This window comes from Prosopis cineraria, unplaced genomic scaffold (genome assembly GCF_029017545.1).
Source record: "Prosopis cineraria cultivar Desert tree isolate PC_DT_omini unplaced genomic scaffold, ASM2901754v1 PC8, whole genome shotgun sequence".
Lineage (NCBI taxonomy): Eukaryota > Viridiplantae > Streptophyta > Magnoliopsida > Fabales > Fabaceae > Prosopis > Prosopis cineraria.
This window is the reverse complement of record NW_026555339.1, coordinates 12695689-12756636: the sequence shown is the minus strand read 5'-3', so window position 1 is coordinate 12756636 and position 60948 is coordinate 12695689. Positions and strand designations below refer to the sequence as shown.

General features: G+C 27.1%; 3 protein-coding genes across 10 annotated transcripts in view; 1 reads left to right on the top strand and 2 right to left on the bottom strand.

Moving 5' to 3' along the window:
- Window positions 1-928: 928 nt before the first annotated feature.
- On the bottom strand, window positions 929-4933 carry LOC129317895 (protein TRIGALACTOSYLDIACYLGLYCEROL 2, chloroplastic-like). 4 transcript variants are annotated; one of them, XM_054962315.1, is made up of 8 exons: window positions 4834-4877; window positions 4456-4519; window positions 4327-4361; window positions 3575-4133; window positions 3095-3424; window positions 1983-2098; window positions 1413-1503; window positions 929-1335 (listed from the first exon to the last, which is right to left on the bottom strand). In XM_054962315.1, exons 4-8 carry the CDS (start codon window positions 4091-4093, stop codon window positions 1243-1245), a joined length of 1149 nt encoding a protein of 382 aa, XP_054818290.1. In that variant the 5' UTR covers window positions 4094-4133; window positions 4327-4361; window positions 4456-4519; window positions 4834-4877; the 3' UTR covers window positions 929-1242. The 4 variants fall into 4 exon arrangements, with proteins under 4 accessions (XP_054818290.1, XP_054818288.1, XP_054818289.1 ...); XM_054962313.1 differs by lacking the exon at window positions 4327-4361 and having other exon boundaries at window positions 4834-4926; XM_054962314.1 differs by lacking the exons at window positions 4327-4361; window positions 4456-4519 and having other exon boundaries at window positions 4834-4910.
- A 6761-nt stretch (window positions 4934-11694) lies between these two features.
- On the bottom strand, window positions 11695-19384 carry LOC129317894 (CBL-interacting protein kinase 32-like). 4 transcript variants are annotated; one of them, XM_054962312.1, is made up of 15 exons: window positions 19267-19384; window positions 17826-18058; window positions 17463-17525; window positions 16872-16943; window positions 16487-16594; window positions 16305-16385; window positions 15526-15579; window positions 15304-15429; window positions 15131-15220; window positions 13894-14016; window positions 13689-13799; window positions 13284-13397; window positions 13139-13195; window positions 12979-13053; window positions 11695-12007 (listed from the first exon to the last, which is right to left on the bottom strand). In XM_054962312.1, the coding sequence occupies exons 2-15, from the start codon at window positions 17994-17996 to the stop codon at window positions 11933-11935; spliced, it is 1320 nt and encodes a 439-aa protein (XP_054818287.1). In that variant the 5' UTR covers window positions 17997-18058; window positions 19267-19384; the 3' UTR covers window positions 11695-11932. The 4 variants fall into 4 exon arrangements, with proteins under 4 accessions (XP_054818287.1, XP_054818284.1, XP_054818285.1 ...); XM_054962309.1 differs by lacking the exon at window positions 19267-19384 and adding an exon at window positions 18583-19260; XM_054962310.1 differs by lacking the exon at window positions 19267-19384 and adding an exon at window positions 19099-19260.
- Window positions 19385-59138: 39754 nt separating this feature from the next.
- LOC129318411 (probable serine/threonine-protein kinase PBL2) overlaps window positions 59139-60948 on the top strand; it is a 4783-nt gene continuing 2973 nt past the window's right edge. The window contains exons 1-2 of one of the 2 annotated variants that reach the window (XM_054963153.1): window positions 59139-59513; window positions 60759-60948. The exon at window positions 60759-60948 is cut by the window's right edge and continues 118 nt beyond it. In XM_054963153.1, coding sequence (XP_054819128.1) covers window positions 59459-59513; window positions 60759-60948 — 245 coding nt within the window. In that variant the 5' untranslated portion in view covers window positions 59139-59458. The remainder of the gene's footprint in view (window positions 59514-60758) is intronic. The other variant, XM_054963152.1, reaches the window with a different exon arrangement.

Genomic DNA, 60948 nt, shown 5'->3' with positions numbered 1-60948 from the left:
AATGGAATTTTGCTCCACTCAGGCCTCACCTCAAGATCATATCATTTCTTTAAAATCTATCAGATACTTTTTTTCCTTTTTTTTTTTTTGGTCCATAGGATTGGTTGGTTTGATGAAGAAAAGATTAACATGAAGGAAGGAGAGAAGCTGCCAAACTGGTCTAATTAGCCTTAAACTGGTCAAAATCAATAATAAAGGTTGAACGTGTCACACATTTTTCATTTTTCTGAAAAAAAAAATCAATTCATGTTTTAAACTACTCCCTCTATTAAAAAATATAAAGTATTTTTAATCAAATCTCACCTCTCAATAAAGTAATTATCTACTGTTAAACTAACTTTATATTTTTATATTTATTTTTATTAAACACCCTATAATAAATATAAAATCATTATCAATAGGGGCACTTTTGAAAAAAAGGTAATAATTATATTTCAAAAAATTAAAAATATTTTATATTTTTTAACATCCAACTTCTAAACTTGCATTTTTTAGCAGAGAGAGTATAATTTATACATTATACCAAATAACTAATAAGCATTGAGAAATAAAGAAAATGGACAACTGGGCTATATATATATATATATATATATATTCTCAAATTGTAATATATACATACAGATACTCGCATACACGCAACTTCAAAGAATAATATATGAAGTGTTGATAGATATTCTTTTTAACTATATATTACTTACATTTGAATTTAATAATTACATTTATTACTATCGATGGTTATTTCTTTTTTATTTTAACAATATATTATTTAAAATTTAATGTAACATTTATAATTAATAATTAATTCAACGCTAATTAAACTTTAAACTTGTGTCTCGATTGATTTAATAACCAATCTCGTAACATTGTTAAAATTTACGCGCGCCTCACCCCACCAAAATAAATAAAATAACAAAAACAAAGGTAAAAGTTGAAGAATTGGAATTTGGTACCCTCACTTGAGAGTGAGACTCGCCTTAATTAAAAGAATATTAACTGTCAAATTCAAATTGTGATACAATGATATTGAAAGGAGAGTAATATAAGATACCATTCCCCTCACAACTCCAATCCCCTCATCCCCCAATGTCTCAATGATGATACTTTAACTTCACAAAAACCAGAGGCCAAATCACTGCCCATCATTGGAAAATCAAGCAGCAGCAGTAGAAGCATGTATTAAGAGATATATGACTCTAGTTCTCAAAAAGCAATTATATTTCACTTGGAATTCAACCTCAGAGCTCAGAGCAACCTGCTGAGAGACTTAATAAGTAATTTTAGGTTCTTTCTTGTAGCCTCGTCGCCAGTAAAACCAAGGATATCGGAGCTGATATTCTGCAATTAAAAAAAAAAGGAAAAGTTATTCATCATCAGTTAAAACCTTGGGCAGTTTTAAAGGGTCTTACTCTTACCTCAATGTTCTTCAGGGTAAAAATAAGAGTGTAAATGGATTTCTGAATTAGTTCCGTGTTCTCAGGGGTCATAATGGAAGAGTTAACCCTTCTGCATAAACATGTGATCATATCCATCAGTTGTCATACTTCAAGAAAGGACTTGCAGGGTAAAATAGAAGATAAATGAACTTCTAAAAATCAGTTCAGTCATAATGGATGAATTTACTCCTCTCCAAAATTTAAAGATGATCCCTGCTGGTTATATTTCAAGAATCTTACATCCTATTTCTTATTGTTAAGTTTCCCGTTGATATTACTGATACAGAATACTGGTGGAAGAAAAATGATATTTCTATTAAAGAAAAAAAAATAAAGAAATGAAGAGCTTTCATGCAATCAAGATATTTATAGACCACTGCAGAACTATGAAGACAGTAAAATCTCCGAACCATTGTCCACGTCTTTGCCCCAAATCTCCTCAATCTATTCCAAGGTCAGACGTTAAAGAGCTAGTTGTCATTTTCTCCACTTATGTCAATGTGTCACGCAGTTGCATGTGTGCAAGCATATTGAATTTACACGACTAACCTCAAATCCTCTGAGGCTTGTGTAAGGCTTTGGGTTAAGTTCTCTACTTCCTTCAACAGACCACTATTATGAACTTCAGCTAACAAAGGTTGAATGTCTTCAGCCATGGCTTTGATCTGGGACATCACTACATCAAAGCCAAAAGCAAAGGTATTAGAATGCATGACAGAATAATCACAAAAAGAATGCAAGGGTCCATTTGTTTGAACTTAACAAAAAAAAGTGATTTTGATTAAGTTACATGAGGGGATAAACTTATGCTAACATGAGGAGCTATTGCAAAAATAATAATAATAAAATAAAAATTGTTTTCACCTTATTTTGATAAGCTAATCAAAATCACTTATCAAAATAAGCTGAAAACAGATTTTCTTCCAATAACCCCTCATGTTTAGTTTAAGGTTTTTCCAAAAACTCCCTCATGCAGTTCAACTAAATCACTTTCTAAGCTTAAACAAACAAGCCCTGGATTTCCAGCAATAGAAGTAAGATACATGGATACCAAAAAGATGTAGAAAACATATAAACACGGATAAACGTTATAGAAAGTTCTCATTATCATTTCATTCACCTATTTGTCCATAATTACAGTGCTGTAGCATCGCTGCAAACTGCTAGAGTGGTCCAAACAAAGACAATTAACTGAAATAATTCTAAGTTACTAATAAACGATCTGAAGCCAACCAAAACGATTTCCTTTTGAGAACTACGAATGCTTAACATACAAGAACATGAATTGCAAATTCCCAGAAGTGACAAAATATCTATAGTTCCAAACATGTAATGCTCCGTCCACTAAATTCCTTAATACTCAAATTTAGCATTTTATGGTAAATTTATTCACTACCTTACATATATATCATATAATAATGGCAGAATAATAGGATTCAATTCTCACACAATCTTCTCAAACAGATAAGGGATCAACATTCTTGTAATGATTTAAAATATTACAGGTGGCAACTAACGACGACTCAATGCAAGGTTGAGAGATAACAAGTTTGTACCATCATGCAATTATCCAAGTTTTACATGAAAGAAAATTGTCTATCTAGTTGACAGAATTTACTAGCATGAATGATGCATAACGGACATACAATAGCACATCACACCTTTGTAAGAAGTGGTCTTGCTTCTTCAATGACAGAAGAAACTCGTTCTGCAAGGAGATAGGTATTCAAAACACCAATTTCTTCAACATCTCGTCCAATGCGGGTAAATATCCCAACCAATGCATCTAAGCTCACTCCTTGGTACCCCTTGACCTTTTCTCGATCACACACAATAACACCTTCTTTCTGACATTCCTGGTCAAGAGGTCCTGCTGTTGGTGTTGGTATTGGATCTCGAGGTGTAATGTCTATCAAAGTATCCATAAGAAGGCCAGACTGATTAACTTCAACTGAAGAATTTCGGGGTATAATTGTTTTGTCATCTTCAATCTGCAAATTAAAATATAAAGAATTAGTATAATGCACCAACTAAAACAATGAAGTCCAAATCCAAACAAGTTTTGATGGTTGATGTAAGGGTAAAACAGCAAAACACAGTTGCATATTCATGATAAGATTAAAGCTAATTATAAAAATCACCTCTGCAACTGCTTCGATACTTTCTAAGGAAGGATTCACCCGAATGACATTGCCGACTGTCACCCCTCTAATCCTCACAGGAGTTCCAGTGCTTAAACCACAAGCCTGAGCAAACTCAAACACTACTGTGTACTTCCTGAATTTGGATCGCATTTGAAAACCCCTCAACCAGGCCAAACTAAGTACAAATAAAACTGTACCAGACAAAAGAAACAGTCCAACCCCACCTTCCCAAATGCTCCTACGACCAAACCCAAAATCACTTAATGGACGCAATGTTTTCTTCCAAATAGTACGAGGTACATCTAAAACAACTGCAAGTGGACTCTTCGTTTCAGAAACAGATGGCGATTGACCATGTCCTGCTTCAGCAGACATGGCCCTTATACTCTTGACTTTTGTTTGAGGTCTAGGTGGAAGATAAGGAATGCATTTAAGAGAATTCCCTGGTAAGATTGGTAAAGATGAAGACAAGACAGTTGGCATTGTTGAGCCCTGAACTAGTGGGTTCCCAACCATCTCTGATGCAAACGCAGATTCTTGATCATGCACCAAGGGACTGTAAGGAAAAACAAAAAAGTAGTCAAATAATCAATAAGTTTCAAAAAAGACAAAAATAACTCAATCGAACAGAAAAAGATCTTACAGTTGAAAGGGGTATGCTAAAGATACAAACCAAAAGAAATATTAAAAAAGGAAAAAAAAAAAAAAAGAGCATATCATTCTATAAGTTCAATACAAGTCTAACCAACCATCATTTCTCCTGTCCTCACTGTTGCGTTATCGGCTTAGGTTGGAGGAAAGAAGTGCATACAAAATAAAAGAAAATTAGATAAACCTTCGACCACGACAAAAAGAAAAGAATAACAAATAAAGATCACCTCAACAACAGTATGACTTGATGAAAGTTTCTGGCACCCTAATTGCGGATAAGATCGATACAATCTACAATTAGATAACCAAGAAGTTTGAGATTGTGACTAATTAGCCCTCACAAGTGATCCTTGGAACAAAAATTTTCATGGAAACGAAAACTCAAAAGAGAATTAACATTGTTGAATGAGTAATCGTTGGCAGTGAAGCCAGCACCGCGCACTATTTCCCCTCACCGAGATTTTGAGGAATGAATCATTTGCTCACAGAAATGAAACCAGAAAAAGAAAAGGAAATAAAAGAAAAAAGTCGAAGTGATTTCAAGTCGATATTATAATTGACGGTAAGCTCAGAGAGAGAGAGGGGGGGAGGGGGGAGAGACATACCGAGAATAAGAGCGAAAGACCTCTATGCAAGTGATACACCCATCGCCGGTTGGGTGCAAGGGCGACTGAAGAGGACGGCAAGTAAACGAAAGCAGAAAAGTGATGGCCGAAAATAAATATAAATATAAAAAAGGAATAGTAGATCACAATTTTCACGTTTTACCAAACAAGGCCCAATCAAGCCCAATATAGAACTCCCCAGGCCCATCCTGATGTTTTCGACCCAAAAAAGTATATATATATATATATATATCTCTCTCTCTCTCTATCTTATATTACAACTTTTCCATAATGGGAAAATTGAATATATTTCCTTCAAAACTTTTCAAAATGTGTAAAATATACTCTGAAACATTGTTAATGAAAAAATGACAATAAAATTCTCCTAAATTATATAAATGATAATGCGGTCCCTCAAAATGTCATAATTTCACTAAAAATTTTAAGAATTTTTGTGTCAATAAATTTTAAATTAAAAATACCATTTTACTCTTATTGATACGTTTTGATTTCTTGTTCAATTCTTACGATTCTTTGAATAAAAGTTCTCATTCTTTAAACAAAGTTGTGATTGAGATTTATTATTTTAAGAACTTGTTTTTAATAATAGAAATTACACTTAACAAATTATAATTTCTTATTCAACTATTGTGATTCACAAAATAAAAGTTATTATTTCTTAAGTAAAAGTTATAATTGGGGCATGTTATTTTGAGATAAAAATTATACTTAATAAATTATAATTTCTTATTCATTTTGTGATTCACAAAATTAAAATTATTATTCGTTAAATAAAAGTTATGATTAGAGCTTGTTATTTTCAATAAAGATAAAATGATCTTTTTACTTTAATATTTATTGAAATCTTAGGAATTTCAATGAAATTATAACATTTTGATGAATCATATTATCATTTACATAGTTTGGGAAGATTTTATCATCATTTTCCTCTTTTTAATTTTAATTTTTTTTTACTTACCCTTGATATAATAAAAAAGTGCATAATGGACTGGTCATTGGCACCGTTTCTTACATTAAAAAAAAAATCATGATAGATATTTAAGTTTTTTATTTTGATGGAATGATGGATATAGGAGTAGAGTACAAGTTATTGTTGAATGATTCATCCATATTGAATAATTTACCATAACTCTTATGACCCGTTTGATTACTGAAAAAATTGGGAATATATTTGATTAAAAAAATGTGAGCAAAAATAATTAAATCACCTTTCTATTCATGAAAAGTATGAATGCATAATAAAACTAAGGGAAAATTAATCTTTTAGTCCTTCAACTTTTAACTCACTTATAACTCAGTCCCTCAACTATGACTCAGTCCCTTAATTATAACTCGCTGCAACTCAGTCCCTCAACTTTTGATTTACCTATAACTCAGTCCTTATTTTTTAATTTTTTTTAAAATTTTTTTATCAAATAAGAGGAATAAAAAAATGCTCATATATTATTTTACAACTCAGTCCCTCTTCTTATTCATTAATGTAAGATATAAGCTAACATGAAAAAAAAATTAATAAAGGTTAAGGAACTAATTTGTAAGTGATTCAAAAGTTGAGTGACTGAGTCATAGGCGAGTGATAGTTGAGGGATTGAGTTACAAGTGATTTAAAAGTTGGAGGACTAAAAAATTAATTTTTCTAAAACTAATCTCATTAATCATGATTGGTAATCATGATTTCCAATCGTAAATTACCTTTCTCCCATAAACATTGTTGATTTATCTTTTTTCTTTCACATTTTCTATCTTTTTTGTCTTTTATGTTTTAATTCATTGCATTCCTTTCTTTTTCGATAATCAAATTGATCCTTAGAATGGTGCAGAATAGCTTTATAATATTGGTTCGGAATAGTTTCTCATGAAGTTTGGAATCAAAAAATCAAAAAAATAAAATAGTTTCTCGTGAAGTTTTTTTTTTTTTGGACAGAAGCTTCTTATAAAGTTGGTTATGTGTAAATAATCTTTTGGCTTTCAAATTTCGCAATAAATTTCTTCAAATATCTAAAGTTGTGTGAAGTATACTAAATTTTTAATCTCCCCTCTGTTGTATTTTGCTTTGGATGGTTATTGTAGTTTCCCACGTCCTTTTTTAAATATTTTTATAGTAATTTTTTAAATTATTATATAGTAAATAAAAATAGAAGATTATGAGGCATAATAATAAGGTAGGTATGGGACCTAAATTAAAAAATAAATAGTGAATATGGAACCAATGTTAAAAATATTCTTTCAAGACTACAATATAAGACCTTTTTTAAAAGCCTTACTTAATTTAAAATGAAGAGCATTGAATAATATTTATAATTATATAGATATGTGTGGTTTAAAATTTGTAAGCAATTTTATTTACTCATTAACCATATCCTTTGCATTTTATCTATGTTAAAAATTTTAACCTTCTACTCATTTTTATAAATTGAACTTATTAAAATCTTCTTTCTTCTCTCTTCCTTTATATGACAACTGAATGTTAATATCACGCGCATGGCATGGGTATAAAATTGAGTTAGTTAATTAATTTGGGTTACAGGCTAACCTAAAAAGTTATGCTTTTTCATTGATTTATTAAGTTCAGCGCATTAATTCTTAATTTTAAGTTATTTAATAAAGAAAAAAATTCCTTCGTGCGTTGTGCTTATGTTACATGTTTTCATCAATAAATTTATATATTAAGTATTAAATAATACTCAAATAATTAAACATATATCAGCTAGTTGTAAGGGAAAAAAAATTTAATGCAAAGATACTATAGGCATAATACTTTTCAGATAATTTAAAGTAAATGTTTTTTACCTGAAAAGTAAATGTTGAATCACTGAAAGGTGGATAAAAAAGTCAATGAATGCTAAGAAAAATGTTATAGGAATTAAATTAAAATTTAAACTTTATTTTCTAATGAAATCTGGACGTAATCATCTAAACAAGGGAATTGAACCAAAGAAATCAAAATTATAATGAGATTGACCAGTCCAAATTGTAATTAATGCCCCGTAAGATTCTTCTCCAAATATTTAATTGAATTTAAATTCTTTAAAATTGAGATTAGTGAATTTAGAGAAAGTTCCTTTTTAATATTTTCGCTCGTTTTATTATTTTTTTATAAAATAAAAAATATTTTTTCTTTTTTTTAAGAAAACTTTACAGAAATTTACCACTCCTAATTTTACAAGATTTAAATCCTATTTAATTTAATTTAATTTCAACACGTAAATGTGGTCAATGAAATTAGGGAAAGACTCAAATACTAATTAATTTTATCAATTTAACAAATCCACGGACACAATTGAGCTTAAGGCAAATTAAAAATGAAATTAACCTAATCAAAATATCACATGACATCAGTTTACCTGGTCACCCTCAAATTCCACATAAGAAACCTCAATACAGAAAAGTCCCATAAAATTTTCAAAGTACTTTGAAATCTTATGTCCCCTCTATTTTAAATTTTAACATATTTTTAGACAATATTATACATACCAATTAAATTAATTTAATACACTTTATAATTTTATTTTTTTAAAATAAAAAATATAAACTTTTAAAAAAAGTCCTTGATTTAATAATTTATTTATGAATGAATATTAAAAAAAAGAAAATAATAAAAAAGGTAATATTAAAAAAATATTATTAATAAAATTTTATTTTTGTGAAAGTATTTTATATTTTGAGATATTAAATTTTTTTTAAAAAATATCTTATAATTTCAGTCAGAAAAAGTATTTTTTATTCATATTGTCAATCATGTCCGGATAGCTATTAATCAAGTTGTTCACTTGTCAACTAGACAATAGTAATTAATAACTACCCAGCAGTAACTGATAACTTGAATAAAGGACACAAGATTTTAGAATAAAATTTGTAATTTTATGATATTTTTTTATATTTAAAATTCTTGTGTGGAGCTTAAGAGTGATTTTTCCCTCTTTTTTTTTTTAAAGATGTTGCCAAGTCCAACAAGGAAAACAGGAAAAAAAAATTCATAAACATGTAAGTTGTACTAATTTAATAAAAAGTCTCCAGTTTAAACTTTAGAAATACAAAAACATTGATGACAGAACTTTTGCTCAATAAGATATTAACTCAACTCTATCTAAATTAGTCTGGGCTTGTTTAAATTCCTTAAAGCTTGACAATGGTAATACCAAGGGTCATATTCAAATCAAAGTTATAGTGATGGTGACAATTACAAAATTCAGATAAATGCTTCATTGTTGAGTATTCTCTAATTTTCAAGTTTCAACTCAAACACTAAACAATATGCCTTTAGGTGGACCAAGTTATTCAATTTTATATATATTATCGATAAAATTGTGTGTGTGAGAGAGACAGATTCAAATTTTATATGTTTCTAGACCATTCATCTATATAATGTCTAAATCATATATCCAATTACGTTGCTAATAAACCATAAATAATAAGAACCGGTGAAATACATGAACTCCACCATCTGTCTTTACGAAATTTAGGTTTATGTTTAGATGTAGAGAAAAATAAGAAAAAGATAACATTAGAGAAAAAATAGAATAAATTTCTAATTTGAATAAAGGAAAAAGGAAGAAAGAAAAATAGGCAGAGGATCGAATTAATATTTGAATTTTTGCTAACAAAGGTTCGCATTTAGTGAATGAATATATCTTGAATATAATTACTTTTAGTAAATAGACATATATATCTAAGAAAAAAAAAAGTAAGAGACTCCATTATTATCTCCATAAAATTTTCCATTAAAAAAATAAAGATTTTGAATAGAAAATAAACTGCTCAAAATTTCTCCCAAGGGGTTGGGGGGGGAGGCATGGGAGCCACATTTTCTCTATCTAAGTAAAATTGTGATTGTGTGTACAATATTGTAAGGCATTTCGAAAGTATTATATTAAAAATATAAGACATCTTTGTCTTTTAAAGTGCAATTAATAAGATTTTTTTTTGTTTCAAAAATAGCCTTAATTAATTGTGTGATTAATAAGGTTTTCACACCCAATTAAATAAAAATAAATATAAAAAATATAATTTTAAAGATTATTAACTAACTCATTAAAGGTTACAATTGAATCAAAGGTTTCTTGTAATACTGGATGGAGTAAATAGTCACTTTTCACTTCTATAATTTTTCCTATTTATCCAAACACAAAAAATGAGATTTGGATGTAATTAAAATCCACTTACTCAATGAGTATCTCAATTATAATATTAAATTTTATCAATACTTAAAAATTATAAAGATGCATTTCCCTCTGAATATTTAAAACAATCTTTACAAACAAACTACTTCACATATATGTTATCCCGTCCAAAAATTTAAAATTTAATATCTTTTGAATATTACATTACAAAATTTCTTATAATTGATCTATTAAAATAAACTATTGTCACCATGTCACAGTAAACATTCATTAAGTGAGCTACTCATCCAATCTAAATACTAAGAAATGACATTTTCTTGCCACTTTTCTTTTTTCTTTTTTCTTTTTCTTTCATCCCATTCTCTGTCATTTAAACAAAGCATAAGAGAGTAAAATAATATTTATAGTTGTTTAAATCTTCAACGAAACGAAACTTGGACTGAAATCTCCAGAACTGTAGGAAATCAAATCATGTAGGGAGCGTATTTTAATAGTCAGTGGTCCGAGGAGGAAGAAAACAAGGAAGCAAAAACAAATTGAACGGATGTCGTCGAAATAAAATATTAATAAAATCAGTTACCAAACAAGAAAATAAAATTATAATAAAATAACTTGGCGTGCATTTGCAATCTATCTTTCAATAATAGAAAAAAATCAAAATATTTGAATTTTTATATGAAAAACCTAAATACTTTTTTTTAAACAGAATATAACTTTCTTTGTGTCTCAAGTTTGAATGAAAAAAGTTATATATATATATATATATATATTTAGAGAGACTAATAGTATTATTAGAAGTAATATTTTTCACTATAAACATTTGATTAGGTTTGATCATATGGAAAAACATTATTTTCCTCCATTTATTATCTTAAAGTCATTTAGAGCCAAAATTATTTACCCATCCTAATCCCATTCCTGCAAAAAATAGTGAAGTATTTATGAACTTTTCTCAAAGTTGCCTTTTATAAGCCTATTATGTAATGAGAAATACTTAAGTAGACTAAATTCACCACATCATTTATAATTTATCCAATTAAAATGCTCTAAGTAATCTAAATAAAATTTTGTGTGATATTTTTTTAATTGATTTTATTCTTATAACAAAACGCATATTTGATTTTTTGCATTTTCTTTTTCTAATATCAATAATATTACAATCAATTTATATTTAATACTATTTAAATGATATATTTTTATTAGATAGACCATCAATGATGTAGTGCACCCGATTAATGTCATAATTTCTCTTATGCAATCACCCCTCTCTCTTCAATGTTGGGATTAATATGGATAAGAAAGAGATTAAAATGATATGATTTTGAGTAGTTTTGGAAAATCATAATAAATAAAAAAATTGAGACACTTACCTAATTTTAACCTCCAACCTTCATCAATCTTATCATTTGATTAAAAATATCTAACATCAAAGAACAGAAAGAGTATTTTTCTTTCCTCTCCTCTTTTACTCAACAATGGCCAGCTTGATTGATAGCACTAGCTAGGAAATATAATTATTTTTAACATAATTATTTTTCTTCACATTACAATTGGAATATCCAATATCTATTATAACACATTTTTATTATTAATATTTAACAGAAACAATCTTTTCTATTTTCCCCTTATTTGTCACAGTATGGAAAGCCAGCAGCACAGGGAAATAGACTAATAATATCATTGACAAAAGGAATTTAGATGTGCAGATATGATTTACATATTCTTCTTAAAAAAACTTCATGTTTCATTAATATGATTCAACTGTTGACTGGTAATACTTACATGAACTATGCATGCTTTCTCACAATAATAACCCAGAAAGCAACATGATGATGAGCACATGCGTGATATGTCCAACCAAACCTCCAACAAGGTAGTTTGTTGGGAAAATTAAACCAGGAAACGGGAAAAATGACAGCATCATCAAGAAACTACACTTGACAACGATATCGACAATTTCACTTCGTTTCTTGCATATCATCTTCACTTTTCCAGACGACATCCTTGAGAGTTGTGGATAGATTTTTGTAGAACTGCAGACAGGTACAAACAACAATTTGATTTTCAGTCACATCAAAAGTGTGTGTAAGAAGGCACCTCTTTAATGTTTTTTGTAATGCTCTGACTTTCCTTTTTTTTTTTTCCTTTTTCTTTTGATAATCAAATTCGATATAAAATAAGAGACATTTTGATATCTTATAATAATAAATATAAGTATGCTCCAATAATATTCCAAGTAAACTTGTATTTGAATTCCAGAAAAAGTATGCTCTTATCACTAATACCCTATTTTTATCCTTCATAAATGAACCAATTTCCAAGTTAGTCTCTATGATTTTCATTCCTATTGTATTATCCCTCAGCAAAAGAACAGTCCATCAGCAAAACATGGCGGTGGACTCTTTGAAAGATAGTGATCAATTTAGTCTTTAAAAGATAGTTATCACAATTTGGTCTTGAGATTGACTAAAATAATTATCAACAGAACTCCAAGACCATGGTGGTGGACTCTTTGAAAGAAATGGGGTCAAATGATAGCAAATTGGTAACTAGCAGGGACATAATATAATAATTTGCCCTATCATTTTACAAAGATAGATCTTATGGTTGTAATTTGGACAGAAATCTGAGGATGAAATTAAGTAAAGCAAAGGTTTCTTGTGAAATAAATTTCAACTTAGAAACCTCAAAAGTCATAAATGGAAATGAAATATGGGAAGGAGAATCATTGTTCATAGAAGCAGGAGTTATTCAGATCCATATCTGATTGAATTATTGAACAGTGATAAAAAAATTCTTTAACATTTGATAATTCTATTGAATAATTTAAATAACACCTAAGAATTTTTTCCCAAAAAAAAAATTGTTATTGGTATTCTAAAATGCCTAATGGTGACACTAGCAGCTTAAAAATTGACATCATAAGTGACCTTTATAACCTTAAATTATAGTAATCAATCAAGGACTTCGTCAATGAAAGAATCAAAGAGAAAGAATGATATACCTTATGGAACTCCAACGTATCACCTTTTGCTTTTCTCACCTCAACCATGTGAAGAGAAGGTGCCACTTGAAATACCTGCTTAAAATATAAAACACAGTAAACATCACACTAGACAAATTGTGTTACACTTTCCCACATAACAAAAACTCGTGCTGTGTACCTCTGTGGCCACATTAAGGTTTCCTTTCCTTCCAGCCTTTACATTTTCAAGCCTCATCTGTGGGTTCAGAAACATTAAACTAACTTCAGATCAAGTTTTTTTATTTGAGTGTGAGTTGATAATAAGTTCCACAATTTTGGGTTACCTTGTAATTTTTCTTGTGCACATCGAAACCAAGAGGTTTTGCAGCTTCTTCAATCTTGTTGATTATCTCATTGGCAGGGCATTTTGAAGTGAATCTTGTTTCCCTTTTAAATCCCTGAAATAATTCACATCAGAATAAAAAATCCAAATAGTAATCAAGCATGAAATTTCTTATTCTGCTCAAGTTGGCCTAATAAAAGAAAATTTCCTGCCTAAATCAGATTATGGCTTTGACAAAAGTTAGTTTCTTTATCTACCCAAAAAGTTATACAATTCCTATATCATATTTACATTACTTCAAATGACTGCGTATTTTTCCTATTTTTATATCACGCGGTCAATGCATAGTAAATCTACAGTTCCATCACAATTCAATAAAAGCATCTTATCATGTGAAGTTGTGAACCTGCTCTATATCAAACAAATTTTCAAGGTTCAGCCCTTTGGACATGGAGATTAAGTCAAATGCATTCATTGGTGTTGGCTGTTCTTCTTTCTTCTCCGTCACATGGTGCTCCTGTGAACATGACAAAACCCTTTATATAAGATAGCCATCACATAACTGACAGAAGCCAATACCATAACTATATTACTGATCAGCTTTAACATACTTCGGAATCTTTAAAGACAGCTTCAACATCATCAACGTTGGCCTCCCCCTTCTCCTCAAAAACAGGAGGTTTGTAATCTTTCTTGAACCATTCATCTTGTAGTATCTCAGGTATCGTGATACGCTGCAATAGAGGGTAAATCAGAAATGTAGACCATTAGGCATGTAATAGATTACTAAAATAGTACAAAACAATAAGACAGGATAGTTAAGGCCTATTTGTTTTTTAATTTTAAAATCTGTTTTTTGCTTTTGAAAACAAAAAAATGTAAAAACTCATTTGGATGAGTATGTTTTATTTAATTATTTTCAAAATTATTTTTATTTTTTGCTTTTAAAAACAAAAAAAATAGAAATAACTTCAAGTTATTTTTATTTTATTTTTCTTGTTTTTAAGATACATTACATTTGATTATTGTAAATTATAGTTAGCTTGATCTATTTCTATCATAAATTACAACTATTAACTGCCTGTAACAATAACTATCAACCTATTTTTCAATTATAAAATTGTTCTTAAATTAACATAACTAAACAAATTTTCATGTTTTGTTTTGAAAAATAATTTTGAAAACTATATTACAAAATAATTTTTAAGAACAAAAAAATGATAATAGAAACCAAACATGCCCTTAAAGCCTGTTTGGTTTATGTTTTAAAAAAACAACTTATTGTTTTTAAAAACAAAAAAATGTTTAAAAACTTGTTTGCATAAGTATTTTGAATTTAATGGTTTCCAAAACTATTATCATTTTTTGTTTTAAAAAACAAAAAAAAAAAGAAACATCTTAAAGTTGTTTTCATTTTATTTTTCTTGCTTTCAAAATATATCTCATTTGATTAGTAAAAACTACAGTCACCTTGATCAATTTCTATTATAAGCCACCACCATTAATTTACTAGCAATTATCACTATCAACCTATTTTTAGTTATAAAACTTATTTTTAAATTAACACAATCAAATGAATTTTCTTTTTATTTTATTCTGAAAAACAATTTTAAAAACTATATTACAAAACAATTTTTAAAAATAAAAAAAGAAAACAAAACCAAACAGGCTAGTCACCCATTTTTCTCTCATATTTTTTCTTTTTCCAACACGCTTCTTTCAAAAAATTAAGTTGATATGGTGTCACTGAGTCAATCTCAGCCAACCAGAAAAGGCTTTTACTTTCAGAAAAAAATATGCCTTTTTACAATAGATGAAATAACCAGAAAATCAAGTGCTATTTCTTACAGTTCCAGGGTTTGGATCCAAGATTCGACTGATCAGTTTCCTGGCACTGAAAGAAAGCCAAGGGGGGCAAGTAAATTCAGCAGCTGAGATCTGTGGATCAGGAAAAAGAAAGTAATAAACAGAAACTTAACAGGCAACAGGAAAATTGTTCAGAAGAAATCACAAAAACTCACTTTTTTATACAGGTTCACAAGATTAGGTTCATCGAAAGGCAGGTAACCTGCAAGCAATACAAAGAGAATCACCCCACATGACCACAAATCTGCAGTGGCCCCATCATAGCCTCTATCATTAAGGACCTGTCTAGAAAGAGTACATATTACTATCATGGCATGATTGAAATTTACAAAACACAAAAACAAAACAAAGTAGCGTGGGATGGTATTTGTTTGCACCTCAGGAGCGACATAATTTGGAGTACCACATGTAGTATGCAGCAGTCCGTCATCCTGTAGACACACCATATTGCAAGATGCAGCATGAGATCTTTGAACGTATTGAAACTGTTTTATCAAGTCTACTCTACACTAGCATTTTAAACACAGGCTCAAACTCAGCTACCATTATGATTGGACTAGAGATCAGATTCTGAGACAGGATATGACACAATGCTCATTTGAGGAATTCTCACTCGCTTTCAGTATCAGTTGAGAAAAATGATACAATTTATCTCCATAACCATATCCTACTGATAAAAAAAATTCCTGGGATGAGGAGGAAAATTTATTTTTATTAAGTCTAAGACTTCAGGAAACAGTCAATGCAACTTAGAGAAGATACTGAAACCCAAAAAATGATACAAGACAATAACAGGGAAAAAATCTTGCATAAAAAGGTAAAAAAGTACTCTAAATTTACAGCACCTACCAAAATAAAGGTCTAATATCTAAACCTGCATTATCATCTACCAGTTTCACTAGAAAAAACTGCCAATACAGAATTCATGCATAAAGATAAGCGCATGTATGGTGTTAAAAGCAAGCTATTTAGCCTATGTATAGTTATGTTAAAAATAATTTTTTTTAAAAAAAAAAAAACCAATGATCTTGCTTTCTGATTCATTTTCTTTCTCTCTAAGGATTAGCAGTAGACTTGACAGCAGGATTAATAATATATTGAGCAAAGATAAGCATAAAAGAAAAGTAAACCTTAGAAAGCAATGAAGCATAACTACCTTGACTTGTTGGGAGAGAGCACTTAACCCAAAATCAGAAACTTTAAGATTTCCAGAAATATCTAATAGCAAATTTTCTGGCTGCAAAAATTTTATTAAATAAGAATGAAAACCGTGTAAGAGATTTATTCTTCTGATATCAAAGTGAAACTCTTCTGGTAAGACAGGAGAATAGGTCCCACCTTTAGGTCTCGGTGGAAGACACCCCTGCTATGGCAATAATCAACAGCATTTATAAGCTGCTGGAAATATCTACGTGCTTCACTTTCCTTCATCCGTCCATGGTTTACCTTTAACAAAAAGTCCATTAGATAACATGCGTAACATCTTTTCCCCTTCAACAACAGTTAGGGACTAAGACTCAATGCAAGCCTATCAACCTGACACAAAAATAGGGAAAAAGCTGTGGACGGATAGCACTATAGTATCATAAGCTTCATAAGATCGAGGAGCCACGCATATGACCCAGTCTCACTATTTTATTCTTTTCCTCAAAAGTGCTCGAGCAAATCGAAAATAAAAGCAAAAGATTGAATAAATGGGACCAATATAAACTTGTTTACTCACAATTTTGTCAAAGAGCTCTCCACCAGTCACAAACTCTAATACAATATATATTTTAGTCTTGCTTCCCATGACCTGAAAATGAATCATCTAGTTCAGCATAACACAATATCATGAATGGAAGCTAGCAACAAAGCAAACCGAGCATTGAGAATAGCTAGGTTTTGAATCATGATAATACTTTTTTTATAAAGTAAGATCCTCTGATTTCCATTAATTGAAGTTTGTTTATTTCTCCAACAGGAAATAATTGATACAATCATATACAAAAGGAAAGGAAAATGTCCCCTTAATTAGGTGAAAAGACTCAAAATAATGCTTTGGTTAAACCTTCGAGTGTGTCAGATGATCGGACTTGTAACTTCAGCCAGGGATAGCAAGCAGCAGTTCAAGAATAATTTTTTCTAGTTCTTTCTAAATATAATTCAAGACCTTTCAATGATCAGGCCAACAATGATATTTTGTTGAATAGAGAGTTGACAGTTCTTTCTCTCTTCAACAAGGTATTTTGTCAAGATTTATAAACCAAATAGCAAAACGAAGACTTAATTTAGGGAGGTGGGGCAGAGAGAAGATGGTGCGTGAAAGAGGAACCTCATATAATCGAACAACATTTGGATGCTTGATCAACTTCATTGTTGCAATTTCCCGCCTGATCTGTAAAATCACATTGAAAAGCATTCAAGAGATTTGACTTCAGTTTGTGAGGGTCTGGATCAGCTTTGTAACAGAATATATGCTAAACGATGAACATAAAGCTCCCAAACAGAGGACAAGAACCACCTTCACTTTGTAAACCCACACCTAAAATTTAATGCAAGATTTATCGATTGTTTGAAAGCTTTTTCAAGACATGAAAAGCAATTCTGGCAAAAATCTGTAAGCCTTTTATGAATTAAATGCACTGATACAACATGGAGGGGAAGAAAATTTAACCAACAGTAAATCTTAAACTACCTGTTCAGCCATCTTGTGCTTGAGAACCTTTTCTTTGTCAAGAATTTTGAGAGCCACAGCTTCCCCAGTTTCTGAGTTCCTTGCAAATCTCACTTTTGCAAATGTTCCCTCACCTATCGTTCTTCCAACCTCGTATTTACCGACTCGGCGCTTGATTTTAGGCTGACTCATCTTCAACGATTGTTGAACTTTACGATCAGTTGAACTCTTGCTCTTGCTCTCTTATTAGGAATCTGCCCAAAGTGCACATCAGACATCAACTCGTAGATAAATTTTATCAACAAATTTAAGTATAAATGAAAGTAAACCTTAAAACATATTTTTTGCGCAAAATTAGGATGACTTTTTTAAGAAATACTGCAGCTGTGGTTCAAACAATAAATTAAAGTTGAAGCTCCAAAATTCGTATGATAAAAAAGTCAGAAATTCATTCTGTGTAAATTCTACAAACATTATTTCCCATTGTCGATCAGTAAAGCAGTACGCCGCAGAGACCCAGGAGAACCGTGTTCCGTGTAAAAAAGCCCGAAGATGAAAACTATTCTAACCCAAAGGCACTCAAAAGAATAATGAAGCAGAACAAGGTAACAAACCCCGTAATATACATCTAAGTAAGAGGCCTGCTACAAATGTACAATGAACCGCCAGAACCAAGTCTAGTAGAACATTCTTTTGTTTCAATGTCCAAAAGAAATTGTTTTACGCTAGATTTGAGTTACTGCAAAACGAAAGCAACATAGATTGGATGAGGAATAACCTCAAGTTATGTCTAACAGCCTCCAACAAAATGATTGTCACCACCACTGGCTTTCAGCTCGAATTAGAGTTTAAAAAAAAAAAAAGAAGACCAACACAACGTTCTTCAGGTAAATTATTGTGATTATTAGAATCAATGTCCAAAACTGAATTGAAGATCTTCTCTTCAAAAAAATTTTCCCAGAAACCACCACAGAGAAAAGAGTTCAAGATTAAGGAATAAAAAATCTTTAAAATATTCAAAAGCTGTACAAATTGGAGAAAAAGAAACTCAAGAACCAAGCAAAAACCTCCCAAGATTTCAAATTCCACAGACCCAGGAACACGAAAGGGAAACCCAATTAGATCTCAAGTTCCGAAATGGAGGAGAAATCCCGAAAAAGTTCACACTTAAAAAAGAATACAAGAAAAAGAGGGGGGAAAACTCAAATTTCCGTCAAGAAATGAACAAATTGAGAGAAGCAAAGGGATGCAAATGTCAAAAACAGCAAAAATGCCGAATCAAATAGTCTAGTACCACACCAGCTCCACAGCGCCAAATCTTACACAAGGGCTTGAGATTCAAGTAAGCAGACTACTATAAGAGAGAGTTTGTGTATATCTAAGGAAAAAGAACAGTGAGAACTGCAGAGAAACAGGAAGATGGCAAGGCAGGTAGATGAAGATAGAGAGAAAGAATATATACTTGAGCGTTATGGAGATAAGAAAGAAGATGTGGAAGGAAGAAGAAGCAAAGAAGGAAGCAATGACTGCTGAACCAAAAATGGCACAAAACACTCACAAAACACACACACACACACACACACACACAAGTATTTCGGCTTTTGAATTGACGCAAAAGCCAAGAAAAATTTTTATAATTTTCTTTTGAGACATAACCATCACCACCACCACTAACGGCTTACCCTGCAATCAGACAAAAATAATTTGCTTAATCCAATCGCATCTATTCATCTCCTTGCTCATTTTTCCTCATAAGGCACTAACCACGTCATGTTACAAGTAAAATCCAATCCGTAATCTCTCATTTAAAGGAGAGCTTACATGTTACTAAGTTACAAGAATATTAGCAATTTTTTTCTCACTTTTTGCAACAAATCTGTTGTTCACTAGAAAAGCTATGTTCAAAACTTACCAATACTACAGTACCAATCCGAAACTAGACAGAAATTAACGAATAGTTATAACATAAAATGATAATATATATACATACACACTAATACACATGTACTCTGGTGTTCCTATATATAAATCAGCTTATATAAAAAAAGTCATTTTTTATAAATCAATTTACATAAAACTTAGTAAATCATTACTTAATAACCAATTCTAATTTTACATTTTTCGTAATTTTTAATGAGAAGTAGGGTGAAGGGTTTATGCATGAGAGAGAAAATGCTCTTAAATATGATGAATTTAATAAAAATAAATTTCAAAATTTCTTTCTTTTTCAAATAATATCAATAATTTAATTGCAGCTCATTAGCTTCAATGAGGTAATTAGAAGAAACTTATATACAGATTAGATGATTACCACTCTGGTTTCCATTACAAGGTATCTCTAATTACCTCAACAAAATTATGAAACTATAGTTAGGTTATTAATTTTGTTTAAAATATAAATGTCTGATTTTACCTATATTTAAATGAAAAAAAAAATTATTTACATTACATTCTCTTTCATAATTAACAACTTTAAATATGGATCGTATTAAAAAAATTAATTAATATCCTATTAAGTGACTTTTAATAAGGATAATTCATTTCTTAATTGGATAGAGAAAATTAAAAGCGAATCCTACTAACTACAGTTAATGGACGCTTACCATTTTTTAACGGTGAAGTAACATTACTCTGATTTAATTAGTTTATATAGCATATTACTACAATAAATAATTTAGAGACAACATTATTTTTTTGAAAATAATTTAAAAATAAAATTGTAACTTAACTTTAAATTTTAAACTAAAATTACCTGTGAAAAAATTCTTATATTTTAAAGAGAAAGGAGAAACTTAAATATAGACCCTGCAAGGATGTTATAAGAACCACACGAATACTTTGCTCCTGCCATGAGTTTTTCGTGCTTGTATGGGTTATCTAACTGCCACCAGCTATGCCCATTCACATTAATGCTATGGTCCTCCTTCCTCCTACATTATTCTCTCCAGAAAATTATGTTTTTCAAAAAGTTTGCTTTATTTGTCATTTTTTAATGAAAAAATGATAGAAGAAAATCCTTAAAATGTGAAAACCACAATTAAGTGCCACAAAATTAATGATTATTAAATGACTGCTCTGGTTGGATACTTAACTAAAACGAAGTAACAAATTATTATTTTCTTTCTGTAATTTGTTTATCAATTAACTATAATTAAAATAGTTATTTTTATAAAAAAAAGTAATCATTTTTTAATTCATTTATAAATAAAAAATTTGCAAATAGAAAATAGTCATTTTCAATCTGTTTTAGTTAATAATTTAATCAAAATACTCCCTCCATTTTTATATATAAAATATTTTTTATAACCTTTTTTGCCTCTAAATATAAAAGATTGTTAACATTTTTTAATGAATAGATCATTATATCCTTATTAAATTGAAAATAAAAAATAAATATCTTCATTAATTTACTTTAAAAAAAGAGATTCATTTTTTATTTATGATAATTAAGGACAAAATTAAAATATTGTTATGTTTTTAATTAGATAACTAATTTTTATTAATTTATATGATATGATTAAAAATATTTTATATATAAAGATAGAAGGAGTAGTTATTTCCCAATGCATAATTAATAGCCATTGAGTTTTAGTATTGTGCTTTTGACTAGTAAACAAAATTTGTAGGAAAAAAATAGTATTGCAGAAAAGCGAAACAGGAGAGCATCAATATTTTATTATTTTAAATTATATATCGACGTGATTATTCCCTATTAAAACAAAATAAAAAAATATGACAGCAATATTTTTTAAAAAAATTGTTTATTTTGTTTCAATGAGGACGAAAACGAAAATTGACGTAAACGATTTTTCTTGTACGAATTGTCTCCATTCCTTTTTCCGCCTATACGTTAAGATCGAAAGAAGATTGGAATCTTTTGTAACTCTCGCGGGACATGCCACATGCATGTACGATGCATATTTGATTTTAATTTTTTAATAAAATTTTAATTTTTTAAATTTGTTAAAATAAAAAAATAGAAATATAAATGTTTTAAATTTAATAAGAATGCTGCAAAATTTAAAAAAAATTAGTTTTTGCCAGAGTGACAGTTATAAAATCATATTTTTTTAATTATTTAGAAATATACTTTTTTTGGAGTTTATTATTACATGTAATCCTATCTTTCACCAAAAATTTAAATATTAAATCGCCATGTTACAAAGGGTTTGTCCTTTTTGTTAAATCTAATCCCATTAATTACTTACTCCCTCAATTCAAAATATATGCATTTTTCTCAACTAACCTCTGTTCAAAGTATAAGCAATCTAATACATATAAAAAATATTTCCATTCTATCCCTTATAATTATTAACCTAGATTATTATGTGAATTTACCTCTCACACATTATGAAGTGTATTGGTAATTGAAATTAAGGATAAAAATAAAAAACAATATATGTTTTTATAAAAATAAGAATTTTACTAGTATGTAGATTTTTCCTAAAAAAACTACTTATATTTTGCACTAGATGGAGTATAAGATAATCTTTATTTTAAATTATGTACCTATTAAAATAATAACTTGTTAAAAATATTAAAAAAAAATGTTATCATCCTCATCACACCCAAACTGATTCCTCTTACGTCTGAATCTTGTACCTCTCAAGAAAAGCTTTCTTGGCTACCCAACGCAAATCAAACTTGATTCCATCTCCCTTTCTCTTAGTTTAACAATTTCTTCTTCTCTTTCAAGCATTGCCTTGAACTTGAACAATGATTTTAATGCCAATAACAAGATGTCATGAAAATGATATCAATAACAAAATTTTATTAAATCTAGACAAGGGGTGATGAGCATATTTATTAAAAAAAATTATAATTTTTATTTCAGTAAAAATAGTATAAAAATAAAGATAATCTTCCCATACGAATGAGCACCATTTGATTGTATTGGACTAGCTATAGGAATTGTACAAATTTTATAATTCATTTGATTTGAGCAATATTTGATTGTATTAAATTTTGTCTGGTTGTTTGATTGTTGGAATATTTGATTGTAATGCAAGTTTTAAATTACAACCTATCATGACTAGGGTAAATAAAAACAACAAAAACCTTTTTTTAAATGCATTTTCTATATCAGTTATGTCTACAATTGGTGTAGATGTACGAGATATCTACATTGGTTATGTCCATACATCTACACTAGTTGGAAACATAATTGATATAAATAATTACACATCTACACTGGTTACTAATAACCAGTGTAGATAATGATATTTTGAAAAAAAAAATAATCTTATTTTCTTGATTTGTTATCTATACCAGTGTAGATGATAAGCTTTTTATACAAATTTTATCTACACTGATTGTACAATTAGTTTAAATAAGCAATTTTTACTAGTGTAAATTAGTACATCTGTACTAGCGTAATAAGCACTAAAAAATAAAAACAAACCTAGTAAAAATCTTATTTGAAGAGCTAGAGAAAAGGCAAAGTTATCAATAAGCGTTGATCCTAGTGAAAGGAACTATGACTTTTTAATATAAAGTTTTGAGTTTGAGTTTGTATGAATATGAGGAAAAAAAACTTTTTTGAAAAAGCCACTTGAGATAATATTTGAATTTAACTTGATCATATAGCTGTATTGAAAAAGGAAAAAAAAAGGGGGGGAAGGTTGCAAATTGGATCTTGCAAAATGTATATGTGTCTAGTTATCAATATATATAAATGAAACATAATATCATTTTGAAACATAAAAGAGATAATATTATTTTAGATTCAAAGCCAAGTCTAAATATTAAACCGTTTAAGAAAAGCAACATAAGATGGGTTATCTAATATGGTAAGGATGGGATAGAATATCTCAATAGAGGTCAGTGACCTTTTAGTGTGTTTAAAAAAGTATATAAAGAGATGGATTTTGACATTTATACAGAATATAATAAGAGACAATAATGTTTCACTTTTTAATTCAAAATCTAAAATTAGACGCAATTTAATTTAATCTATCTATATATATATATAAATTGATTAATACGTGGAAAAGTTGGGGGAAAAAAGATGAGGCCAGTGAAAAGTAGGCAGGACTCTGGGCATGATGTGTTGTAGTCACATAGATACATTCCCCACTATAGCAAACAAATAGACCCATCACTTGGGTGGCATCTAATGCGAACATTTTTTAAATCATGTGAGAATATTCCTCTTTAGTGGCAAAAAGTCATCCCACCTCTTTGCTTATTTCCTATTGGACTATAATGCTAACATGATCCTCTCTCTCTTTATATGTATGTTTGTATGTATATAACATTCTTTTTAGATTGTTACTTCAATATAGCAATGACCTTTTAAGTCCAGGACCAACTGTCCTAATAGTTGTGCCATCTCCTATACTTGGCAAAGGTCTCAAGCTTGACCTTGATAATGATATGTTTGTTTATGTATGTGTTTAATTTGAAATTGTGGGTGTGCGTATATATAAATATATCAATGATTTAAAAACTAAACTATATGAAAATTAAGTTGAAAGTATCAGCACGTTATGGTTATCATAGTTTAAGTGATTAGACTAGTGGTAAAATAATTGATATATTAATTAAATAAAAATAATATATATATATATATATATATATTAAAATATTGACAACGTTATTCCTAATTTAGAGTTGTTCAATTATAGCATATTAAGTTTTAATTTCCTCACCTTTTTTATATGCATATATTTTTATATTTACCTTATTTTCTCTCTCAAAGCAAATGAATTTTTAATTTTCTATGTAGTTTAATTCATATAATGTCAACAAACAAATCATGCATTCAAATTTTACTTTAACAACATAAAAGAAAGTTGGCAGTAATCTTTTTATATTGAATAAAAATTTTTATCACTAAAGCAAGAGTAAAAATATATAAAAAAAAAAGTTCAAAATGGTTTAACTGTCATGGGTTCTAGGTTAATTATGAGTTTGCCATACCCACCCAATTCAAAAATGGTCCATCTTTAAACCAAAGGTGCTTTATTATCCAAGTAGTAGTCCAACCACTACAACAAACATGGGCAAATGGCCATAAAAAATGGTTGTTTTGCTCAATTGAGGATGGTTGGTAACCATCCTCTATTACACAATCCTGCATTGCAAAAGCTATATAAAATAGTTATGGAACCATCTTATATAGTGCAACATATAGGATGATTATTCAACCATCCTATATGAGATTCCAAATTTCAATTACATCTAAAACATCTAAGGTCATGTAGGATGTTTGTTCCTCATGTCTCTAATAATATTAAATTACAAGAATTATAAGAATTAAAAACATTGAAAATAAATTACAGGGACTAAATACTAAACTCAATAAAAATTATAAGGATCAATGATTATATTTTTTTTTTAATTTGTTATCATAAAAAATAATGGAGAGAACGAAAGAGGTGAGATTGATTTTAATGAGCCTTGAATTACCTGCTGCTGTACAATACAACAAACCACACTTCATTTTTACAGCAGCATATGTAAATTATCACATTTTAATTTGGACTATTCATATTTCATATTTTAATTTTAGCTTTTTTTCTATTAAATTTAAAGTTTAGGTTAAATTATACGAAAAAATTTATGAAAAATTACACGAAGTTATCATAAAAACTTTGATTCATGTGAAAATAATCTTTTAATATTTAAATCTTGATAGTAAATTTATTAAACTTTCAAATAATAAATTATTATATTAGTTTAATAATAGAGCATAATATTTTATTGATCATATTCATATATCCTCTTAATAAATTTTATTTTTTGTGTAAATAATCCCCCCATTTTTTAGCTATATAAAAACAATCCCAAATTTTTTAGTTATACCAGTGAAATAATAGATAATTTTTTCGGTCGTATTAAAAAAGAAATAATAGACAAATATATCAGTAAAATAATAAACACTGCAAGGGAATTCGTGGTCGAATTTTAAAGGTTAGATATGTTATTTGCACATAATTAACCCCAAATTAAGAAGTCATGTAAAAGCTAACATTAATTTTATTATTTTATAATAGAATTTTTTTTGTATTTTATGTCGTTTAAAATAAAATGCATTTGAATTTTAAAAAAATAATATAAAACACTGTGCAACTCAAATCCAAATAATCCAAAATTAGATGATAAAATATCAGCATAAAAGAATCTGCTTCCATTTTTGTGATATTCATCAAGATAGGAGTAGCTCTCACATCCTTTTCCTCTTTCTTTTTACTTCTGTTAAAATTCATTTTAAAACATATAAATTATTAACTACTAATTAAGTTCAACAAAAGCTTAATTTCACGATGAAAATTAATTACGCTGATCTAATCCAATGTATCACATAACGCGTTTTTTTTTTTTTAACAATGAAGTTTATGAAAATTTATCTATGATTTTACCGTCTTACTTTTACTTGCCCTTTATGTAAAGCTGCTTTATTTGGAATAATTTTTTTAAAACATTTTACGTTGAAAAAAAGTGGGAATCCTTTTACTTTTTTACACTTTCCAAACGATTTTTTCCTCTCTTTACAAAAGTTAATTTAAAGGAAAAATTTCGGTTAAGGACTATAAAAAATATTTAACTATATATGAGTTTTAAAAAATTTTAAAACTTCAGTTTAATTTAAAAAAATTAAAATAATTTAAATAGTAAAAAGATTAAAATACCTTTTACTTATTATACAAAATTATTAATTAATTTTTTTACTTTATTTATTAATTTATTAATATTACTTGTAACTTACATTTATTTGCCCAATAATTAGTAACATTAATTGTTAATTTACTAACATCAATTGTAAATTACTGACATGTCTTGTAATTAATTAACTAATGTTAATAAATTACAAGACATGTCAATTATTTACAATTAATATTAGTAAATAAACAAATAAAGTTAGCAAGTAGATAACTGATATTGCTATTTATGATTAAACAATTTATATCAAGTCTTATATAATTATTGACATGTTAATTGATGTAATTTATAACTCATATTAGTAAATTAATAAGTAAAGTAAAAAAATTAATAATCTCTATAACAAGTAAAAAGTATTTTGATCTTTTCACTGTTAAAATTATTTTAACTTATCTCCTCTAAACTAAGTTGAAGTTTTAGAATTTTTTAAAATTCACTAATAATTAAGTTTCTTCTCTATTTTTAACTGAAATTCTCCCTAAATTAAATGTTAGTAGATGCGACTTGCTTAACGATGGAGAGGCATATTTGATTAAATCATTTGGACTTTAAAGGGGAGGTTCATGCAATCAATTAAAGTTGCCATCTTCTTATCTCGAGAAAAATAACCTCTCTTATCCACGAAGTACTATATTATTTTTACTTATGAATAATACTATTTATTTGAAATTTATATTTTATAATAAAAATTCATTTTCCCTTCATTGTTTTGAAGTTTACATATTAATAAATTTTATTATAGATTTGTATTGATGCCTTGGTTAATTTTTAATTTTTTATTATTTATTTAAATTTCAATTTTTTTCATTTTATGTTTAATTTTAATTTTTAAAATATTGAAAATAAAAAAATAATATTTAAATTAAATGAATAAAATGTCAACGATTTAAATGTTATTTTTTAAAACAGAAATCTTGGAAACAACCTTATATGAATTTCATTAAAAAAAGACAAAAAGGATAAGACGTTGAATAATATCTCTCAAATTCTATTTTGTTTTGAAATATTTTATAGAAGAAAACGGATGTGAAAGTGAGATTCAATAATTTGAGGGCCATTTAATTATTGATGGGACTAGGATTTTTTTATGAAAACACAAACAAGATGTATGATATTTACGTACTTCTACGACCGCTATAAAAATCATTTTTATTATCGAACACTAAAAGGCATAAAGATAAAGATACTATTTAAAATATATATATACACACACATATATACTCCCTTCATTTAAAAATGTAAAATATTTTTTAAAGAATTAGATATTAAAAAATATAAAATATTTTTAATTGTTTAAAGTATAATCATTACCTTTTTTTTTAAAGTGTTCGTATTGATAATGATTTTATATCTATTATAAAGTGTTTATTAAAAATAAATATAAAAATATAAAATTAATTAAAAAATAAATAAGTATTTATGAGGTAAGATTCAATTAAAAATTTTTTTATGTTTTAAAATAAAGAGAGTATATATTATTTTGTTTTCCTCCTACTGTCTCTTACATTTTGTCTTTTATTGTCTTTCTAATACATTTTTCATCTATTGGCTAGAGTTTAGTGCCACTGGCGAAGTGACCCATCATGCTGCAGCAAGAGAGGGCCGGCCTGCAAGCTCTATTATGAAGAAATTAAAAAAATTAAAATAAAATTAAATATTATAAATTAATTAAAATATTTAAAAAATAAAAATTAAAATCCTCATAATTTTTTTAAAAATTAAACAATACACAGTTAAAACATTGATAATAAAATTTAAATTTTAATTAAAAAATAATTTATTTTTTATAAATACACACATATAATAATTATAGAAAAATAAAAAATATAAAAAAATTATACTGTACACTGATATTTATTAAATTATATTAAATTAATTTTAAAATAAATTAAAATTAATAATAATATAACCAATGTAGAATCAGGGCTTCAAGTAATAGCATGTTTCACCAAAAAATAAATAAATAATAATATAATCGGGTTTGAAGGGCTGCTCAAGCCCAAGTTTTTTTTACAAGGCTTATCAAGGCCAATCTCTCAAGCTGTTTACTTTAAAAATTTAATTTTTAAAATTTAAACCCTTATTTAAATAAAGTTTCTAGGTTCAATCCTTGTTTTCGGCTCTAACTGCTATTGTTGCTTGTTTTTTTTCCTTGCCCAAAACCTGTCCTTCTTAAATTCAGTTAAAACAAAGCTTGCATAAAAATTTAAAAAAAGAATAAAAAGAATAAATACACACGAGAGAAATCATCAATATATATTTTTTGGTAAAGTACGCGATTATATTATATGAAAAAGAGTGTAGAATCATCGAGATAGTGACATCAATATTAATTGGCTTAAAAGTTCACATGAAATTATACACGAGACATTGAGCACAACTACTGCAACCATTTAAGGGCTTGTTTGGATATGCAGTTAGAATCAATTTTAGGTCTAATAGTTCGTGTGTTTTAATACTTTGAATTTATGATTTTTTATTGTACATTTGGTTCTCTTTTAATATTTATAACTTTTGATCTTTTATTAAAAAAATCGAAGCAAAATGCCAAAACAAGGCATACATCATACATATTAAAGAACAAATGGATAGAACAACCAACTTCTAATGTGATGGGTAAAAACATGGATAAAATCTAAGTTAAAAAGATATGTTGTAGGAGTCGACTCTAAACAGGGCAATAACCAACGTCTATCTGTTGAGCAACAAAAAGATTGAAATGGAGCACTGCAAAAATAATACATTCAAAATCAATGGCCTCTTGCAACATCCTTTTAATACCAAATCCATGCACTTAATGAAAACAACTCTGTTAACTAAGACTGAGATAATATAATTACATAAAATAAAAGAGCAAATAAAATAAAATAATATTTAATAATTTAGATATTTTGGCTAATCGGATAAGTTTAAAAATTCTTAGGGTCAAGCTTGAGAGTTTATAATATTTTCTTTACCTTGAGCTTATCATGACCGTCCAAATAAATCAGCAGAAATTTGGTCCAATCCTGAACCCTAAATGGGCTTTACTTCAACACTCAAATTTTTTTATTATTAATAAAATTAAATTAGATTAAGACAAAAATTAAAAATCTTATTTTCCTTTACTATAAAAATTGAAATTAACTAAAAGATAAAATAAAATAATATTTAAAAATTTAAATATTTGGACCTACTCAAATAAGCCTGAAAACCCAAGTTATTAGGGTTGGACTTGGATAAATGGGCTCTTTTATTTGTTCAGATATTTTAAGTTTAATTTGAATAAACTCGATCGAATTGAACCCGCCTCCCAAATTATCAACTCTACACATAGCAAATTTAATTCTACCAATGACAATAAAGACCACCGTTGTAGGCAAATGAAACTACATGGAGCAATGAAAAAAATATACAAAAACTAATACCAAAACATGATATATGAAGCTGAGTAGTCATATTTTCTCCATATAATAATAATAATAATAATAAAGTTTAAAAAAAGAGGTTGCTTTAAAAAATACTCCCTTCATTAAAAAATGTAAGGTATTTTTTGAGGAGTTGGATGTTCAAAAATGTAAGGTATTTTTAATCTTTTGAAGTGTAATCATTGTCTTTTTTTCAAAAGTATCCGTATTAATAGTAACTTTATATTTATTATAGAGTATTTAATAAGAATAAATATAGAAAGATATGGTTAGTTTAAAAGTAGATAACTACTTTATTGAGAGTAAGATTCACTTAAAAATATTTTATATTTTTAAACGAAAAAAGTACCTCACTATTCATCATTGGTCCTAAATATCATCCACTGTCAATAAATTATTTACTGTATACTCCATTTATACTATATAACACTAGTAGTATTGGTGTAGTATAATTTGATAGTGATATATTGATGTGGATAATAGTAATACCAATAATTCAAGAATGGCATAAATGCTCGTAGGTGACGAGGCAGCCGTGATTCAATGGAGAAATTAAATGGAGGTTGAAAAGAGAGCAAAAATGATTGAAGATCTAGAAAGTCCCGTGATTTTAGGGGAAAATTCATGCAAGCTTGATACATGGAGGTTTTATTGCATTTATTTATTTAGTTTTTCCCTCACGTGGAAGTTCTGCAACTATGAGGCTGACCTATCCAACACTGTCAAATAATATTACGTCAATATATGACTCAAAATTGGCAACTGCTTTGGTTTTCCCTTGTTTACCGGTGCCTTTGATCTGGTTCAATGTTTTATCATTATCCATCCTATTTTATTTTAATAAAAAACAATGACTTGGTAGCAAAATTTACCCTCTCCAAATCACAATATAAATCATAGTTAATTAATTTACAGTTTACAAATAATATAAGTTAAAACTTTGAATTCTTAAAAATATTTACATCTTTATATGTATAACCCATTAAATACCTTATATAAGAGTGTTAATAATAATAATAATAATAATAATTTTAATAATATTAATAATTTTAATACATGATTTTTTTGAAAAAAATAATAAATAAAGTAAGAGTGTAGTTAAAAAATAAATATAAAATTTATCCAATGCTTTGTATTTTAAACTGAGCAAAACTTCTAAAAAAATATCTTATATTATGATTATAATGAAGTACTTTGCTGGATAAGGAGGATTTTGTCATTAAATGGACCAATGTTGAAATTAGCCACGAAATTAATATGTTGTTAAAAGCATTGCCACTAATTTGTAAGTGACAGAATTTTCCATGATAAATTATCAGTGATGGAACAATTATGGAAATTGTTCTGACAAAAATGTATGGAATTTTTTTTTGTCACTAATTCAATTTGCTGTTTTTTTTTTGGTAGTGTTTGTAGGTTATTTTCAAGTTGTTTTATTGGAATTATAAAAAAAATAAAACTCATTATCTACTCTCTTATAATAAATTCTAACTTTATTTTTATTAAATATATATATTTTAATAAAAAAAATTTCCACCAATATTTAACGGGGGTAAAAAAAACTTATGATAACAAGTTAATGATATATTACTTTATAAATATGACAGGAAAAATATTCTTAATGCCTTATGATCAAGACTAAAAGGAGTAGAAAACACCAACCATTACCTATACATGAGTGGGAAATAACATATGATCATGTCTGTAGACTAATATTTGTAATGATCGGCTCGCACAATTTGCTCACAATATAATAAATACTTCTTTTGTTTAAAAATCAGTTAACTGACTTCCAACTACCATTACCCTTCCATTTTTACCCTTAATTTCACATTTCAAATAGTTTAAATAAATAAACCTTGAAATTGTACCTGCAACTTGGTTGCAAAAAGCATCAGTTCGCTCTGTCTTCATGCTTGCGTGTACTCCCCCCCCCCCCTCTCTCTCTGTGTTAAAAATAGTGGAAGTTACCCAATATTTTTTAAAAAAATAGTTCATAATTAAATTTACACATTTATCATGAGACATGTCGTGCCACATGTTATTGTAGGCTCCACATAACATTTATCAGTTGAAGTTAATGACACGCTACTGTATGCTTCATTTTTAAAAGTTTATGATTTATTTTGCACCATATAAAAGTTTAAGCTACTAGATACTTCTCAAAAAATAGTACTCCTTCCATCTCAAATTATAAAATATTTTTAGATAAAATCTCATATACCAATAAAACCTCATTAAATACACCTGACAGCCTTATCTTTAAAAAAATATAAACTTTTAAAAATATTCATCATTTAATATATTGATAAGAGAATGGATGAAAATTAATTATAAAGAAAGAAAGGTAATATTGAAATTGGGACATTTAATAAAAATTAATCTACCTAAAGTATCTTATAGTTTGAGATAAAAAAATTTCTTTAAAAGTGTCATATAATTTGAGATAGAGGGAGTATGTGATTAAATTTGCTATTTTATCCTATTTTTTATAAGTTGATGGATCCACCTTTTGAATGCTTTGATATTATGCGGCGTGATTTGATTAACGAGGTTTTTGGTTTTGATAATGAAGTTTAGAGTGTTTTTGGGCTTCCATCCTTCCTTTGTATTAAAAAAAAAAGAAAAAGAAAACAGTTTAAAGTTAATTAAGCCAATTAAATTTAAAACAAAATACTCCCTTCATTCTAAATTATAAGATACTTTTAGATAAAATATCACATACCAATAAATCTAATTAAATATACTTAACAACCTTATTTTTTCAGAATAAAAATATAAACTTTCAAAATTATTTATTATTTAATATATTGAAAAGAAAAAAGATGAAAATTAATTTTATGTACTTATATAATATGTACTTAACTTATGCTTGGAACAATCAAAACACTCCAATAAATACCTTAGGATCAGGGTAGTATGTATGAACCGTAGTTTAATTGCCCTAAAACTGAATTATTTGTTGGTAAAAAAGATAAAGAAAAAATATTTTATTCATTGTACAAGCAAACAAAAGTTTTTAACGTGTCACTTTCTATCACTATGTAGTTTATCCACAGCTTGGCCACTTAGAATAAAACTAATAAACAACATGCACGTTAAATTAAATTAAAACTATAGCTTAAAAAAAATATCCGAGTTAAAAACATGTTAATCTTTCTTGTCAAGTTGGGGTTACTTAATTTTATATTTGAAAATATTATGTGCGCAATCTCTCCAGTGATATAAAAGTAGCTCCAGAGATTCAGATCTTGTGAAACAAGATACTTTGTGAATTTTTTTAAGGTGAAAATTATTAATGTGACTTGTTAAATCCTAAGACTAAGACATTATATTGCCTTATGATAGAGATAGATTTTAATTAAATATCATAGATAAATTTATTAATATGCGGCATCATAATGAATCCTATCATAGTTTTCATTTTAATAACATAAAGGGTAAATGACCACATTATTCCCTTAATTTTAAGTCTAATAATACCATAGACTTTGAACTCGTTCATTATATAAATTATTCTCCTAATTTTTGACAATAACGTAATTTGGCCCCTGCCGTTGATATAAATTAACTTTCACTATTAGTTAACCAAAAAATGATACAAAATGATCTAAAAAAATTATTACAGAAAAGGAACAAAATTGTTTTGGTCATTTTTTTTATAATTTTTGAGGTCATTTTCTATTATTTTTTGGTCAACTAATTATCAAAATTAATTTTCATTAACGGTGGGGGTTATATTACACCATAATCAAAAGTTTAGGGAACAATTTACACAATAAATGAGTTAAGGGTCCATGGTGTTACCTGACTTAAAGTTCAGGGGATAGCTTGCTCATTTATCCCAAAATAACTTGAGAAAATAACATTTGAAAGCCCTTTTAAGAGACCAGAGTCTATTACACATAAAAACTGTGTAATATCCTAGAAAATTAACTTCTAATTAATTAAGTTAAATGAAATTAATTTAGCAAATTAATGTGGTGTGTAATTATAGAGAGTTAATGAATGTTTTGAGTTGTAATTTTAGCCCTAAGATTGAGTACGGAGCGAAATTAGGACACCTAGGCCTCAAAATGAGAGAAAAACAAGAGAAAGTGTCTCGGTGCCACACATCACAGTACACGTGTTGTATGCCGTGGCGCATAAGCTACCAAAACATGAAGCAAGCCTTTTTGTATCACATATTATGATGCATATGGCATGCAACACAATGCATGGTCACAGTTCTACAATTTTAAGGGTGAGAATCAAGCAGAAAACATAAGAGGAAAAAAAAAGGAAATGAGGAGCATGTGAAGAGTTCTGTTAGGGCTTGCTATTCGGAAGGATTGAGAGCAATTTAGAGCTTAACAGCACTCAAGATAAATGTACCAAGCTTCCTCCTCCCTTTCTCTTCCATTTTTCTTGAAGTTGAGAGTTAGGGTTTGTTTGAATAAGATAACTTTCAGTCTATAAAAACTATGGGTTTAAACTTATTGACTTAAATAGAGTTAATGTAAGTTATTCAGGTTATTTAAATTTAGTATTAATGATTATATGAGTTTTGGTTGTTGTAAGGTAATAAATACCTAAAAATGTGCATTAAATGAGATTGTTGGAGGTGTTAGATAACTATTAATGATTGTTTAATGGTTTATTAGGACTAATGTAAGACAAAAGAAGCTAATAAACTCTATGGGCAGACTTGAATGTGAGGGATAAAAATTTTCGGTAAGTACATAATTGTAATAATATTTTTATTATAAGCCATAATCTACTTTTATATATTAATAATAAATTTGTTACTTCATGTATTTTGTTTTTTTTTTTAAGTATAAGAAGTAGATTTTGTTGACAATAAAAACTATCTCTGTCAAGGTACTAAAAGTAAAAAATAGACTTCTTTCAACTAAATTATTGCACATTATATGAATTAAAATTTAACTAATATAATAAAACATTCTATTTTATTTTGTTATTTAAATTTGTATTTTATTTTCCAATTTATTATCTTACACACACACAAACATACACACATAAAAGATTCAATCAACAAATATCATGTAATATACTTATTATTTTTAGTATAAATATCATATTTACTTTTTTTTCTCATGGGGTTCCGCATTTAATTTTTATTGCAGAACCACATGATTTATCATTACACTGAATCTTTTTTTTAATTATAATTGGTATTCTTCATCCAATTGTAGATAAACAGTGATAATTATATATTCTCTCAATTCAAAAATATAAAATATTTTTTAAGGAGTTGGATGTTAAAAATAAAAGACATTTTTAATCTTTTAAGGTGTAATTATTACTTTTTTTTTCTAAAAATGCCTTATTGATAATGACCATATTTTTACTATAGGGTATTTGATATGGGTAAATATAAAAATATAGGATTAATTTAAAAGTAGGTAACTATTTTATTGAAAGGTGAGATTTAATTAAAAATACCTTACATTTTTAAATGAAAGAAGCACTTTGCATAGATATAGGTTTCATTTCATTGCTCAAATAATAAGTTTTTTTTTTGTAAAATTAAGAAAAAATTTCATAAGATTTCACTTGTTTCTAATGATAAATTCTAAAGTTCTACAAATTATCATCTATAGTAAGCAAAAAATAACAACTGTATTTTTTTTGGTTAGTGATTGCCTCTGATTTGCACTTCACTGGATCAAGACTTTCTCAATTGAAAATGAGTTTTCTTCTTTTCCTCTTAATATTATTTGCAAACCAAAATTCTTCTTGTTGGATTCTATATGCGGTTCACATTCTGTCATCAATGACGATAATAGAAAACTTTTTTTTTATTATTATTATTTTTCCTTGTATTTCTTGCCCAACTTCTTATTCCCTCTCCCTGACTTCCAATGCTGGTCCCCACACCACGTTTTTGAGCTTCAATTTAAGAAAACCACTATCTTTGATTTTACATTTTGCTTAACTTTTGGTATAAATTCCTACACTTTTTATGTTTCGCATCCCTATACTTTTTTTCATCTACAATATTAGTCCCTCCATGTTTAAAAGAATATTGATGTGACACAAATAATATTAATAATGCTTATGTATCAATTAACATTGTTAATTTTGTGCTTACATGTCAAATTCATGCTCACATGAACTTTTAAATAAGCAAAAATTTAAAAAAAGTCTACATTAGATAAAATAGAGATGCTGACATAGACTTTTTAATAGGAAAAAATTTAAAGATTTTTTGTCAGCATTTTTATTTCATCCGATATAGTTTTTTTTTTAAATTTTTGCTTAAAAAAATTTCATATGAACATCAATTTGACATGTAAGCACACAATTAACAGTGTTAATTAATTTGTTAGAATTATTAACACCATTTGTGTTATATAAATATTCCTCTAAAAATGTAGGGACCAACATTGTAAATGAAAAAAAATGTAGGGACCTGTAACAAAAATTGAGTAAATTGCAAGAATCAAAAGTAGTGTTTCTCTTTAATTTACTATCTATATTTTATATTCTTTTTGACATAATTTACCTTATATATATTTTTAAATTTATTTTAATATTATTTCTGGCCTGTAAGTCTTTCTATATTTGCTGGTCAAAGACCAATGTATATGAATTCTGGTTCAGATTAATTATTATGATTAAACATGCCATTAAAAAATTATAATGTTGGGACCACATGAAAAATGAAACATAGTTTGCTGTCACCAACTTGCCATTTAACCCAAGAGAACAAAAAAACAAAAAAAATCCTGCTACGTGATAATTACAGCTAATCCAAGACGAATCGCAGAAAATTACAAAATATAGAAATTTATTATAGTATGGTTATCACGTGACCGGATTTAATCACTAAATCAATTCATTTGTTTTCTAAACCCAGTTTAATAAAAATTCATTTTGAAAATAATTATTCTAAAAAATATAATATTCAAATAAATTACAAATCTCACTTAATTTTTTTAATTCTATTTTTTGAATCTTTGAAATATTCATATATACTTCTCTTTTAAATGAAATTTAAATTCTTTTAAATATGTTATCCATTAACATAAAAAAATTTAGTTAATATTTATTAAATTAAATTAAAATAAATGTATCCCTTTTTATTTTTTATATTTTTAAAAAATACATGTTCAGACATTTAAGTCTAAAAATACTAAAAAAATTAAAATTAAATCAATATATATAATATTTTTAAACTCCAATTATTTTGGAACCTCTGGCATGCATATGTGACAGATCGGATCACAATTACGAAAAAGGAGAATCATTGACCTTAAATGGCGTAAAATGAAATTATGAATAGGAAAATATAGGCCCCACAACTACATGGTTGAACTTTAAATTTATAATTTCATCGATTTTTCTCTCTTTACTATGAGGACGGAAATTAACTAAAAGCTATCTGAAAACATGGTTAAGAAAGAAATAATAAGAGATTATTAAAAGAGTAATGATTAAGCTCATTAAAAAAAAAAGAACAATGATTAAGTTAGAGTTCTAATCACAGATCATTCTCAACATTTTCAAATGATTTATGCTTTTCATTTGATGAATCATTTGAGTAACTTGACAACGGCATCCAAAATAATATTTTCCGTCTGTTTGTTTCTCCATCCATTAAAAAATTAAAATATTTTTTAATTTGATTTTATCTCAATAAAATAATTACTTATCTTTATATATAATATTGTTTTTTATTGAATCATGCAAACTAATGAAAGTTAATTATTTAATTAAAAATGTATCAATATTTTAATTTTATCCTTAATTATTGTAAATAAAAATGACTCTTTCCAAAGTAAATTAATGATAGTAGTTATATTATTTTTTCAATTTAATAAGGGTATAATAGTTCATTCATTAAAAAAAATGCTTACAATCTCTTATATTTAGGGACAAAAGAATTCTTGAAAACCTTATATATATAGACGGAGGGATATTTAATAAAGTGTTTTACTCTAAAATAAATATAAAGTGATTTATTTATCAGGGATACTCTAAAAAAATAATGATTATACCTTAAAATATTAAAAATACCTTATATTTTTTAACATTTAGTCCCTCAAAAAATACCTTATATTTTTAATGAAGGGAGTATTAATAAAGAAATTTTTTTATCATTATTATTCAATAAATAAGAAAGCCCTTTATGTATATCAAAATTAATACACAACACACTACTCATTTTTTTCCAGAAAAAATGCAATTCTTTTTTTTTATAAAATATGGGGGAAAATGTAATTCTACCTTATAACCATGGTAAATTGTAATGTTGGTATTAATCAATTTTGATTCATTATGATATATTATTTAACATTTTTCATTTTTTATTTTTGAGATAAAAATCTAGTGTTAGTTTTCTTTTGTAAATCATCATCATCATCATCATCATCATCATATTCCATAATAATTTTATTTTAAACGTTTCAAAAATTCTCAAAGAAATTTAAAATGATTTATTATAGGGTAAATGAATAAATTACCTCCCGAACTTTAAACCTAGTAATGCCATAGACTTTAAACTCACTTATTGTATAAATTATTCTTCAAATTTTGAAAACTGTGCAATTTGACTTTTATTATTAACAAAAGTTAAATTTGATTGTTATTTAATTAGAAAATGATAAAAAATAGCCACAAAAATTATAGATAAAGGCCCAAAAAATTATAGAAAGTGGCAAGAAATTTTTTTGGTCATTTTCTGTAATTTTAAAGTTCTTTTTCATCATTTTTTAATCAATTAACAGTTAAAGTTAACTTTTGTTAAAGACAGTGGCTAGTTTGCATTATTTTTAAAAGTTAAAAGAATAATTTACACAATAAACAAGTTTAAAATCTATGATACTATTGAATTTAAAATTTATGGGATAATTTGCTTATTTACTATTTAATATAATAATATAGCATATCAATTTTTTTGGTTAAAAATTGGTAGTAAGGGGATAGTATTACCAATGTATTATTGGTAAGCAAATCTGTAAATACTTCTAAAAGTTATAAATATTTTTTGAGTCTAAAGACATGTCTAATTCTAATGAATCTCCAAGACCAAACTCACATAAAGTTTTTAAATAAATGAACTTGGATAATAAATGAATTTAAAATTTATGGTACTGCTGAACCTTAAATTTTAGATAATAATTTGCTTATTTACTCGTTGCTATAATACTATATCATATCAATTTTTTCTTTGGTTAAAAATTGGTAGTAAGGGGATAGTATTACCCATGTATTATTGGTAAGTAATCTCTAAATACTTTTAAAATTTGTGAACACTTTCTTAGTCTAGAGACATGTCTGATCCTGGTGAATCTTTAGGACCAAACTCACATGAAGTTTTTTAAATAAAAAGTAATTTAGACTGTTAATTATTTTAGAAGAATTCGAACCTGTAAATATAAGTGAATTCAGAATTTTTCTCTTAATTCTTGAACATTTGCACCATTAACAACCCAATTGATGTATCAAACTTATTATTATTAGTGTTTAACTTGAAGAAAATATTAGAAGCATGCAGATAAAAGAAAGGTAGATTCATCAGTATTTGTTTAATCATAGACATGGTTTTTTAGGAGTAAGATTTTGTAAATTTATTTCTATAAATTATATCCCATTTTTCGTCTGTTTCTTCACTTGGAAGGTTCTTCATTGTCTAAACCATGTTTGTTTATCTACTCATATTTTTACCTAATCATTTTGTAATTTTAATGTTTTTGACTAATTTTCAGTCGTTCAAGCATATTAGGAGGCTTTTGATAGCAGTGATGTCCACCAATGGCAGTTGCGCCAAGCTTTTCATTTAATCTATATAACAGAAAAAAATATGGATAACATTTTTATAAAATTATTATTAGCTTACATTGAATCTCAAGCAGTTATCTATTTTTTTTAAGATGATATAATAACATCTATTACTAAGATAACTAAGAAATAATAGTAGGAAAATTTGTGATAAAAAATAATTATAAAGGTTAATTTTAAACTTTTAAAGATGAGCAGGATTCTGTATAATCGCCACAAAAATCAAAATTTTTTTGTATATTTAAAACTTAAATAATTTTTAGACAACATCTATGTCATTCTGCTCTAACAAATATAACTTAGTAGTGAACTAATAATTTTTTTGGGCTAAATGGTCAATTAATAATTGAATGGATGGAAATGAAAGTATTAAAACATAAGAAAAGTTACAAATAAATGTTGGTCTAGTTAATAAAAATTCGACCCATAAAATCATGGATTTAAATATTGTTGTCGATGTGAGAATTTTGTTAATAGATGATCTGTAAATATTTATATAAATACTCTTTAAGTTTAAAAACTTAACTTACCTAAATTTTTTTATACCAAAAGAAAAGCAGAAGGGAGGCTTATATTTTGTGACTGTGACTTTACTTTGGAAGGGGTTTGTGTAGGTTTTGAAAATTAGTAGGAGTTATGTGTAATTAAAATAAAATAGAGGGATATCATTGTATTTTATTCTAAAATAATTAATTTCTCTAACTCCAACAACCACCCCCAGATAAATCAAATAGTCCCACTTTGGAGGAGCTTTTACTATTCACACTATTCTAATACATAGCTTGATTCCTATGACATAACAACGCTATTATTAATTTATTAATTATCTCCTTTCTCTTTCACCACCTTCACTGTCACAAATTGGAATCATTTAAAGATTAAATGACAAAATATACCGACTTTTGTGACCTTAAAATATAATATACAGAAAAATAAAAAAAAATAAGAACCTCAAATTACCTCACGCCGAAAATATTTAACTAAAAATATTAATTTTTGAAATCATCTTTAAAAAAAATCAAAGGACAAAAAATTATCATTACACACAAAAATTACAATTCAAAACTTGAAATAAAAAATCAACTTCAACGTCGATCACTATCAAACAATAAAATCCATACCAATTTACAGTATTCATAAATTATGATTGATGTGACTCATTTTTTAAATTTCTCACAAAACACAAGAATTCATGCAATATAACTCAAGGTAAATATAAAATCTACAAGAAAGGATACTATTAACAAATTATGGATGTTGTATTTCATTATAACTCACTCAGTAAAATAAAATTTATCGAGTTTAAATTCATGTGAATATAAAAAATATTTTTAAGAGAGTTATTTTCAATTCAACCTAACAATATTTGAGTTTAACCTAATTATAAAATCATATCAAACAAATATTATAAATTGAATTATTCAAAAATTATTTATGATGTGGTTTATTTCTTAAATATTGTGGAAGGAGACGAGACTCAATTTTTATGCATAAATAAATATTTTAATATAATACTAAAATGAACATGTGTTAATATAGTAAATATCTTCAAATTAAAGCTAGTGATATTGTATTTCATTTTTCAACCTCTGATTGGTGGAATACAAAATATCCCACTTAGTATAATAAAATTTATCAAGTTTAAATTTCAATGAAAACCAATTTTTTTTAAAAAAAATTGTTTCTAATTGAGCCTGACAATGCTCGAACTTAACCTAATCAGATAACTATATTAAAAAATAAAATTTAATATTAGTTATATTATTCATAATAGTGGTTTGTTTATTAAATTTTGTGGAAGGGGAAAAGGTGCACTTAATTTTTATGCATAAATCGTTTAATATAACACTAAAATGAAAATGTTATAATATAATAAATATCTTTAAATTAAGGCTTTCAATTGTAATTGTAATGCTCTAAAAAGAAGATCATCTTCTTTTGTTTTCCCCTTTCCCAAGGCCACCAACCAAACAGAAGCATCTTTGTACCTTCACAAGCATGTCTTCTCTATTTTCCACAGTGTCCATGCTCTCTATTTTCCACACTCCTTTCTTAATCAATCACAAAAGAGTGAAGACAAATAATTGTGTACTATCAAGTTCAGTACATGTCCTTGTCAAACTGGTCTGTGATTTTTTGCCAAATATGAACTCAAAATGGCACGACCTGGAGGGGACCCGTATTAATAAGAGCCATGTACGTCAAAAACACCTTGAAACTAGGGAGAATGACAATTTAGTCCTAAATCCCATGTAGCTTGATATACTTTATTCTCTAAACCTTTTTAATTACTTATTTAGTTTTTAAATTTTGAGTTAGTACAATTCAATTTTTATAATTTATTGAGTTAATAAATTATAAAGATTGAATTATACTAAATCAAAAATTATAAAGGCTAAGTTATTATAAGTTAAAGGTTAAAGAAAGAATCAATAATTGAAAAAAAAAATTCATGAACAAAAGTTGCGTTTTCCTTAAGTATCATTAATAGAGAGAGACACACACACACACAAACACAACACATACACACCCACAAAGAGAGAGAGGAGGTAAAAATATACATTTGATCATTTAACTTTATATGAAGTTTTATTTAGATTCTTTAAATTTATAAAGCATTTTTTCAGCCTTTTAATCCAACACCACTAGTTTTACTTAAAAAACAAATGCTGATATTGAACTTTCAAAATGTTGACAAAACTTTCTTAAATATTAATATATAAAGTTTAATTCTTAAAACAGCAATGATTGACACAAAAATATATAATTTGTGACTGATAGTGTTAGAGTTAAAAGATTAACAATATATGTTATGAAATGAAGGAACGAACTAAAATCTTATATAAAATTATATGATGAAATGTACGCTGTTACTTGCGCATGTGTGTGTGTAAACACATTTGATTTGCCAACTTTTTGCATTTTCATGTAATAATTGTTTCGGGCTTGTGGCCCACATGATGTTCCTGCTTTTTCTATGGGCCATACCAAAGCGGTCCATTATTAGATAGGGCCCAACATGTGGTTCTAAGAACAGTCTTACCTGCTTTGATAATGCCATTTAGCTAACGGCTTAGGACAAATCTCAAGACGAGTAATGGTAGGTATAACTAATCACGTTTTTCTGATTGGGGAGATTGATAATTTAGATTTGTCAGTCAAACTATAAAATCTAATTTGGTTCTATTTTTCAATTTTTGTATCTTTATAATTATTTTGTAGTATAATACTTATCTTTTTATATACTATTCTCAGAATTATTTTTCTCTTTATTTTTACAAGAAGGTCATTTTGGACTATTGAATTGGAGCTATGGTAGTACACTCCATTAAAAAAAAACTCAGGATAAGTGAAAGTTAAAAGAAATTCCACAAGTAATGTGTGTGTGTGTGGAATTTACGTGTCTAGTTTTATAATATGTAATTTATTAGATTATAAATTATGGAAAGTGAGGACACACATGATTTTCTATTAAAGTATAGAGATACCTAAGAATACTAAGGAGAATTTAGAAAAGAGAAAGTTAGAGCTGGTAGGGATTACATTGAAAAAATTCTTTATTTTAATCAAATAATATCTTAAGTTATTGAGTGGATTCAGGAGAACCCTTATCATAATAAATAAGTTCAAATTATATTCAATGGGCATCAAATTAATATTTTAAGAAGGAGATGTACAATATTAGAAATGATATATATATATATATATTGATATTTATTCAAGTCTAATGTTTTATTTTATGGTCATCCGATATTTACCATGTATTTGAATGAGAAAAGAAATAACCCAATATAAAATATTAAAGAGACATATTTCTTCCTTATAATTCACAGGTAAATTAAAAATGAGTGAGAATTAAATGTTAAAATAAAAGAGACTAAATAAAGGAGAATTGGATTTTGTCACCAAGATAAATTAGCTCTAGTTAAAACGTGAATAAGTGCATGACATGGAATGAACTTAAATTAAATTAAGTAGTGGCATAAGAAAATTGGAAAAGAAAGATTATGTGGCAATAGAAGAATTCAAATGCCAACTATGCTTTCCTCTTTATTTATTAATTTATTCATCCATTATTGATTGTTAGTTTCCATCAAGTTTGTTGTTAAAAAAATAAAAGAGGAATAGGGAAGAGAACAATTCATGTGTGGTTGTCATCTCACTATCAAACAAAAGGGAAAAAAATGATAACTTTAGTTAAGGTAGTGGATTTAGATTAGGTGGCATGGTTTAAGCTATCAATGTTACAAATTATATTAGGTGGCATCAAACCAAAGCTTCAAAGGCACAAAATGGGTTTAGGAAGCAGCAAATGGTATAATTTTGAGAACCTATTTTCGGTGAAAAAAATTATTAACACCACCGTTTCCATTTTCTTCAAATGCAACTATATATACTCATTAGCCTTCTTCTACTCCTTCATTCTTCTTTTTTCTTTGCAAACCAAAACCGAGAGTGAGGAAGAGTTGGAGAATTACAAGAGGAAGAATGGGGGGAGCAGAAGAGCAAGCTAAGAAGAAAGAAAGCAAAGTTAGATTACTTTTGAGGTAGCAAAGCTTATATTTTACTTTGGTGTGTATATATAATTGGTTCTTGAGTTGGATAATTTGATGGTATTGCATGTGTATGAATGCTATCCATGGTAGCAAGGTTATGACTATTGAAGGCCGAATATGGAATATGGTCAATCTCTTATGTTCTATGTGCTAGTGAAATTATGTGCACAAATTTAATTAAGTGTTTGCTAATCTACTTGAATTCACTATATATCTTGAGTAAATATTAGTTTTTGCCAATGAGATTATTATAATCTCACCCTCCAAAAATTTATTAACCATGCTAGGACCAGATGCAAGCAAAGGAAAATAACTCATTTAATGAAGACAAAATGAAGTTTTGAAGTTAGAAAGATTGCTTGTAGCTATTTTATGGATGTAAATTTATTATGAATGTGTATGAGGTATAAGCATAATATTATGCCCTGTATTTATGACACTATTATAACTAAAGATATATGGAATCCAGCTCAACCAAAGGGAAGGAACTCATGCATGGAAGTGGAAAGTAATATGCTTGATTTTAAGAAAGATTTATTTTGAGACTCTTCTTAATACAGATTGTATATAAATGGTATAAAGTTATAAGAGAATTAAATAGGGAGTTAAGCTCTATTTTAATAGACTTAGATTGTCTATTGTTGTAGTAGCATGTTGTATATACCTATAGATTAATGTTGGAGTAAGACTTCTATCTAGAAGTATAATGTTATTTTGGGCCATAAAGCTGATCTAATGAAGCCAACAGTCAGGAAACTTTTTATCATCAAATAAGACATGTCAAAGTTTGACATAAATTTTGAATCATATAGTTTTGTGTTTCATACATTAAGTTATGAATTTTTCAAGACAAGAAACATAATCCAGACCAGTTTACTAAAAAAAAACATCATGAGTAATTGATCTATGAAATGGTATCAATTGAGCCACACAACGTTCTGTTTAACAATTTTGCATATGAATAACTTCCTAGGCTTTCCATGAAACCTTATATCATGTTGATTGGATCCCTATAACTCAAGTTATGAATTTTCAAAGTTGGAGCATAAAATCTGAATCTAGTACATAATCCAAATAAGATAGTCCTAAAGATTAAATAAGCTGAATCGATTGAGAAATATTAAGTTATGTTTCATTTTTTTTTTCTATATAGTTAAGGTCATAAGGTTTCTAAAGAGTCTAAGATCATGTCTATTCAAGTTCTATAACTCTAGTTATGAATTTTGAAATATAGGACATAGAAATCTGGATTTAGTATGATTAGAAATAGATAGTGTTTTTTTTTTTTGCCAGAAAAAATAGATAGTGTTAAAGATTCATTAAATTGGATTAGATGGAGAAGCAAAAGTCATGTGAAATATTTTTATCTTATAAAGAACACCTAGGGCTTTATGATAAATCCTGGATCACCTAGTCTAGATAAGTATAGTCAAAGATAATATTACATGTTATATTATATTGATATATTAATGATTTCATCAATTTATTTAGAAATAATGTGCCTGTTAATTCATTTAAAAAGGTAAATAAAAGGGTCCATTTTAGTAAGACCGATTTTCACACCACAATAATAATTCAGCAAATCTTGTGGTCTAACATTTTGGATGCATTGGGCTGGACTTGTCTATTAATAATATTATCACATTCTTATAATTTTGGGAGGGGCAAGACTTATATAGTTAGCATTATATATTTAATATACTTTAAAATATATGAATTTTATTGTGTTAGATATTGATAACAAGAATTTTTTATAAAATAAATAATCTATAAAAGATACATATGTTTTGATTTAATTAAAAACAAACACTTTAAATATATAAAGTTAAGTATACAAGTTTTTTCCTTTTGGAAGAGTAATGGTAAAATTTTAAAAGAAAAAATTAACAATAGTTAAGTCTTTGACAAAAAATTTTAAAAAGTAAGTTGCAAATATTAATTTAGATAGTTGCAAATATGGATCTTAATTGAAAATTGAGAGTTACATTTATAATTTAAATATTTTATTTGTAATTAAAACTTTTGAATTTACACTTATTTAAATTGATAGTTACATCTCATTTTAAAGTATTTTTTAATATTTAAATATTAAATATTTATATTATCAAATGTCAAATTATTAATATTTTAATAAGATGTTTCAAAAACAATATTTTTAATTACTTATATGTGTTGTTGCTAGCATTGGTGATCCAATAATCACCCAGTATTGTTAAAATGGTACTTTGGTATTTTACATGGTTAAAAAATAATATTAGTCTATTGGGGTTTATTTGTAATTTAAGGGACTTGATTAGTATTAATTTTCTTATAAGATCATTTTATGTAATTTTTGGAATCCTCTTCTACAATTTTTTAGATCATTTTTTGGATCAATTAATTATTAAATTAATAGATATTTAATGGAGAAGTGATATTGTACAACCCTTGACTTGAGGGTACCGAGTGCATCTGGAAACAAATTCAAGGAAAAAAATAATATTTTAACACTCAATTACAATAAACCTCTTCCCTTTGTGACAAAAGGAAGAAAAAAACAAAACAAAAATTCTCTTGCCTTTTTTCTTTTCTTTTCTTTTCTTTTTCACCATCAATAGGTCCCTTGCTTTGGATCTTGTTTTTGTTTTCAAATAGTTTTCTATTCTTCTTTAATAATTTCATTACCAAAATTCAACCAATAATTCAATAAAGCTATTATCTATAAAGTTAAATTTTTTTATATGACTATCTAATTAAATCATATTTGAATATTATCAAGCTCAATTAAGGATAGCTCTCTAAAAAGTATTTTATTTATTTATATGAACTTGAACTTGAGACCTTGTGTTTAAGTATCTATAAACTCTTTTATTATAACCAACACTTGTTTAATTTAAAGATTAATTATATGGCTGTCACGCTTAAAAATTTCCATTCGTAGTTTTATTTAACCCAACAAATGGACCCCGACTCCTTCTACTAATTGCGGCCCAATTAGTCACATGGAATGGTGGATGTCGTGAGGTTCTACAATAATCAGAATTTTAAAATATATATCGATTTAATTTTAGGTGTTTTAGGTCATTCTTTTTAATCTTAAAAAACCAAAAATAACTAAAATAAAAGGGGAAAAAAATAAACATACACCAACTATATAAAGTTGGTTATTCGAATAAAAAATTTTAGAATTGGATTTAAGACTTTAAAAAATTTTCTTTTCTTTGGCTAGAATAACTAAATTTAATGAATTCAGCTAGAATTCTCAATTTTTCTTATTATTAATAAAATAAATTAACTTTTACTTTAGCTTTCATTTAACACTCGCAAACTGTCTCTCAAGCTCCCAATGTGAACATTTCACGCATTATAATACCCATTTCTTTTGAATATACTTTAAAAATAATATGGAAAAATAAACATGAGAGGTTATTTTATGTGCTTTTATTTTTACTCTTCAAACATTTGGTCTCATTTTAATAAGTATAGAAAAAAAAGAGGCGCCTCATAGTATCATGTTACTTGAAAAATCTTAATTTTTTAATATCAAAATTGAAATTAATTAAAAAAAGGAAAAAAATTGACAATTCAGATTTTCAGTACAACTCTAATAAACGCAAGGTATTAGGATGGGACTTGATTGTATAAATTTTTTATATGTTTATACATTTTAAGTCCAACAAAAACATTCTCTAAACCACAAAATGAAAAGAGTGCCTCAAAAATAATGCAAAGCAAAAGTGAGGAGGGGGAGACAAGAGGATAGTATTTGGGACACTTGTTTCTCTTCACTGTGTTTTTCCCCCACTGCTCCTTTATTAAAAATTTAAACTTTTCAAATTAATTTTACACTTTTAAAAATTGTCAAATTTAAATTACCAAATTTAATTCAATGATCCAAATTTACAGTATGTTATTATTATTATCAATTATAAATAGATAGATAGTTTTATGAATATATACATAATCACTCATGAATTTAATGAAAGTCATTTACGAATTTTAAAAAAGTTATATATGAATTTATAAAAAATCATTTATAAATGATGAATATTTAAAACATGAAAAAGTCATTGGCATGCCAGATATAAAAATTCCCTTACTACTAATTTGAATTAGTATTATCATGGCCTTATATTATTTAAAAAAAAGGAAACAAAAGGTATATTAGTAGTATTTCTTAGCTAATTTTATTACATAAAAATTTGGAATCAAACTCAAGCTACTTGCTTACAATGAAAGAGTCCTTCTTAATCGGAATTGGCTTGCCTTCGTCCCACCTCTGCCACATTAGGGAGAAATTTTGAAATTTGGACGGTTTAAATTAAATATTTTATTTTATTTTATTTTTATTATATAAAAAATTTTAATAAATCTAATTATCAGTCTGAATAGTTCAGATTTAATATAAATAGCTCAAATTTAATATTAAATTTTGTATGATTTTTTACAAAATGACTATTTAGATATACTATGAATAATACGGATTTAATATTAATTTTTTTATAATTTTCATAAATTTTGAATATTGAATTCAGATCATCCTTATTAAACTTGAACTGTACAAAATTATAAATTTATTAGTGAGTATATCTTTTGAAGCTCAACCTCATAATAATAGACTTGCCAACAACATCCTCAAGCTGTGTAGTGGAAACCAACTTAAATCGTCTTCCAATAATAAAAATTGGATACAGATTACTTATAGTGAAAATGGTGAAATGGGAGAAAGTGAGGTAATCCTCACCATTTATTTTATCTAATCATTGAAAAGAGAGAGGCATATGAAAAAGACTTTTTATCTGCAAAGCACACAATTAAATTTATTAAAAATTATTATAATTTAGTTAAAAAATCTATAATTTCTAAAAATTTTATAAATTATAAAAAATTTATAAATATGTTAATTACCAATTTAGATATTATAGATTTAAGTTATATGGTTTAATTTAATATTAATTTTTTATTTTAATAAATTGACTATTTAAATATAATTTAAAAAGTTCAAATTTAATATTATTTTTTAATAATTTTATAAATTTTTATTTTAATAAATATAAATTAAAAATAATGATAATATCTTCACTAACATTTCCGAAATAAATATATTTTTAAAAAAATTATAAATTAAAAAATTTTAAATATGAATTAGTCAAGTAAATCTGATAATTAATTTAAAAATTATTAAAATATTAACATTAAATTTGAATCATCCAAATTAAATATAAATTGTCTAGATCAATTAGCAAATTTATTAAAAAATTATTTTTATAAATCATTGTGAGACATTAAGCTCCACCTTCATTCTCTTCATTTTTTGCTTCTTGGTATAAAGATCCGCTAGTCTGGTACACCGGTAACCATATTTATTAAAAAAAATTAATTTAATAAATGTAAAATAAAAAATTAAAATTAAAATATTTAAATTAGGACCATCCAAAGAGTCCAAATTTTCTCCCAGATGCAGCAGAGCCATGGAGGTGGGAAGGTGCAGCGAAACCAAGCCAATTCCCTTTTGACTAATGTCAAATTTAATTAGTCATTGATAATTGATACTCCATTCTATTTGGTCATGTATTGCGGCATTATATTTTGTCCATTATAAACTGTAATTGTCACAAGTTGTGGGTAATGATTATTTTTGTAGATTTGGATTCAGCAGACTGATCTAATTCTATTTTTTTAATAAGTGTCTCATATGAGTTAGGGAGCTCTAATGTACTCTTCTTTAATACCCTTTGTAATGCCTAACTTTTTAATTTTTTTTGGATCATTAGCTTCTATATAAATAAGAGACATTTGAATATTTTGATGTCTCAAAATAGTAAAGATTTATATTTTTTAAAGAAAAATATCACAAATACACCTTTTATTTTTGAAAAATCATAAAAAATATAAATTTCACCATTTTAGGATATCAAAATGTCCAAATATCTCTTATCTTATGTAGAAGCCAATGATTCAAAAAAAATAAAAAATAAAATTGGGATATTGGGGCATTAAAGAAGAACATATTAGAGGCTCCTAGCCCGTCTCATAAAATGTGATAATAACTGCTCGATTTGATCAAATGACTTTAAAAAATTTTGTCATATAATACTTAAAAAATACCAAATCTCAAATTTTTGAAAGGCATAGGAAATATTTCAATCATGAAAATTGTTTTAAATTTTTGAAGAAAAATACATTTTAATAATTTTTAAGTATCAATAAATATAATTATTATAATTAAAATACTCATTGAATGAATAGATTTATGTTACTCACCAAAATCAAATTGTTTTTACCTATGGTAAAGATATGTTTTTTTTTAATTGTTATTTTTTGGTTGTACCGTTTGAGTGTCAAAATCAATACTCATATAACATAGAACATAAAAATACTAAAATTTATACTGTTAGCAAGTTATTAATGGTTATATTTATCTTAGTCTCATGATTATTATAATTATTTAATTAAAAATTATTATTATTTTTTATTATCTCAAAATATTAATTTTCATAACTCTAACAACCCATGCCAAATTAAGATTTTTTTTTTTTTAAATACTAGGCCGAATGAATCAGTTACCTAACACTATCATGCCCTCTTCCCTGTCATAAATTCACCGTGGAACTTGGAATCGTTTAAAGTTGGAATGATAAATCGCATCCAAAAAAAAAAAAAAGGTTGAAATGATACATCATGTAACAATTGGAAACAAATTATAGTTAACAATTCAAAATAATAATTTTGAAATTATTTCCAGAAATGAAAAATAGGGTTAAAGGACATATTTACTCTTAAATTATATGTTCAAAAATATTTATGATTATAAACTTATTTTTGGTACAATATTTACTTCTAACATTTCAAGATGATGTAATATTACCCTTGCCATAAATGTTAACTTTGATTATTAGTTATAAAAAATTATAGAAAATGATTTCAAAAATTACAGAAAAAATTCAAGAATATTATAAAAATGGCCCAAGAAATAAAAAAACCAAGAAAATTTTCTTGTTTCTTTTTTATAATTTTTGAGATTTTTTATACAATTTTTTTATTAAAATGGTGAAAATTAACATTTATTAACAATATGTGCAATATTGCATCATTTTAAAATGTTAAAAGAAAATTTACTTAAAACAAAATTAGGATCACAGAAGTTCTTAGGTTTATAGTTGGTCTTTTTCTTTAATTTTTGAGATGTTTTTCTATAATTTTTTATTAATTAATGATTAAAGTTAATATTTGTTAATAGTATTGACAAAATTATTGTATCATTTTAAAATATTGAAAGAAAATATTATACCCAAATTGAGTTTAGAATCACAAATGTTCCTACCCTATACTTTCCCACAGAAAAACCCCCACACACTAACACACAACACCAAATATTTACTTGAACCCAACTCACTTTAAATCTGCAACCTCTGATTTGAAGACGCCTTTGGTGTCACTAGGCCAATAAGCCAAAATTTACTATTTAACACTGAAAAATATGAGGGAAAGTTCCATTTTTTCACACAAAAAAAGTTAACAATTAATAACTTGAAATTAAACTTTTTAGGATAAATATAACTTTTAATTTCCGTACTTTACTTACGTTTTGCTTCTAATCTCTATAGTTTTTTCAGTGTTTTAAATCCTTATACTTTTATTTTTTATTATTTTAGGTCCTTTCAAGGTTCTTATATTTTACTCATAGAGGAACTGAAAATAATAAAAAATAAAAGTGTAAGAATTTAAAATACTAAAATAAAATATAGGGGTTAAAAATAAAATGTGAGTAAAGTACAGAAATTAAAAGTTATATTTATTTAACTTTTTAATTAAAATATGAATGTCATCAACAAAACTTTTTTTTTCCTAGTGTAATTTTCTCAAATTAAAATCTTATTTTTCTTTCTTATGGCCAAAAACAACGTCATAATCAGTTCATACCTTATTTGTTCCATTGTCGTCGCTCTCTACTTTTCGCACTCATTTCTTAATCAATCACAAGAGACATAAATAATTGTGGGCTATCAACAAGTTCAGTACGTGTCCTTTCTCAATTTGGTCTGTGCTTTTCGTTAAATATGAACCTCAAAGAGAGCCGTGCTGTGGGACTCATAAGTGAGAACGATTTATCAAAATCGCTTTAGGAAGTGATATTTAGGGCTTTCAAAAAATATTAGTACAGTTAAAGGCGTCGTATTTTAGAATTTTTAAAAAATATCTATACTCAACTTTGATGTTTTGAAATTCATACTTGCTATTTTTAGTGCTCATTTTTCAATTTTTTATTTCAATTTTGTTTGTTTCAGTGCTTTTTTTTAGTATTTATTTTTTAAAATTTTAAAACTGAAAATATTAAAAATAAGTATTAAAAAGGGAGAATTATAACTAGGTCTTACACAGAGAGATTAATTATTTAAGATCTATTGGCAACTAAACTAAATTATATTGATAACTGGTTATGTTATCAATACAGTTTAGTTCAATTGTCAATAAACCTTATAGTAATTAATTTTTTGTGTGGGACTTCAATATAATTCTTCCTATTATAAAAATTCAAATTAAGTATTGGAAATATTGAAGTTATTTGTATTTAAAAAATAAAAAATTAATACTTAAAATTGAAAATTCAGTGCTGAAAAATAATTCGGAAAAACTTTAATTTTAACCCAAAAAAACCTTGGACCATCTTTGAAATTTCAAAATTTGTGGTCTTTAACTATAAATAATATTCTTAGGCATTTAAATGTAATTTTCCCTAGTAGCTTTGATTTTCCAATTCTTTGATTTTTCAAATAATAATAATAATAATAATAATAATAATAATAATAATAACCATCAAAATGGTGGTGGTGGGATAATAATGCCTAAATGAGAATGCTCTTTAACACTAATAGAGTTGGGTCTAATAAAAGGAACTAATTACTTATAAAGTGATGAATTATTGTTTGAATTTTTATTAGGAAAGATGTTCACATTTAACATTTGACAGTATATTGAATAGGATTGCCTAATAAGATACTTGTAGCTAACCAAAAAAGAAAAGAAAAGAAAAGAAAGTGCTCTTTAGCAAACACAAATCCTTAAACTAAGAATGTAAGGTATAACCCAGTGGGACTTGGGTCTAGTAGAATATATTGATCTCTTACAATGTGGAGAATTAAGATTCAAATTTTCATTAGAAGAAGTGCTTATATTTAGTGCTTAACTATACCTCAAACGTGACTGTCTCTATTAGGAGAACATCTGTTAGCAATAAAAAAAATTAGACATGCTAATCACTTTAGTTTCATTGGTCTAGTGATTGAAAACTCATATGTCATAAAATGAACCTTTTTAAAAATAAATTCAAATATATCAATATTATGATATAAATAGTTTACCAACATATAGGATGCTAATTAAACAAATTATTAATTAGTGCTATTGGCCTGACAAGTTTAATTTTTTTCAAAAAAATTCATAGCATATTTTGTAGAATTTTATTTATTAAGAGTGTTTTTCCACCTTTTATAAACATATTTTCCATTATTTAAATGCACACCATTGAATTAATCTAATACACATGAAATTTCACCAATAAATTGAGGCATTATTATACCACAAATGGAAGTAAAGAATTGTGCCTACATTGGTATTGCATTATACTCTCTCCACTCATCTTTATAAGACACATTCTAGAAATAATTTTTAATCTAAAATATAAGGCGCTTTGTAATAATTAAATTACTTTTTTAATTTTATCCTTTTTTTATTAGCGTGAAGTATTTAATGTAATTGTATTATTATTTAAAGTCAAAGGTAAAAATAAAAATATATCTCACTTTTTTATAATATCAATTTTTTTTAATATGAGTGAAATGGTTAAAAATATCTTATAATAAGAATTAAAAAGATCAGAGTGTGTAATAAAAAATATAGTTTCATTAGTACTTCTCTTATATTATTAATTTAAATTCAGATTAACGGGACATTATTAATACATCTCAATTTTCCATCATTGAGGAGGACCTCATATAATAGAAATTCGGATTAGTTTGAGTGAATGGTGACAATACCTCTAGGTTTTTTAAGATATAAAGTGATGAAAAAAAAAAAAAACTGAGGGGTTTTTTGTAAGTGTATGGAGTAGGCTCCTCTGACATTAGAAAACATCTCCTGAATGGTAATACTAATTAATTATCAACTGAGGATTAAGTTTTCCAAATATAAAAATATGTGCATGAAAGAAATTTGAAAATTAGGTAATACGTTTCATAAATATTTAGTTTGCTTATTAATATTTTTATATTATACATAAATTAAAAAAAACACGTGACATAATTGCTATGGATTCGTGGCAGCTCAATTTAATTAAACAAGTTTGAGTTTGACCGATAAATGCTTGTATATTTTTTAATTTAATTTCATATTGAATAATGGCGTTTGAAAATTAAATCCAGCCCCCTGGGACATCATAATTTAGTTAACGAGACATAATATCAATTAAAATTATTGTGTGCAACTACTTATGAGTTGTGAAATTGACCTTATATTTTAAATATAGAAACGTTTCTTCATTTAGATATATACTCATAATACGAAGGTATGACTAACGAACAATGTAATACCATTTAAATATTAATTCGATATTTTATATTGAAATGGATCCGTAAGATCAAAGTTAAACCGGCGTAAATGGTGGGCTGATTTAAGCAATTAATTTGTTAAACATGATTGAATTTGACCATTAATAAAGTCTCGTGTATTTCAATTTGATATCAAATTAAAAAAATAATGGTGTTTGAAAAAATATAAATTCCTATCATTCGGTTGTCCTAATTTAGACAATATTGAGAGACGTGCCTTTGTCAAAAGAAATATGAAGAAGTCAATGAGACCTAATATTCACTATAATCTACCCAAAACAATGAATGATTGTGACCTCAAGTTATCAATATATATATATATATATATATATATATTTGGCCGAAATCAATATAAAATATATTGTCTTCTGTTAAATATACACCCTTTAATTCATAATAATGGATGACATTTTCTACACGTAATTGTTGGCTCATCATGTGGAACATTTTATTGTTATAAGAAACATCTTTTCATATTTAGCTCGTAGTGGTTAAGCTGAGTAATATAATTATCCATGAAAAGCTGTCAGTGTTTTATAAATAGTAAAGATAAAATTTAAAAAATTGATTATAATTGGCGTGGGTGATAAAAACTCTTATCACTTACTTTGAAGAATAATTTTTACTGTTGGCGGCAAAGCTTGCTCCTTATATTATGAAAAAAGATAAAATTTAAAAAAGAAGTCAATTTTTTTATGAGATCTAGAAAAAAATGAATTTTCTTAAAATGCTCTATATATACATATTAGACTAATAAAATTAATTAAGCTAGTTAAATTTGAAGGAAATAAAATAAAAAATAGATTGTTTTTTTTTATAATTTAACCTCATTTGATGATTGACTATTCTTTTTATAAATATTTCTCTGCCATGCTTTATTTAATGAGAGTGGTATATTGAATTAAAAAAGGATTTAATAACTTGGGAAGTGTATTATATTTTCGACCGCTAAAATACCTAAACAAATCTCTTATATTTGAGACTATAGATAGTATTATTGATAACAAGTCATTCTCACACTATTCATTATAGCCACAACATTAGCCAATTTGCTTCATGCTCCTTATAAATACATGCGAAGATACATTTAGTTGTTAAAATATGAATTAGCTTTGCAAAATTGTCACCATAGACACCTTTTTTTTTTTTTCATAACCATTCAGTATTCGAAGCTAATAGTCCTGACTAATTCAAATTTGAGCACTATAGGGCCTTAAAGGGGTGACTCTTCCAAACATATTTTCTTCACTCCCATCACCTCAAGGATCGAATCCAAGAGCTGATGATTAAGAAAACTCAAGCTCTTTGCCATCTAAGCCAGCATGTGTTGATCACCTCACACACTTTTGATATGGTTTCCTTTTATAACTTATGAAATTATATTATTTATAATTTATGGATAATGTGTTTTATTATAAAAATTGGATAATTTTTTCCCTTTTGAAGGTTATGCATAAAATTTTTTAAATAGAATATAATTTGAGGAGATTACTCTATGTAATTGATCCAAATACAAAATAAAACTTATTATATTGTTTCATTTTCTTGAGAGTGCACTAAAAATTTGTTGAAACTAATTGAATTGATAATGATGAGATTGACAAAATTGAAGAAAAGAGATGAAGAATTGGTCTAGGCGTGCGTAATGTGAAAGTCCAACCATTGGTGGGGATGAGGCCAATTCCACACTATCAAATGTTGGTCTCTTGATCAATTTATTTATTTATTTATTTATTTATATTTATCAATTTTGAGAATGTTGATATTTATAATTCTTTTTTTGTTGACATATGTTATTGCGTTATAAATCAAGATTCAATGGGTGAATTTTTATGTCCAACTTACCAGTAGATATGCATGCATGTGATGACAACTACCCCACATGTTGTTGCTTGTTAGGAGCCAAGTCAAAAGAATCTTAAAAACTGTTTTGCCATATAGATTCAATATCTAACAATATATTTTCTTTGATACGAGTTTTTTTACTTGTAAGAAAGACTAATCTCCCTCAAATTATAAATAGAAAAAAATATAATTGTTGGTCAATATTTTTAATGTGTTTTGTTATTAACTCGTATAATTTTTTTTCCATTGTTCCTAGTTTTATAAATTTGACCAGTATATGATGTTAGCACTAAAGGAATATTAAATAAATAATAAACTGAATATGGAGGGTTACAATCTTACAATATTCGGGCATAGTTGAGTCTACCTGACTACTCATACAAGTGTAAACTATTAGAGTTTAAACTATAATACACAGTAAATGTATTGAAGAGAAAGAGAGAGAGAATGAACTAAGGAACTATTCACTTTGGAATGCCTCTACCTCCAACCTGTTATTACTATTTATATTGAACAAAGGTCTCTGCATAAAAAAGCATATCCAGTCAGCATTAATATGCCTCATTAGTGAGATTGTTTTCCTTTTAGTTTGTCAATTAAAAAATAATCAAATTAATTTCAAATTTGGTTAGCTTATTATGACCAGAATTATTAAAAATCTCACTGATAACTCATCATGGGCAAATTATGCAAATCCAAATTCTAACCGTGCTTATAGTTTTGTGATTGCTCTACTTTTTTTTTTTTTTTTTTCAATGTGTTGTCACGAGAGTCTTCCCATTGGGTTTTCCTTTATTGGGAACGATTATTAAGCAGCGTTTGATTATCAGAAATAATAAAAATAAAATGAATTAAACAATAAGAATAAAAATGAATTAAATCATCTAATATCTTATAATAAGTATAATAAAATTCAATACTACATATAATAAATGTAAGAATTATTACACCCACTATAAATTTCATGAATTATGACTCTCAAGTCTTAACTTTATGCATTAAACTACTTTTCCCTTTCGTTAACAGGGTTTTTATCTTCCTTTAATATTTTGATTATTATATTTTTATCATTATCGTTATTAATGTGAAAGTGCTACAAATTTATGAAATTATTTTGAAGGATTCATGTCCTCTGCCAAAGGAAAAATGGTGATGACCAAATTGTTTTTACTATTAAATTAAACTTTCCATCTATGAGTAAAATTTTTACACTGTGATTTATAAAATTTGTATCATTTGACTGCGAAACGCCCAAATTTGTAAATTTGCTGGTAAAAGTCATATTTAATACTCATATTTATCGAGAATTTAAATTTACAAATTCAAGTACCAGTATTTGCTATTTAACATTCGTAAATTTATAAATTCTACCATGAGAATTTATTACTCAGAAATTGCAAATCTAATAGTGATAATATGAGAAATTCATTCAACTCAATCTTATTTCTTTTTTTTTTTCTGCAGTCAAGAACTTTGGCTTTTTAGAGCAATTTTATATTTTAGAAATTCTTTTTTTTCGATTGAATAGATTCTAAAAATTATTCTGAAAATACAAAAAAAAATTTTGATATTTAATTATTGACAAAAGCAGATCTTTTTCATTTAATCTTACACAATATTTTATTTTGACCCTTTAATTTTATAAAATATTTTTGCTCTAACCTTGATACCATCAATTTCATTAATAAAAAAAATATTAAAATGAATATTGATAAAATATTCTTGACACATTAATTTTTTTAAAAAAACATTAATTGACACAAAAATCATTATTTGAAAATAAAAATGTTAGGATTAGATGACTAAAAGTACTTTATAAAATTAAAATATTAAACTGAAATTTTATACCCTTTGCCTTCAATATTATAAGTTATTTTTAACTGAATTACACTTTCAATAAGTTAGTTAATTATCTTTAAAATTATACCCTTTTTTTATATTTAATAGAGTATTTTAATTAGAAAATCTTATTAATTATATCTTTAATTAAAAGTATTTCTTAAAAAAGCTTTATTAATGGCGTAAAGATTCATAATATTCATAATATTTTAAAAATGTCTTATAATAATATTTAACAATATATATATATAATTAGAAGATCAAATGCTCAATTAATAATCGTTTAACCATGAGAATTAACTCAGGGCTGCAAAGTCCAAATCCAAAGCCGTGAAGGAGAGAAGCTTGGCCACGTCGCCCAGAAAGAGGGCGGAAAGTCGACATCCCTTTGGAAGCTTGTACCGCCGCCGCCTCCAGTTAATCCAAATCTTAAGGCAAGCTTTGATCTTACATAGCCCCACGTCACTAGGTTGAAGATGACAATGGAGACTCCATCCACATTAGCTATTATTAATCAAGCCCAGGTAGGACCCATCTCAAAATTTTTTTAAGTCATGGCATGTTTGTATTGACGAAAAAAATGAAGCATTTGTACTCTTTTATCATTCACTTCATTTTCCTCAATCCAAACGGGGCAAGGGGTTTGGCCGGTATTGCTAGGACTTTGAAGATCAAAAGAAAGAGACGAATAAATTATTAGTATTATTTTTTTGATTCAACAGCTTGAATTTCTCCTACACCGGCCACGCTGCCTCTTCACTGAGCGACTTTATTGTCATATTTATGGCCTTGGTGTGGACGAGTACGCCGTATTTTCATACTCACATCAACACTTCTCAGTTTCATTTTGACACCTGGTTCTTCCATCTTTTTCTTCCTTTTCTGCCTTTCCTGTTTGGGTTTCGTTGGTTTGGTCTAAACAACAACAGCAAGAAGAAGGAGGAGAAGCAGGAGTTGAAGACCCTTTCAACATGGGCAACTCCTGCATGAAGCCGGTTGCTCATGTTAATTCTTCCAATTTTTCTGGTTAATTTTCTTCTCTGTTTTTTCAATATTGATATATGCTTGCCTCCTTCTTCATTGGCTTGATGTTTCGTGCTCTCAAGGAACAGTTATCAGATTGTTATGTTGATGCTGCTTTATAAACTTGCTCAAATTTTGATCAAGGTTTCTATTTGGTGTACTGCTGCTTTTACATGTGTCCATGTAATCTAGATTTACATCTTACGTTGAATTGAGTGCTAAATCTTTGGTTAGGATTGCTTGTCTGTCAAAATTTGAATGGGAGCAGTGTTCAATTTTTCTATAATACTGGGGCTTAATAATATTTCCCTTATTTTGATTCTTCCATTTCTAAAATTATGGCCTGTAATATTTTCAAATGGACTCATTCTACACTTACCCTCTGATAATTAGCTTCTGGGTTTGCAAGGAAATCGATTCTGGTCTCTTGAATCACTTACTTGTAAACCTCAAGTATTGTGATTGTTAGAACTTGGTGTCATGTCAGCAATAAAAGAATCCTAAGGCTTCTTTGCCCTGATTCAGGTTGTAATTTGCATTTTAAATAGTTGAGATATGTCACCTGAAATTGGTTAACACTTCTTACATTTTCATATAACTAAAATGGCTGTCCAGACTAGTTACTAACAGGTTCTCCTCAGTGTTAGACTACGAGATTGTATGTCAATCTTAATATGTATAAAAATGCATACGAAGGTTTATTATGCATAATGCATTTACATAATTTGATATCTGGACAAATAAGCTAAGACTTGTAAGTTAACATTTATTTTGGATTGTGAGAGCTTTTTCTCTGCTTTTTTTCTTTCTTGATAAATTTTTCTCTGGTTTCTACTTATCCTTTATTCAGCACATAATTCTACCTTAGCAACTTAGAAGCACCATAACCTTTAGAGAAACATGGCTATTTTCAGCTTACGTTATCTTTATGTGCATTTGATTACCCAGAATTAATTTCTGTCTTCATTATTTAAAATGAAAATCAAATCTTACCTGTATTTAAATTGAACTTCAGGGCTTTAGTAATTGGATCAGGGTTGGAACAGTTAATAATTCTCTGCATCTTTATTTGAAATATCACGCTTGAAGAAAACTTAATCTAGCTATGTTTAGTTACATGTGCTTATTACACACTTTTTTGGTACCTTGAATCCAATTTCTTGAAGTTAATGCTATAGAGATGTGCAGTTTAGTTCTTAGGAAGTTATTCGTTAGCTTCTTGTAACTTTGTGCCTAATTCACTCTCAGGAAGTACAAAGTCAAGTAAGACACAGCGGAATTACAATTCTTCAGGACAAACAGCTTCTTTGCAAATTTCAGAATCAAATCTTGTCAGACCCATTTCCAATAATCTCAAGTCTTTTAGCTTCAATGATCTAAAGGAAGCCACAAAGAACTTCCGCGAAGAAAATTTTATTGGAGAGGGAGGTTTCGGGCG

Bases quoted from the DNA above. Each gene is read 5' to 3' on its own strand.
- LOC129317895 (XM_054962313.1), bottom strand. From the start codon at position 4,093: ATGGTTGGGAACCCACTAGTTCAGGGCTCAACAATGCCAACTGTCTTG. The intron at 2,099-3,094 runs GTGTGATGTGCT...GTGATGTCCCAG, and splicing joins CAAGACCACTTCTTACAAAG to ATCAAAGCCATGGCTGAAGA. The intron at 1,336-1,412 runs GTAAGAGTAAGA...TTTTAATTGCAG, and splicing joins TTACCCTGAAGAACATTGAG to AATATCAGCTCCGATATCCT.
- LOC129317894 (XM_054962312.1), bottom strand. From the start codon at position 17,996: ATGAGTCAGCCTAAAATCAAGCGCCGAGTCGGTAAATACGAGGTTGGA. The intron at 15,430-15,525 runs GTGCAAACAAAT...CTTTCTAGACAG, and splicing joins CAAATTATGTCGCTCCTGAG to GTCCTTAATGATAGAGGCTA. The intron at 13,398-13,688 runs GTTCACAACTTC...GAATTATTTCAG, and splicing joins ATTTGTTTGATATAGAGCAG to GGATTTAAAAGGGAAACAAG.